Raw genomic sequence first — 50,594 nt, forward strand, 5'->3', positions numbered from 1 at the left:
TGTGGCCCCTAGAACTATAAACGCGTCACCCACATCACATGGACATGCTCCAGGAGCAGATGGGAACGTGCTGTTCCTGAAAACACCCTTTACTACAGACACCTTTGCTCTGCCTGCCAGGAAAGACTCAGTCACTTTGGCCCTTCAGTGGGCACTGCCTCCAGACAGGCTCTGTTGCCTGGTACCGGAGGGCGCATGAGACAGTCCCATGGATCCCCGAAGTCCACTGACCTGTTCCCAGAGGACCAACGATGCTGCACTAAATCAACTGTACAAAGAACATACCTCCCAGAGCTGTACTTGCCAGAGTGATGTGGTTGAAACCTAAAAACATAATTAACACTGTTACCATTAGAAAACATGGTTCTAAATAGTTAGGCCCACCTGATCCCACATGAAACAGAGAAACAAGTCTCTGCTTTGGTGAGAACGTGGGTTTATTGAAGATCCATCAACAAGGAAGTGGAGGGAAAAAAAAGCTTTCAAAGACCAGTTCAGAGTGAGAAGATTTATTTCAGCTTTTATAAACTCAAGCAGACAAGTAAATGGCCAGAAGCCAGAAGAAAGCAGAAAGGAAAAAAAAAAAAAAAAAAAAAAAAATAGAAGAGAGAAAGCTGTTTGGGCAGCATCTTCTTGTTATCTTCAGGTTCCCCCCTCATTCAGGCTTGTTTTTCAAGGTCCTGATGATGATCCTTCTCATGGTGGTCACAACATAGAGATGGTTATAACACAATTTAATCTTCCCCCATGGGTCTTTTCTCTTCTACCCACAAATGATAAATCCAAACCACTAGCTCAGGCTGGAATGCAACTTCCAATGGAAGGGCCAGATTTGGATTTGGCCATGAAGGTTGAGGGTGCTGATACTGGACAAGGGGCATTGATGGTCTATGGCTCAGTTTTGAGGCCTGAAGAATACCCAGAGCTCTCAGAGCAGAGTCCATACTCTGACCCAGTTGTCTTCTTCAGAGTGTAAAGGATTGTGAGTTCATGAAAAGCAGATGGACTTGGAGTTGCAAGAGTTCTCCCAAACCAGAAAGCTTGTACGTCAGTCATTTTTAACTGTGAGGAAGCACTTGAAAACAAAAAGACAAATTCTAAAGGAACCATGAGTGTTACTGGCAATCTTTGGAAGGAGGTCTCTGAGCTGAAAGATGCAGAGTGTGTGAGCAAGAAAACAAATGGTTGCTGCCAATTTCCCTTCTCAGCTTGGTGACCCAGGAAGGACAGGATTTAAACAACATCCTCGAGGTGCAGTTCTCCTTCAGCCCATTAGCAGGTGGTAAGAATTGGGAACAAGTTCCAGAGGAATCCCAGGGCTTGAGGATGTTCAGGCTGAGTGAGGGAGACGTTTAAATCCTTAAGTGTTCCAGCTCCCACACTCTGAGTGCATCATTTAACTCAGAGACTTCCTCCAACAGATTGGCAATAACGCTCATGGTTACCCTAGCGTTCAACTCCAGGTGATCAAGTGCTTCCTCACAGTCCAACAATGACTTTCCTACAAGCTTTCTGGTTTTGCAGATCTCTCGCAACTCCAGGTCCACCTGATATTCATGACCTCGCCATCCTTTCCATGCTTTCAGCAAGAGAACGCCGATGAACAAAAGGGCTCCGCAGAAGGTCCAGGGCAAGGACAGCAGCTTGGACTCAGTCCCCAGGCCAAGGTCTTCTGGCCATGGGAATGCCATCCCCTGTGCGGGGTGACTCAGAGGCAGAACTGCACTGTGAACACTTCTGGCTTCTGCCAGTGCCTCAAACCTGGTCCCTAAACCATCAATATTAACTAGGTCACCTTGTCCTGGGTTCTTCAGCAGGCAGGTGTCCCCAGAAATCTGGGTATCCTTTTTCCATTGGAGCAGCAGTGGCAGGAAGATGGAGGATTGTGATGAGGGTTCCAGAGGTGGGAGGAGTTCCATGTGGTATCGATCACAGGTCTCTGGCTGCCAGTGGGTCTCTGCGGGCTCAAAGGACTCTTGGGACAGGGGATCTGGAAGGAGGAGGGGGTCCAAGGGGAATTGGGTCTGGAACAACGGCTGCTGGTGGATCTGTTGGGGCTCAGTGATGGAGGGTTGGGCCAGGGGTTCTGACCACAGGAAGGGGTAAAAGGGGCATCGAGTGGAGATCCGTGCCTGATGGTGGATTATCAGGGACTGGAAGGCAGAAACCTGGGTCAAGGGGTCCAGAGGCAGGAGATTGCCCACTGGGAGTGAAATGCAGGTTGACAGCTGCCACTTGATCTGCGGGGTCTTGACGATGGCCGGTTTGGACACAGGGTCCTCAGACATGGTGGGGATGGAGGCTTGGACCAGAGGTTCTTCAGGTGGGAGGGCGTCCAAGCGTTGACGTGTGCGGGTGCGAGGCTGCCGGTGGATTGGTGGTGGATGAAAGGTGTTAAATTGTGAGAAAACCTGAGCACAGTGAAAGTCACCCAAAGGACACTGATCGTCAGTCCATGTCTTCAGGATGATCGGTGGCGGCTTGAAGTTGTGTGGTTGACACATTGGTTCCACAGGGAGTGTGTGGTCCAAGCCTCGCCGATTGTTGGTCTGCAGCTGCCGATGTATTGGCGTCTTGAGAGTGCACAGTATTGATAGCCGTGGTGCACACAGGCTGTCTTCCGAGGACCGGTGTGTGTTGTCCCAGCACTGCTGGTGGATCCACGGGGGCTGGAAGCCGGGCGGTTGGGTCAGGGGTTGTGCAGGTGGTTGGTCTCCCCAGGGACCTCGATTGTGGGTCCACAGATGTCGGTGGATCATCGAGGACTCAGCGGTGGATGGTAGGAACCGGGTTTCCCCAGGCAGGAGGGGGAATGTCGGGTGTCGAGTGCAGGTCCAGGGATTCCCTGGCCCACAACAGGAAGTGACGCGGGATGCAATCCAGGGAGACCCCATTGTTTGGACGGGGTTCCTGGTACGGGATGTGTGTGTGAGGGAGGACCCCTCACCTGACCTGAGCAGGTCGGCCAGAAGGAGCAGCAGCAGCAGCAGCGGCGCCATCTCGGCTCACTCAGGCCTTCTGCTCAGCCTCAGTGCTTGGCAACTGCCTGGTATCCAGGCCCCGCCCCCAAACCCACCCACCAATCAGCTGGCAGGACTCAGCTTGCTTCTTGTGACATCACCGCCTTCCCTCCCCGTGAGGTCACCTTCCCCTCCCCCATGACGTCACCGCCCTCCATCCCCACCGGCCCCCTAGTCGTGCCCTGCTGACTCCCTGCCCAGGGGACCTTCCCCACGACCGTCCTCCCTCCGTGCAGCCCCCACCTCCCTCAGTCTGTCCTGGATGTGGCCATTGGGTCGGGGGTGGTGACCAGCACTCGGCCTTCCCTGAACTAACTGTGGGCAGCCTGGGGAGCTGCCACCACGTTTCTTCAGGGACCCGGAGGACTCTGGGATGGGGCAGTGAGGGCGACTTCCAGGAACATGGTGCGGTTTAGCCCAGAGTCCTGCCCCGGCCCAAAGCCGTGACCAACTCACTGCAGGTGGGTCTGGGTCCCCAGGGGAACGTGCACACCCCTCACCTGCCAGTGCTGCAGCCACTCCCTTTGCTGGTGGAGCTTTGGGCTCTGACACTGGGTCTGTGGACTGAGAACTTCAGGGGAGGGGAGACCCCAGCGCAGGGGAGGGGAGACCCCAGGGAGAGGTGGGTGCAGGGGAGGCTCCCACACCAGGAGGGCCTTGAGCTCAAGAAATGCATGTCTGGGCCAGTCCCCCTCGCCCCTCCTGGGCTAGGCCGGGAGCACTTCGGGGGTGTGAAAGCGGCTCCGGGTCTCAGTGCTTGCCCCTAACAGCAGTTCACTGGGGTCAGCAGGTCATGTCTAATGGAGCAAGGCCTCCCCGGCTCCCTGACCCCTTGGGGTGATCATGTGACTGAACCCTTAGCAGAGGAGCTCTGCAAGGTTTCCGCAGAAGGTCTGACAGGGAGCAGCAGCCCCATCACTGCTGTTCCAGGGAAAGCTCTGCTGGCCTCTCCCCCTGATGAGCCGCTGGGCTCCCAGGAAGGGGCTCCTCACCCCCTCACACCTGCCAAGGTCCCTCCTCTTCAGCCACTGGGACATGTTTCCAGTTGTGGGAACTGGGTGTTCCCACCCCCTGGCCAGTCCTGCTGTCATTCGTGTCTCTGTCGTCACCTCCCTGGCCACAGCACTGGGACCCTCACCCATGGCTTCCTCCTCTTTGTCCTCATCACCCCCGGAGTGATGCCTGTGTGTGCTCGTCAGATTCCTGCCTGCCCTTCCTCATGAGGGGCACACGGCCCCCCTGGCTTTCTCTGGGTTCCCTAGGCCCCGCTCCTGAGCATGGCAGCAGCACAGGCTGGTGCTCAAGCACGTCCCTGCCCCCCACCTTATATGACTCTGCTCCTGTGGGGCTGAGACATTCCATGTCAGCAGATGCCACCCCGATAAAGCCTGGGTCTGACCACTCAGGGCAGAGTTTCTCCCCATCCATGTCATTCTAGTTTCGTTTTTTTCACACTATCTCTTGGAAACCCCACACACGTTTTACACTCTCCGCACACCTCATTTGGGAGGTGCCACATGTCAAGAGCTCCATGGCCACCCAGTCATGGCCACAGGACTGCACAGAGCAGGGGAACCCCTTTACCTCCCGCGCTCAGCTCTGAAGAATCACCTGAATCTCTGCTTTTCCTTCTGTTTCCTGCAACGAGGCAGCTTCTGTCCAGCAAAACTCAATGGCCAGAAGCTTCCCTGATCCAGGTGATGCTCACAATGGCCCCCTGGGCTTCAAGACTGTCTCACCCATGTCCACAAGTGGGGGTACTCCTAAACATTGGGGGCTGTGTGTGGGGGCATTAAGCAGTGTACACTACACTCAATCACACCCACACACACACCTTTAGAAGGTGAAAAACAAGACTAAACTAGGCCTTTGCAGATGTGGGCACAGGGGCTGGCACAGGCTCCCTGCCCATCCTCCAAGTGGGCAGCAGGCCCCACCCTGAAACCCACAGCCCAGCTGCTGCTCCTGCCCGAGACAGAGGCTGGGGTTTCACCCTGGCCCTGCCTGCTGTCCTGTGGTCTCCTCGCCATCAAAGAAGAGGACAGGCCCACGTGTGGCTGCCAGGGACAGAATGGAACATGGCCTCTGCAAAGGGTGCAGCCGACTCCCCAGCACACACCACCCTCCCCATGGGGGTTTCCTGATCACCATGGGACCATGCCACAGAGGGTGCCAGGAGTAGACATGTGCAGCCCACGTGTCCTCTGCTGTTTGATTTTTGCTGGAGTTTTGGGCTCTGGTAGAAATGTGGAGACACATCAGAGTCACCCCAAAAGAGGGCACATAAGGCAACAGAGTCGTTCAGCAGGGGAGAGGCCCCAGGCCATGCTGCAGGCTGGAAAGGACTCTGAGAGCACAGCACCCTGGGCTGCACTGGCCATGTGGGAAACTCGTCTTGGAGCCCTTGTACCTGTGCTTAGACAGGTGGAGGCTGGGGACCGTGCTGTAGCCTGCATAACTGTGGGGTAGAGAGAGGGAGGCCGGGATCCAGCTTGGAGCACAAAGAAGTGGAGGCTGGGGCCAGGCTTGGATCCACTCCCCCACAGTGTAGACAGGTAGAAGCTGGGCTCAAATTGGAGCCCATATACATGTGCAGTAGATGGCTTGAGACCAGGGTCCAGCTCAGAGCTTATATTCCCACAGTGGAGATGGTTCAATCTCGGGCCCAGCTCCGATCCTAATTCAGACTTTGTAGATGGGTGGAGGCATGGGGGCCAGCTGGGAACCCATTTACATGTGGGGTAGACAGTTGGAGCCTGAGACCCAGATTGGAGCCCTTATCCCTCTGGGACAGAGAGGTGGAACCAGGTGCCCAGCTCAGAGCCCACATAACTACAGTATAGACAGGTAGAGGCTGGAGCCTGGCTCGGATCCCATAAGCTCACACGGTAGACAGGTGGAGGCTGGGCACAGTTTGGAGCCCCTATCCAAACAATGTAGATGGATGGGGAAATGGGGTGGGCTCATTGCCCATATAAATGTAGTCTAGACATGTGGACACTGTCGATCAGCTTTCAACCCATGTACCTGTGGCCTATAAAGGTGAAGGCTGGGGCCTGGCTCAGTGCCCTTATCCACACAATGTTGACAGGATGGTGGCATGGGGCTTCACATCATGCTCATATAACTTGAGTATAGACAGGTGAGACTGGGGCACGATTCAGAGTCCAAATCCCCACTGTGTAGACTGGTGGAAAACGGGGCACAGCTTAAAGCCCATATCACCACAGTGTAGACTGGTGGAGGCTGGGGAACAGCAGGGTGCCCATATTCACACAGTGTAGATGGTGGAGGCTGGGCCAAGCTCAGAAACCATAAACCTGTGGTGTGGACAGGTGGAGTTTGGGGTCCAGCTTGGAGTCCATGTATCTGTGGGGTAGACAGGTAGAGGCTGGGGTCCAGATCAGAGTCCTTATTACCAGAGTATAGATGGGTGGAGGCTGGGGCTGGCATGGAGCCCATATTCCCACAATGTAGCCGGTAGAGAATGGGACACTGCTCGGAACCCATATACCTGTGGTGTAGACAGATGAAGGCTCAGAGCCCACATACCTGTGGAGGCTGGGGACCAGCTTGTGGCCCAAATACATGTAGTGATGATGGGTGGGGGCTGGGACCTGGCTCGGAGAACACAGCCCAAAAGTGTAGACAGGCATTGGCTGGGGCCCATCTTCAAGCTCATATACCTGTGGTGTAGACAGGTATAGTCTGGATTTCAGCTTGGAGCCCATTTCATGCACTGAAGACCAGTGCAGGATAGGATCCAGCATTGGGCCCATATACATGTGCGGTAGAGATGTGGAGTCTAGGCTGTGGCTCAGAGTCCCTATCCCCACAGTGTAGACCAGTGATGGTGTGGGACCTGTTTTGGACCTCATATACCTATGGTATAGACATGTGGAGGCTGGGGACGGGCTCAGAGCCCAAATAACTGTTGTGTAGACAGCAGGAAGCATGGGGCCCAGCTTGGAGTACAGACATTTGTGGGGTTGATGGGTAGAGGCTTGGGCCTGGCACAGAGTCTATATCCCCACAGTGTAGATGGGTATATACACTGGGACCCAGCTTTGAGCTCATATATCTATTGTGCAGACAGGTGGAGGTTGGGGCCCAGGTTGGAGACCATGGTCCCGCAATGTAGACATAGAAGGCTAGGGCCAAGGTTGGGGCCCATATAACTAAGGTGCAGACAGGTGGAAGGGAGGCCCGGTGCAGAGCCCCTAGGACCACTTCATAGATTGTTTGAGGCTGGGGCCCAGTTTGGAGCCCATGAACCTGTGGGGTAGACATGTGGAGGCTGGAGCCAGCTTAGAGCACATATACCCTCAGTGTAGACAGGTGGAGCCTAGAGCCGGGCTCGGAGCCCATGGACCTATGGAGCAGACAGGAAGAGCCTTGGGTTCCACTTAGGGCACATATACCTGTGGTATAGACAAGTAGAGGTAGGGACCAGCTTCGAGCCCATATACCTGTAGGATTCACAGATGGAGGTTGAAGCCCAGCTTGGTGCCCACACACCTCTGGGGTAGACAGCTCGGGGCCCAGTTTCCTCAATGAAGACAGGTGGATGCTGGGGCCAGGCTTGGAGTCCATATAACTGTGGGGTAGATTGGTGGAGGTTATGGCCCAGCTCAGAGCCCACATCACCACAGCACAGATTGCTATAGGCTGGGGCCCAGCTTGGAGCTCATATCCCCACAGTGTAGAATGGTGAAGACTTGGAGCCCAGTCTGGAGCCTATATACCTGTGGGTAGATGGCTGGAGGCCAGGGCCCAGCTCAGAGCCCATATTCCCACGCTGTGGACGGGTTCAGGCTAGGGACCGGTTCGGAGCCCACATCCTCCCAGTGTAGCACGAGGCCCAGCTTGGAGCCATATAAATGTGGTGTACACAAGTGGAGGATGGAACCTGGATCAGAGTCCATATCCCTACAGTGTAGATGGAATGAGGCTTAGGGCCAAGCCTGTAGCCCAACTTCCTGTGGTGTAGACAGGTGTAGCCTGGGTCCCAGCTTGGGGCACATATCCCCACAGTGTTTATGGCCGTAGGCTGTGACTCGACTCGGAGCCCATATCCCAACTGTGTAGATGTGTGTAGGCTAAGGTGCAGCTTGGAGCTCATATACCTATTGTGCACACAGGTGGAGGCTGGGGCCCATCTTGGTGCCCATACATCTGTGGGGTGGATAGGTGGAGGCTGGGGTCTGACTCAGAAACAGTATTCCTGTGTGGTAGACAGGTGGAGGCTGAAGCCCAGCTTGGAGCCCACATACCTATAGTGGAGACAGATGGAGGCTCGCGGCCCATTGCCCCACAGTGAAGACAGGTGGATCCTGGGGTGGAGCCCATATACTTGTTGGGTAGAGAGATGGAGGCAAGGGCCTGTGTCGGAGCACATATACCCACAGTGTAGATGTATGGAGGTTGGGGTCCAGCTTGGAGCCCATAGACTTGTGGGGTATAGAGGTGGAGGCTAGAGTGTGGATTGGAGCCCATATTACCTTAATATAGGCAGGTGAAGGCTGTGGACTAACTTGGAGCACATATACCCAAAGTGTAGATGGGGGGAGGCATGAAGCAGTGCTTGGAGCCCATATACCTACGGTGTAGACACATGGAGGCTTGGGTCCAGCTTGGAGCCCATATACCTGTGGTGTTGACAGGTAGAGGCTGGGGTCTGGCTCAGAGCCCAAATAACTGTGGTATAGACAGAGAAGGCATGATGCCCAGCTTGGAGTCCATATCCCCACAATGAAGATGGGTGGAAACTTGTGGCCTAGCTCAGTGCCCATATACCTGTGGAGTACACAGGTGGAGGTTAGGTCTGGCTAGGAGCCCAAATTAATGTGGGGTACACAGGTGATGGGGGACCCAGCTTGGCGTACACATACCTGTAGGGTACGCTGGTGGATGCTGGGGCCCGACTCAGAGCCGATATTCCCACAGTGTAGATGTGTTGAGGCTGGGGCCCAGCTTGGGACCCATAGAATGATGGATTAATAGGTGGAGGCTGGGGATTGTTTCAGAGCCCATACAGCTGTGGTGTTGACAGGTTGAGGCTACAGCCTGGCTCAGAGCCCAAATAACTGTGGTGTAGACAGGTGGTCATGTGGGGCCCAGCTTGGAGCCCAGATAAGTCTGGTGTAGACAGGTGGAGAACAGACCCAGTTTGGATTCCCTATGCCTACACTGTAGATTGTTTTAGGCTGGGGTCTGGCCTGCAGCACATATACCTAAGGGGTAGAGAGATGGAGGTTGGGCCTGGTTTGGAACTTTTATATATGGGTGTAGACAGGTCAAGGCTGGAGCCCGCCTTGGGGCACAAATAAATGTTGTATAGACAGGTGGAGGTGTGGGGCCCAACTAGGAGCCCATATACCTGTGGGGTAGATGTGCGGATGCTTGGGATAATCTCAGAGCCCATATCACCACGGAGTAGATGGGTGGAGGCCAGTACCTGGCATGGAGCCCATATACCAGTAGTGTAGACAAGAGGACCCTGGGGTTCCACTTAGAGCCCATATACCTCGGGGTAGATAGGTGGAGGGTAGGGCCAAGCTTGGGGCCCATATTCCCACAGTGGAGATGGGTGGAAGCTTTGACCTGGCTCAGAGCCCATATCCATACAGTGTAGACGCATGGAGCATGAGGTCCAGCTTGAAGACCGTATACCTATGGGGTAGACAAGTAGAGGCTGGGGCCAGAAATGGAGCCCACATTCCCACGATGAGGACGGGTGTAGACTGAGGCTGAGCTTGTATTCATATACCTCTGGTCTAGACAGATGGAGGCTGCCTGGTTCAGTGCCCAGGTATCTGTGTTTTAAACAGGTTGAAGCCTGGGGTGCAGCTCAGAGCCCATATTCCCACAGTATAGGCAGGTGCAGGCTGGGACCCAGCTCAGAGCCCGTGCCACAACCAGGCTACACTGTGGGGATGTGGACTCCCAGCTGGTACCCAGCATATACCTGTCTACACCAGACATTTGAGCTCTGAGCCAGGCCCTAACTTCCACCAGTCTACACCACAGGTATATGGGCTTGTCCAAGGTGGGCCCCACACCTCCAATCAAGTACACTATGGGGATATGGGCTCCAAGCTGGGCTCAACCTACACCCGTCTACACTGTGGGGACATGGGCTTGTTCCTGGGCACAGCCTCCTCCTGTCTACCACACAGTTAGCTGGGCTCGATCGTGGGCCGAAGCCTCTACCTGTCTACACTGTGGGGTTATGGGCTCCAATCGAGGCCCCAGCCTCCTCTCATCTACACCACATTTATATGGGCTCCAAGCTCAGCCCCATGCCAAAACAAGGCTAAACTAGATGGATATGGGCTCGGTGCAGGGCCCAGCCTCCACCTGTCTACACCACAGGTGTATGGCTCCAGGAAGGGCCCATGCCTCCACTATCTACATGCTTGGGATATTGGCTCAGAGCTGGTTCCCAGCCTCCACCTGTCTACACCATAGTCATCTGGGCCCCAAGCTTAGCCCTAGCTTCTACCTGTCTACACCATACATATATGGGCTCCAAGCCAGGCCCCACACCTTCCCCCATCTGCACTCTGGGGATATAAGTTCTTAGCTGCTCTCTAGCCTTCACCTGTTAGCCCCATGGGTATATGAGTTACAAGGTGGGCACCAGCCTCAAACCATCTTCAGTGCAGAAATATGAGCAAGAACTGGACCCCAGCCTCAACTTTCTATCCAACAGTCATATGATATGGGCTCCAAGTTGAGCCCTAGTCTCTAGCTGTCTACACTGTGACTATATGGGCTCCAAGGCAGGACATAGCCTCCGTCTCTCTACACCCCAGATATATGAGTTCCAAGCGGCGAGCCATGCCTCCACGTCTACTCTGTGGGAATATGCACTCAAAGCCGGGCCAGATCCTCCACACGTCTTCACAGTGGGGATACGGACTCGAGCAAGGATCCAGCCTGCAACCATCTACATTGTGGGAATATGGGCTCTGAGCTGTGCCCCGGCCTCCAGCCATCTACCCCACAGGTATATATATGGGCTCCAAGCTGGGCCTCAGCATGCATCCGTCTACACCACAGCTATTTGCGTTCCAAGCTTCACCTGAAACCTCCACCTGTCTACACTGTGTGGATATGGGCTCTGAGACAGGCACCAGCCACACCCGTCTACGCTGTGGAGATAGCAGCTACAAGCTGTACCCAGCCTACACCCTTCTTCACTATGGAAATATGGTCTCCATGCTGGGCCCGACAACTCATCCTGTCTAAAACACAGTTATTTGGGCATTGAGCCAGGCTCCAGCCTCCACCTGTCAACCCCAGAGCTATATGGACTGATGCTGGGCTCCAGCTTCCACCAGTCTACACCACAGTTCTATGGGCTCCAAGCTGGGCCCCATGCCTACAATCGTCCAAACAGTTGTTCTGATTCTGAGCTACACCCAAGGCTCCACCTGTCTATACCACAGGCATATGGGTTCCAAGTTGGGTTCCAAGCCTCCACCCATCTATACTGAGGGGATATGGGCTACTTGGCAGGCCCCAGCCTCCATCCCTCTGCCCCATAGTTATACGGGCCCCATGCCTATGGCTGTCAAAACCAGCTGTTTGGAAGTCAAGCCAGGCCCCAGGCTCTACCCATTAACACCATAAGTATATGGGCTCCAAGCTGGACCGCAGCTTCCACCTGTCTACACCACAGGTATACGCGCTCCAAGCTGGGACCCAGCCTACACATGTCCACACTGTTGGGATATGGGCTTCCAGCCAGACCCCTGACTTCCCCTGTCTTCCCCCCGACTTATATGAGCTCTAAGCTGGGCCCAGCCAATACCCATCTACCTTGTGTGAATTTGAACTCTGAGCCAAGCCCAATCTTCCACCATCTACACTATGGGCATATGGGCACTGAGACGGACCCTAGCCTCCACCTGTCTACCCAAGATGGATATGGGCTACAAGCTGGACCCAGCCTAATCCCGTCTAAGTTGAGAGAATCATGAGCCCCAAGCTGGGTCCTCGCCTCCATCTGTCTACACCAAAGTTATACACATTCTCAGCCAGGCCCCAGCCTCCACCCGTCCACAATGCAGGAATATGGGATCCTAACCAGGCCCCAGCCTCAACCAATCTACACCGGAGATGTATGGGTTCTGAGCCAGGACCCACACTCCCCATGTCAAGCCCACAGGTTTAAGGGTTCCAAGACACGCCCCAGCGTACACATGTCTACACAGTCGGAATATGGGCTCTGAGCCGAGTCACAGCCTAAACCCACAAACACTGTGGAGATATGGGCTCTGAGCAAGCCCTAGCCTCCACCTGTCTTACCCACAGGTATATGGGTTCCAATGTGGGCCCCAGTCTCCACCTTTCTATATGGGGAAATATGAGCTCCAAGTCAGGCCCAGTCACCACCCTTCTACCCCAGAGTTATATGGGCTTCAAGCTGGGCAGAGCCAACACCCGTCTACCTTGTTTGAATCTGTGCTCCGAGCCAGGCCCAGTCCTCCCACTGTCTACACTATGGGGATATAGGCTCCGAGTTGGACCCTAGCCTCCACCTGTCTACCCAGTTGTATCTGGACCACAAGCTAGGACTCAGCCAACCCTGGTCTACATTGCAGAAATTTTGGGTCCAAGTTTGGCATCAGCCTTCACTTGTCTACCCCACAGGTATATGGTTTCCAATGCAGGCTTCAGCCTCCACCTGTCAACACCACAGTTATATAGCTCCAAGCTGGGCCCCAGCCTCTAAATGTCTACACCACACATATATGGGTTACATGTCTCCACCAAGCTACACTGTGAGGATATGGGCTCTTAGCCAAGCCCCAGCCTGCACCCATCTACACTGTGGGAATATGGGTTCTGAACCTTGCCCAGTCTTCAGCCACCTACTCCGCAGGTTTATGGGCTCCTGCTGGGTCTCAGCCTCCACTGGTCTACACCACAGTTATTTGGGCCCCGAGCCAAGCCCCAGCCTCGACCTCTGGACACCACAGTTATACGGGCTCCAAGCTTTTCCCAGCCTACACCAATCTACACTGTGGGGATATGGGCTCCAAGCGGAGTTCCAGCCTCCACCCATAATGACTTTCAGGGTATGGGATCCGAGCCAGGCCCCTGCCTCCGCCTGTCTACCCCACAGGTAATATGGGCTCCAAGCTGGATCCCAGCATCCAACTGTCTATACCACCAGTATATGGGCTCCAAGCTGGGTCCCAACCTTCACCCAACTACCTTGCGGGTATATGGGCATCCTGCCAGGCCCCAGCCTCTACCAGTCTATACTGTAGTAATATGGGCTTCAAGCTGGGATCTGTCCTACCCCCGTCTACACGGTAGGGATTGGGGCTTGGAGCCAGGCTCCAACATCCACCCATATACCCATAGTATATAGGCTCCAAGCTGGGCCCCATTTTCTGCCTGTCTACACTGTGGGGATTTGGGCTCTTAGTTGGGCCCCAGCCTTCAGCTATCTACACACAAGGTATATGGGTTGCAAGCACAGCCCCACACTTCCCCTTGTCTGCATTCAATGGAAATGAGCACCGACCCAGGCCACAGCCTTCACCTATCTACCCCACAGGAACATGGGTTCAAGGCTCAGCCACAGTGTCCACCTGCTTACACCTGGATAAATGTGCTCCAAAATGGGCCCAACCCTACATCTGTCTACACTGTGTGGACATAAGCTCTGAGTTGGAGCCAAACCTCCACCAATCTACCACACAGCTATATGGGATCCGAGTTGGGCCCAAGCCTCCACCTGTCTATACCACAGTTATACAGACTCCGAGCTGGGCCCCAAGCCTGCACTGTGGGGGTATGTGCTCTGAGCTGGGCCCTAGCCTCCAACCGCTTACACTGTGGGGATATGGGGTCTGAGGCGGGCCATCACCTCCACCTGTCTACCCCATAGGTACATGGACACAAGCTTGGCCCCAACCTTCTCCCCTCTTGTTTGTGGGTATTTGGGCTCTGAGCAATGCCCCATCTTCCACCCATCTACCCCACAGGTATCTTGGCTCTGAGCACAACCCCAGCCTCCACCCAGTTACCCCCAGATATATGGGCTCCAAATCTGTCCCCAGGCTTTCACCTGTCTATAACAGATATTTTTGGCTCTGAGCCAGGCCACAGCCTCTACCTGTGGACCCCACAGGTTCATAGGCCCCAAGCTGGGTCCCACACCTCCACCTGAATACACTGTGGGCAGATGGGCTCTGAGCTCTGCCCAAGCCCCCACTCATCTCCCCCAGAGGTAAATGTGCACTAAGTGGATCTCCAGGCTACTCCTGTCCACTCCAGAGTTATATGGGATCCAAGCCATGCCCCAGCCTCCAACTGTCTACACTCTGGGGACATGAGCTCCGAGACAAGCCCCAGTCTCGACCTGTCTACACTCTGAGGATACGGGTTCTGAGTTGGGCCCAAACCTCTACTCATCTACCCCTCAGGTATATGGGCTGCAAGCTGGGCCCTAGCCTCCACCCATCTAAGTGTCTGGATATGGGCTCCGAGAAGGGCTGTTGTCTCACCTGTTACCCCACAGCTATACTGGATCCAACTTGGGACCCAGCCTCCAATCATAGACACTGTGGGCATTTGGGCTCTGAGCCAGTCCCCAGTCTCCACATATATACCCCATAGCTGAAACTGGGCTCCAACCTCTGTCTACACCACCGGTATTTAGACACAAAGCTGGCCCCAGGCCTTCAACTTTCTACACTGTGGGCATATGGGCTCAAAGCCGGGCATCAGCATCCACCCATCTACACTGTAGTCTAATGGGCTCTGATCTGGGGCCCACAGGTATATGGCTTTCAAGATGGGCCCCAGCTTCCACCAGTCTATACCTCACATATATGGGTTCTGATCCGGGCCACAGCCCCTTCTTGTAATTCTGCTTAAGAATCTCCCCCTGAATACCAACATGTTACTAAGATGTGGCCCTCTCTCTTGGCAGGTGAACTCACTGTCCTCCCCACTACTTGGAACCTGACTCCCAGGGGTGTAAATCTCCCTGGCAACACAGGATATGACTCCCAGGAATGAATCTGGACCCAGCAGCATGGGATTGAGAACATCTTCTTGATGAAAAGGGGGATTCAAAATGAAATGAAATAGTTTCAGTGGCTGAGAGATTTCAAAGGAGTCAGCAGGTCACTCTGGTGGACATTGTTACACACTGTATAGATAACTCTTTTTAGGATTTAATGTATTGCAATAGCTAGAAGTAAATACCTGAAACTACCAAACTCCAGCCCAGTAGCCTCTTGAAGATGATTGTATACCAATGTAGCTTATAAGGGGTGATGGAGTGATTGTGAAAACCTTGTGAATTGCACTCCCTTTATCCAGCATATGGATAGATGAGTATAAAAATGGGGACAAAAACTAAATGAAAAATAAGGTAGGATGGGGGGGAATGATTTGGCTGTTCTTTTATACTTTTAATTTTTTAATCTTACTCTGATTCTTTCTGGTGTAAGGAAAATATAGGAGCTAATTGGTCATTCCCTCCTGCATGTGTGTTTCTGTGTTGTCAATGGGGCAGTAATGAAAATGAATGCCACGTTTGTTAACGTCATGGCTGTGGGCTTATTTACCATGTTTCCAAAAACATCGTCTGCTTTATCATGCATTTTGGAGCTGAGATAATTTAAAAATACAGAATCTCATACATAAAAATACTTGGTAAGAAAGTCTCTCTGTGCATTGTTTGAGTGACATTACATCCAAATCCTAATTTGCTGCCAAGGAAATGATTCACCTCACTCAAAAATGGCAGGGACTCTTAATCACACCCTGTGATTCAAATGCCTTTCACGTCACTGCTGAACTCACAACCATAGTTTTGCTGACAGCACAGATCTAAGAGCAACCAAAACTTGTCTTTTCAATCTAAAAGTTCTCCCCAATCAAGAGCATGGTTTTAATTCTCTTCCACCTGTCACACCCCTGTCCCTATCTTTGAGTAGCTTTTCTCCTTCCAGAATATTTTTGGAGATTAATGCCGTGTAAACTCCTGAGAACCCAGCCTTACAGTTCTGTCTGGACCGAAGATCCCCTGTACGGGCCTACGAACAGAAAGCAGAGAGGTTCAAGCAAAAACATTCCAGAAAAGGAACCAAAGGGGAAGACATCTCCACGTGACAGAAAAGCAAAGGAACCAAGGATTGGCAGCCGGCCAGGACACACTGACCCCAGAAGGAAGCAAGCCCTCCAGCCTCTGAAACCAGTGTGCTGTTTACAGAAGGAAGGCTCCAGGATGGCACGGGACCTCCGCCTGGGAGAGGACTTCTTTGGGGATCCAGAGCATCCTAGGAACACACACTCCTACTCTGCCTAATTCTCACAGCACCCTTTCCAACTGTCCTTCTTCCATTCTAAAGACAAGCAATTTGGAGCATGTTCACAAAAGCTTGCTAGCCGCACCCCGTCCTGAGCATCAAGACCCACAGAAGCCTGTAAGAAAACCCTGCGCCGGCCAAGAAAGAGGTGATGGAACGAAACTGAAAGGTGCCCAATCGCCTGCCGTCAGTGAGCTCAGCCATCGGCGGGGAGGTGCCCAGTGCTACGAGTGGCGCTTCTGCATCGGCCTGCACTCGGCGCCCCGCTTCTTGGTGGCCTTTGCCTACTGCAGCCACTCCCTCAGCTGCCCATGCCCGTGCCCTGGCTGCCGCCCACTTTCCCGCCTCAACTTCAGCCTCAAGGTCGTGGAGAACCTTGTGCTGCTAGTGCTCACCTACGTCTCCCCCTCCGAGGACCTCACATCCCTCAGTCACGTGCTCCTCACCTGCATTCTCTGGAGACTGACCCAGAAGCTCACAGATCGCAAGTCCTACAGCTGGAAACAGAGGCTCTTCATCGTCAACTTCGTCTCCTTCCTCACGGCGCTGGCTGTCTACTTTCGGCACAACATGTACTGTGAAGCTGGAGTGAACGCCATCTTGGCCATCCTGGAGTGCACCGTCGTCATGACCAACGTCGCGCTCCACACGGCAGCCTGGTGGGATTTTGGGAGCAAGAAGCTGCTCATTACCTCCCGGCCTAAGGAAAAGCGATTCTGAACCTTCTCTCCTGCTGGGGAGGAGGTGGCGCCCTGCCCAGAAACAAGAAACAAGGTGACACCCTGGCCTTCCCCACCGTGTCCTCTCTGGGCCCCACTGAAGTCGGGGAGGAGGCGATGAGTGGAAAGGCCTAGGACGAGGCTTTCCCCAGCCCTGCTGGCTTCTTTCCCCACCTCCCACATGGCTACAGGGGCCTTCAAGAGCATCGCCCCTGCCTGAGAGGCCCCAAGAAACTGGGTTGGCAGGAGAGAACCCCAATCTGGTGCAAAAAAATACTCCTGAGGTTCATAACCACCGCGGGTTTCTTGGTCCTTACAGAGCCACCTCTTAGGCTGAGGGCAGGGACCACTGAGCAGGGGCTGCCAGCAGAAAACCTTTTCACTACATGGGCTCATTCACCCAACACTGAGTCCAGTGCTGAGGTGGCCCAGATGTTCCTAGTCCTAACTTCACGTCTTTGATCTGGTATGTGCCCTCAGGCATATTCTTTTTGAGTCCGTGTGCCCATGTGAACATTAGGGGTTCGGAGTGGGCTATGATTTCCAAGGGCTCTGCCGATCTGCTGGTTCTGATGTTACTTGCTGTACCCAAGGGATAATATGCTCCAGAAAAAGCACCCAGCACAGCATGTATTTCCCTTTCCTTCTGAAATGTCTCCCTTTGCAAAGGCATGGGGTGGAGGGATGAGAAGCACAGGAGTCCTACCCCAAAATGCTGTCCCCCCTCCAATCCTGCTTACTGCCCCACGCCCTGAGCTCTTTTGGTTGTACATTTTATTTCAAAGGAAAATAATTTTTTTTTCTTGCAAAAATAAAAAAAGGCAATCCAAAGAAATCTAATGTGATGTTTTATGGAGGATCTGTTGTGGGCAAGGTCTCCGCTGCCACAGAAATGCCGATGACCTGTCTCCTCCAGGCTGGGCTGGCCTGTCCCTGCCTCTCTGGCCTCTGGGGATTTACTGGAGCACTGGTGGGGACTGGAAGCCTCTCTCCCAAGCAACTGGGAGGACGTGCCACAGGGAGTGCAGGGCAAGCTGACAGCAAGTTTGGGGGCCCTGTGGGATTCATAGGGCAGAGCAAGAGTCCAGTGTCAGCCAGGGAAGCCCCTGAAGCGAGAGGGGACTCCAAGTGGGGCCAGGAGCTGGGGGCAGGCAGAGTCCAGGCCTGCCCTTTGCAAAGCCATTTTCCCTGTGGGCCCCATGCTCTGTGCTTTAGCGGAGGAGAATAAGCCGCCTCCTGAAGTATCCTCTGGGCAGGCTCACCCCAGAAGTGAGGAGAGGAGGGAGAAACCAATAAAGAGGAGTCCTGAGGATCAACCAAGAACTGGGCAAAGCAACCAGCTCTGAGGGTGGCTGCGAGGAAGCTGCGGTACACCGAGGGGGTGGGGGAGGGGCCCAGCTCCTTCTCCCCCTCTTCCTTTGCCCCCACCTCCAGCCCATCCAGGACAGAAAGGGTGGGCATCGTCCTGTCCTAGGACACTTGCTCAGCTTTCCTGCCCGATGAGGACTGACGTCTAGATGGCACCTAGAGGACAGAGGAGGATGGGGATGGGCGAAAGGGACCCTCCCCGGCTGCCGGAAACAAGCTACAGGGAAGCTCTGGGGCTTCAGGGCTGCAGGGAGAGGCAGTTGCCTGTGAAACTGGGAAGCCAGCCCGCCACAGGGGAAAGAGCGCAGGGAACTCGGAGAGCAGCCCGCAGCCTTCACTCGGTTGCCAGAGCAGAACTCGCCTCCCCGCCCAAGGCCTCTTCCAAACCCGCGCGCCCAGACTTCGCAGACCGGCCGGAACTGATAGCCCCCTGTACACCGGCCGGCCCCAGCAAGGATCCTCTAGCCCTCAGCCCTGAGCCCGGGTGGCGCGCTAATAACTCCGGAGGCGCGCGGCTCCCGGGCAATGGAGGGCGCGCCGGCTCCGCCAGCGGGCAGCCTATCCCGGCGCCTGCGAGAGGAGCTCGGGGTAGCTGCCGCGGGCACCAGGCTGTGAGAGATGCTCGGCGGGTCCCGCTGTAGCCAGGACTCGTGACCGTACCCCGGCCACCCGTCCACACTCTCGCCCCGCTCCGCCGCTCCACGCCGCCCCGGCGCCTTCCCACTCCTGCCGACCGCAGACGGCTTCGAGGAACTCGAGTGCCGGTATGGGTGCCACGGAGCGCGCGGCGGGGTTACTGGCACAGCCTGGGAAGTTCAGAAGAATCCCGCAAAGTGTATTCGCGCCCCGCAGGCTCCGGGGCCGGCCCCTCGATGGCCCCGACTCCAAGAGGCCGGCGCGGGGGACGGCAATTTACCCGGAGCGAGCCGGAGAGCGAGAGCCGCAGGAGCGCGCAGGATCCCGCGGTCATCTTCCCCGCCCCGCCGTGTCCAGGCGCCCGACCGGTGCCCGGAGCCCACTCCCTGCCGCCGCCGCCGCTCCCCCGCGCCTGCCGCGCGCCTCTAGCCTGGCTGCGTCCTCCGCGCTCGCCGCCCGTGCTCCTTGGAGCCAGGCCAAGTGGGGACTGCGGCGCGCTCCCTCCAGCCTGTGCGTCCGTTGGCCTCGCAGCCGCCCGCTCCTTGGTTCCGCGGGATCCCAGCGGCAGATGAAGCCGCGCGGCCGCCCCGCCGAGGCACCGCCCCGCGCCCGTCCCCTGCTCTCCCTCCTCCTGAGGCGGGCCTCAAATGGGCGGCGGCCGTCCCCTCCCCTCCCCTACAGATTCAGCACGGAGCAAGAGGATCCCGCCTGGGGCCAAAGAGGCCGAGGTCACTCCGCCTCCCAGGGCCAAACGGGGAGTCGGGCTACCGGGGAGAAGTGAGGGCACTGCCCCCAAACCCAAGCACCCCTTTGGATGGGGAGCCCCTGCTGGCTTAGTCCCACTTCCTGGCCTGGCCAGCGGTGGGAGCCGGCACTTCCATTCTGCCCTTTCTTTACTTGAGGAAGTGTGTCTTCCTACCACATCCCTGCCCCAGGCCTGCCTCAGAGGTTCAAGCCCAAGTTCAAGTCTCTCGCCTGAAAGCAGAGCAAACTACTAAAGAAAAGAGATGGGGCTAAGGCTGGTCCTGCTGGTGATGTGGCCCTAAGGTTTGGGGGTGGTAGTGCCTGTGTGCGCGTCCATGCACTCGCTTAGGGCGGAGAAGGAGAAGAAACTCCCAGAAGGAAGGGCTGTCTGCTGACCAGCAGCCCCCAGGACAGCCAAGAGCCAGCTCCCCTTGCTTGGCATGAGTGATTTCTAAGCTGGAGGACATTTCATCAAGTGAAAAATACGTACAATTGGAAAATGACTCAGGGTTTGTGCTCAGTTCCTTTTGGCCAAGGCACCAGGCCCGAGTTTAGCCCCAGGCTAAGCCCAGGACAAGGAAGTCTCGTCAGGCCTGGGGCGCTGCCAACACCTCCAGGAACCCGCTGGGGCTGATTGGCCGCCAGGAACCTTGCAGAGGCAGGTGCTAGTCACCCGCCTGTGCGCGCTCTGGCGCCCCTGGCGGCCATCCGGTGCTGCGCAGTCTAGCTGCGGGGAGCAGAGAGAGTGGCCAAGACCTGGTGTCTCTGGAAGGGCTTGGGTAGCAGAGGTTGGGTCCCTCCAGGAATATGTTTCCTCTCCTAGAATCCAGCTCTCATAACCTCAAGTGTGTCACCTTTTCCATAAAAGCAGTAGTGCATGCTCCATGGTTTTGGAGCTTGACGATGCAACTGGGCCTTGATCCCCCTCCCTTGTGGTTGCATCTGGGAGTGAATCCAATCCAGCCCCCTACCTGGTTTTGCACAACTTGCAGCTAGCTGAGAATGGCGGTTACAATTTTAAGTGGTTGGGGGAGGAGGTTAAAAAGAGAATGTCATTTTGCTGATGTGAAATTTACATGAAATTCACATTTGTATCCATAAGTAACTTTTTTGTTGGAACACAGACCTGTCCGTTCCCTGCAGTATTGTCTCTGGCTGCTTTCCTGCTACGTCACCAGAGTTGATTGCAACAGATACTGGGCTCACTGCACTCAAAGCCTAAAATGCTTACTACCTGGGTCTTTATAGGAAAAGTTTGCAGGTCATTTGTTTACTTGTATTTTCTTTTCTTTAATTTATTGACCAGTTCTGCCAAAGGTTTTTCTTAATAATCCTGTGAAAGAACCCACTTTTTATTTTGTTAATCTTCTGTAAAGCTATTTTCTTCTGTATTTCATTTCTATTTTCCCCATTCTTTCAAATTTCTTTATTCTTGACCCTGTGGGTTAGCTCTGTTGCTACTCTTTGCAACTTTTTAGAAAGAAGTCTAGCTCATTGTTTATAACTTCCTCTCATAAGTTAAAACAAATTTGGCTTTAATACTCAGTTAGCTTTGTTTCACAACTTTTGACTGTAATGTTCATTATCATTCAATTCCATGTATTCCCTCATTTCCCTAGTGATCCTCTTTTAACACAAGGGTTATGTGGTAATATTTTATTATTTTCCAAAACTGCGGGATTTTTTAAAAGCTATTTCTCTATCAGTTTCTAAATTTGTGGTATTATGGTCAGATTCAAACTTAATAACTTTTAACATTTCGCTTTCTCAAGGTCAAGCCCTAAAAAATATCTTTTTATTCCCACAGTTGAAAAGAATTCCCACGAATTGATTGGAGGACAGACCAAGGCTGAGGACAATTGGGATTCCATCCCACGAGAGGATTCTAGCAGACAGTGTAGAACAAGCCACAGAGTCGGTCCACCTGAGGGATGAGGGAGCTGGGGTATTTATCCACCAGTTTCCATTGGTCATTGATTGAGGACTGTTTCAGGGAGGCCTTAACTCCCAGGCTCATCTGACCTGACACGTTCTTAAAGAAAGCCCTCTGAGTTATACGTGCCTACAAGTGGAAGTCATCCAGGAGAACGTCGTAAGAATGGACAATGCCAAGGGGATGTGGGCAGACTGCCTACAGAATCTGTTACACTGAATTCTTACCAAAGTCCTTCATCAATCTGTTACACTGAATTCTTACCAAAGTCCTTCATCAATCAATTCATCAACAAATATTTTTGCCACCTATTCTGTGCAGCTCGTTGTGCTGTCAACATCTTGACAGCTTGCTCAAATTCAGGAAAACCTAGAAAAAATACATAATTAAATGTAGTGGGACCATTTAAGAGAGTAAAGATTTCAAAGTCTATTGGAAATAAGCCCTTCCACTTCTGATTTCTTTAATAATAATCTTATTCAAGTAATTGACAGGTTTAGGCAATGTTTTCAAAAGAAGGCTTAACTGGATGATTTCTTTAAAAAAAAGAAAAGAAAAAGAGTCCTTAAAGATTGGGAATTTCTCAGTTGATCTTTGTGAATCTCTTATGGTTCCTTATCAATACTTGGGATGAAGTTGTATTTTTCCACATCAGCCAAGTTGTGTTTTTACATTTTGAGCACTGGATCTTTAAATCTAGGTGACAAAATTCTGCTTGGTTGCGATTTTGAGATTGATTATATCATCTCTAAGAGTAAAGGGACCAAAAATGTTTTCTGGGAGGAAATGTTCACAGGATAGAACTGGACAAAAATGGAGATTGGGAACCAATGGATAAAGCAGTTTGATTGACAAGGGGGAATGGAGCTTAAAAGCACAGAGATGTTTCCTCAGCCATGATGAGATTGAACTTTGCATTTGCCTTCTATAAACACTGATCCTCTAAATAGGCAAATTAAATGTATCAAGAATGAAAGAACTGTATTAGTCCAATGTTTTAGAACATAAATTGGTGGGACTTGAAGGCCATTGGAGAGATCAACAAGAAGAATGTAGAATTGTAAAGATTTAACTGAGCTCAATTTTTTGTGGTTAGATCACCTTTCATCTAGACAGACAGAATCTGTGCTGTGCACCCCTTTTCCTTATAGCTTTTTGTAGCATAGAGATTTTTTTACAAGTGGTGTTTTGTAGGTAGACTATGAGTTTTATAGCTGCTCTTTAATCTACCCTTCCTAAGCTAGGAGCCTCTGTTTCTTAACATGACAGAAAGATTTGCAGTGCAAAATAAATGTGTGCTTTCATGCAACTTTCTTGCATAATACTTCAGTGACCACCCCTGTTCTTAAGCAACAGAGAAAATGCCTTTTGGGCCACTGTCCTTGGCCCTTGTATATGCACATGCAATACATTTTCCCCTACAAATTACAGAAGATTTGGAGACATCCATCAAAAATATTGCATTAGGGCATTTCTAGAAATTGATGGGAACAGGGGCAAAATTGGTGTGTCTTTTTTAGTTTACACTGAGTCTCAGGCTTGTGGCTATTTGAAAAATAAAACAACCCTCCAGGTGGTGCCCAGAAGAAAAGAAAGTGGAAAAATCCAAAAGAAGCCAATTTGACCAAACTTGGCTCCAAAATTGCTGTTCCTGTGTCCCATTCTCTAGTGAATGGGCAGAGGACTAAGGGGTGAGGATTAGGGAGGAAGACTGTTTCCTTCTATAAAGTCTTTTCTCTGGCCTTAAATCTTAGAAAACATTGAGCAAAGCAAAAAAAAAAAAAAAAAGAGTGGAAAAGTTAACTGTAATGTTTTGCGACTGTAGTGGTTATGAAATAAAGATCAGAAAAAATTGGAGATCGTAAAAAAATATTTCAATCTCTCTCTGGAACCTGGTGATGCCAAACTCCCGTGAGTGGGTCCAAATCATATTTATCCTTTCAGAAATCACTTCTTAGATGTCTACCTCCAGTTATGATGTAAAAGTTACAAGGGGTCAGTAACTCCTACCCTAACAAACAGAACAAGCCAGCTAAGCTAAAAGAAAATTATAGTTGTTTTAAAAAGTCATCAGAGGTCTGGGGATGTGTGCTGGTTTGAATGTATTATGTCCCCCAGAAAAAGCCATATTCTTTGATGCAATCTTGTGGGGCAGACATAGTAGTGGGGATTAAGTTGGAACATTTGGATTAGGTTGTTTGCATGGAGATGCACCCCACCCAACTGTAGGTGATAATTCTGATAAGATATTTCCATGGAGGTGTGGCCCCACCCATTCAGGGTGGGCCTTGATCAGTGGAGCCATATAAATGAGCTGACAAACAGAAGGAACTCAGTGCAGCTGTGAGTGACATTTTGAAGAGGAGCTACAGCCCAGAGGGACACTTGAAGAACGCACTGGAACTGAGAGAGGAGCTTCAGCTTACAGAGACATTTTGGAGATGGCCTTTGAAAGCAGACTTTTGCTCTGGAGAAGCTAAGAGAGGACAAATGCCCCAAGAGCAACGAAGAGTGACATTTTTGAGGAACTGCAGCCTAGAGAGGAATGTCCTGGGAGAAAGCCATTTGGAAACCAGAACTTTGGAGCAGACACCAGCCACGTGCCTTCCCAGCTAACAGAGGTTTTCCGGACACCATTGGCCATCCTCCAGTGAAGGTACCCGATTGCTGATGTGTTACTTTGGACACTTTATGGCCTTAAGACTGTAACTGTGCAACCAAATAAACCCTCTTTATAAAAGCCAATCCATTTCTGGTGTTTTGCATGCCGGCAGCATTAGCAAACTAGAACAGGATACAAAAGTAAGAAGTAAGAAAAGTAAAAGTAAAAGTATCCCAATTAATTAAATTCCAGAAAGGGATGAGCCCTTCCCAGGAGATGAGCGTTCCATGGCCATTTTATTCTCTGGGGGCTCCACAGAAGGACAAGCAAACCCACTGTCTTATTTTGCTAGGGCTGCTGTAACGAAAACCACAGACCAGCTTAAACAACAGGAATTTATTTTCTCATGGTTTTTAGCTAGAAGTCTGAAATCAAGGTGTCGATAGGATCGTGTTCTCCCTGAAGTCTATAGCATTCTGGTGGTGGCTTGCCCACATCTAGGACTTGCTCTCTGCCTCCGTCACCTGGCCATCTCTCTCCTTCTGTCTCCTAGTCCAGATCATGCCCAAGTTTCCTCTGTTTATAAGGACTCCAGACATGTCAGATTAAGGCCCACCCTGATTCAATTTGTCCCCATCTTAATAAGATCTTTGAAGATCCTATTTACAAATGAGTTCACATTCACAGGACCTGGGGTTAGGAATTGAACATGTCTTTGTGGGGAACATGATTCAACCCATCACACCCATTATGGATGCAGGTAAAGAGACAGCCGACTGCTTTCCAAATCTTTAATGGTTACGCTTGGGCTGATGTGTCACATGAAAATCCCAAGAAACCCCAGCCAAAAAAGCAAGTCGGTGCTCACCCTCCATCTCCATCCCATAAGACTGTCATTGGATGCATGGGGCCATGTCCAAGGCTGGGAGCTGGACAGGAGACCTGGGAGAGATCCCCCCCTGTACCCAGAAAGGCACAGCCACCCAAGCACAAATCAGAATCCACACAATCTCACGAGGCCTTCAAATGCATCTCCCCTTGTAGGTCCAGACCACAGCTAGAGATGTCACTTTTGTTCTACTCATAATTTTGTAGTCCCTTTCTCTGTCTTTTAGGTTAACTGCTGATGTTTAAGTGATGGTCGATTTGTTCAAATTGAAGTTCGATAGACGTATAAGCCTTCAAGAAGTATTTTATAAGTCAAGGTCATTCATAAATTAGAATCTTACGAATCAATTGTTCCCTTTAGTTTCCCGGCTGCTAAAACAAATGCCAGATAGTAAGTTGGCTTGAAAAATGGGAATTTATTGGTTTTGAGGCTAGGAGAAGTCCAAAATCAAGGAGTCAGCAAGGCAATGCTTTCTTCTAGAAGCTTGAAGTATTCTGGGGCTGGCTGCAGGTGGTTGTTGGGCCATGGCTTTTCCGTCATATGACAATGTGCATGGTGGCATCTTCTCCTTTCTCTTCCGGGTTCCACTGATTTCTAACTTCTGGTTGCTTCCCATGGCTTCTCTCTCTGTGGCCTTCTCCACAAGGCATCCAGTAATGGAATTAAGACCCATCCTAATTCAGGTGGGTCACACCTTAACTGAAGCAACTTCATCAAAAGATCCTATTTACATGGAATCGAGAGGTCACTCTGGTGGACATGCGTATGCACTATATAGATAACACATCTTAGGTTTTAATGTATTGGAATAGCTAGGAGTAAATACCTGAAACTATCAAACTCCAACCCAGTAGTCTGGACTCCTGAAGATGACTGTATAATAATGTAGATTACAAGGGGTGACAATGTGATTGTGAAAACCTTGTGGCTCACACTCCCTTTATCCAATGTATGGATGATGAGTAGAAAAATGGGGACAAAAACTAAATGAGAAATGGGGGGGAAGGTTTGGGTGTTCTATTTTACTTTTATTTTTTATTCTTATTCTGATTCTTTCTGATGTAAGGAAAATGTTCAAAAATAGATTGGGATGATGAGTGCATAACTATATGATCATACTGTGAACAGTTGACTGTACACCATGGATGATTGTATGGTATGTGAATATATTTCAATAAAACTGAATTTAATTAAAAAAACTTTAAAAAAAAGTCCTATTTACAATGGGATGGCACCCATAGGAATGGATTAAGATTAAGAACATGTTTTTCTGGGGTAAATGCCTCCAAACCACCATCCCTTCTTATTGTGCTCTCAAACTATAGTGTCATAGTTTGATTTAATTAACCAGTAGACCACAGTATATAAGCTCTAAAAGGCATTTTGCATGAGCACGTCAGCAACTGGACATATTTGAAACTATAAATGCCCTTTTTGTTTGCTGAGATCTGTATCAACTCTCATTATAAGATAGTTGAGACAGTAGTTAAAAGTTTACTGCCTGGGTTAATATCTCAGCTTGGACACTTATTAACTCTATAATATGCTTGAGCAAGTGATTTAACTCTTGCTGCTTCTGTTTCCTCATCTGTAAAGTGGGGACGATTGGGCTGCCATGAGATTGAAGTGAGTTAATCCCTATAAAGGACTCGGAACAAAGACTGGTGCCCAGTAAGTGCTCTCTGTTTGCTAGCCATGGTGTGGTCATAACAGCAGGAGAGCAAGTGATTCCTTTTTGCAGCAATCAGCCCCGTGCCAGGCACTGGGCTACAATGTGAGAAGACAACCCAGTCCCTGCCCTCTTGGAGCTTATAATCTAGTGGGAAGCCAGACCCAAACAACGAAAAATAAACATATGAGCACAAGCTATGATGTATGCCAATGATGAAAAGTACAGGGATATGCCAGGTGGAGTAGGGATTTGGGGGGAGAGGTCAGAAAATCTACCTCTGAGGATGTGAATTTAACTTGAGATGAGAGAGGAGTGAAGGAATGTTGGGGAAAAGTTTCCGGGCAGATGGAGCACAGCTAGGGAGATTGACAGGAGCTTGGTGCCTTCGAGAGATCGAGAAATAGCCAGTGTGGCTGCAGCAAGGAGAGTTGGGGGAGGGGGCGGGTCACAGGGTGGGGGGCAGGGGGAGAGGAGGGCAGGGGCAGACCTGGAGGGTAAGCCACGGAGGCAAATGACTGGCCCTCCATTTTTTTCAAATTCAATTTTATTGAGATATATTCACATTCCGTACAATCATCCAAAGTGTACAATCAACTGTTCACAGTACCATCATATTGTTGTGCATTCATCACCACAATCTATTTTTTGAACATTTTCCTTGTACCAGAAAAAGTGAAAATAAGAATAAATAAAAGTAAAAAAGAGCCCTCCCCCATAGCCCGAGCTGCAAAGCCTCGTGGTGCCAGAGAGAAGCTCTCGCCCAGCAAGCGAATATAGCTCAGCTGAGCTCCAACTGGGGTTTTAAGTAGCGAGTGTGAACTGCTCACTACAGGTACGCGTCCCCAAAAAACAGAGGCTTTGGGTGACGACTGACCTGGGAGAGCCGGAGGGTTGCCTTGGACTGGGTCTGAAGGGGACTATCTGTTTCTTTTTTGGCTCAGTGGAGAAAGCCCCAGTCATTTTCAGTTTCCGGGGCTGTGACTCTGGGAAGGGTGGAGACAGCACAAGCAGAGAGCGAGACCACTGAAATGCTAATGACCTCCACCTGAGGGCTCTGTCTTCTCTAGGAGGAAAGGGGTGGGGCCCTTTCCATTCAGAACCAGACCCCAGAGCCTGGGGGAACACGGCCATACCTCCTCACACCAGTCAAGAATTATAGGCTGACAGGCGTCACCTGCTGGGCAGAAAAGCACAGTGACCCAAGGCATCAAAGGGTGGAGCAATTTTCTAAGACACACCCACGGGGAAACCAGATACTGAATATTTCTTCCCTCTGGGACCTGAGCCTGTTCTGGTCTGGGAAACCCTGATTTGGATAACCAAGGAAACCATGCCTAGACAACAGAAAATTGCAACCTACACTAAGAAAAACAAAGTTATGGCCCAGTCAAAGGAACAAATGTACACTTCAACTGAGATACAGGAATTTAAACTAATGCTAAATCAAATCAAAAAGTTTAGAGAAGATATTGCAAAAGAGATAGAGGCTGTAAAGGAAGCACTGGGCATGTATATGGCAGAAATCAAAAGTTCAAAAAAACAACTAGTAGAATCTATGGAAATGAAAGGCACAACACAAGAGATGAAAGACACAATGGAAACATACAACAGCAGATCTCAAGAGGCAGAAGAAAACACTCAGGAACTGGAGAACAAAACACCTGAAAGCCTACACGCAAAGGAGCAGATGGAGAAAAGAATGAAAAAATATGAGCAACGTCTCCGGAAACTCAAGGATGAAACAAAGTACAATAATGTACATATCATTGGTGTCCCAGAAGGAGAAGAGAAGGGAAAGGGGGCAGAAGCAATAATTGAGGAAATAATTAATGAAAATTTCCCATCTCTTATGAAAGACATAAAATTACAGATCCAAGAAGCACAGCGTACTCCAAACAGAAGAGATATGAATAGGCCTAGGCCAAGACACTTAATAATCAGATTATCAAATGTCAAAGACAAAGAGAGAATCCTGAAAGCAGCAAGAGAAAAGTGATCCATTACATACAAAGGAAGCTTAATAAGACTATGTGTGGATCTCTCAGCAGAAACCATGGAGGCAAGAAGGAAGTGGGGTGATATATTTAAGATACTGAAAGAGAAAAACCACCAACCAAGAATCCTATATCCAGCAAAGCTGTCCTTCAAATATGAGGGAGAGCTCAAAATATTTTCTGACAAACAGACAATGAGAGACTTTGTGAACAAGACACCTGTCCTACAGGAAATACTAAAGGGAGCACTACAGGGTGATAGAAGACAGGAGTGCATGGTTTGGAATACAATTTTGGGAGATGGTAGCACAACAATGTAAGTACACTGAACAAAGATAACTATGAATATGGATGAGAGAGGAAGGTGGGGAGCATGTGAGACACCACAAGAAAGGAGGAAAGATAAAGACTGGGACTGTGTAACTTGGTGAAATCTAGAGTATTCAACAATTGTGATAAAATATACAAATATGTTGTTTTACGAGGAAGAACAAGCAAATGTCAACCTTGCAAGGTGTTGAAAATGGGGGGGCATTGGGGGAGGGATGCAATCAGCATAAACTAGAGACTATAACTAATAGAATGATTGTATTATGCTTCCTTTAATGTAACAAAGGTGATATACCAAGGTGAATGCAGATAAGAGGGGGGGGGATAGGGGAGGCATGTTAGACACTTGACATTGGTGGTATTGTCTGATTCTTTATTCCACTTTGATTTAAGATTATTTTTCCTTTTGCTACTTCCTAGCTGTCATTCTTTTTTTCCTCTTTCTTTTGCCTCTCTACCTACTTTGACTCTCCCTCCTGCCTTGTGGAAGAAATGTAGATGCCCTTATATAGATAGTGGTGAAGATGGTGAACAGATAAATGTATGACCATGCAGAGAACCATCGATTATTTACTTGGGATGGTATGTATGGTGAGTGAACAAAACCATATTAAAAAAAAAAAAAAATGGGTTGATGACAAAACCTCGAGGGCAATATACTGAGTGAAATAAGCCAGACACATAAGGACAATTATTGCAGGGTCTCACTGATAGGAACTAATTATAATATGTAAACTCATAGACATGAAATATAAGGTGCCAAGATACAGGACGAGGTTTAAGAATGGGGAGTGGTTGCTTAGTATGAGCAGAATGTTCAACTAGGATGAACTTAAATGTTTGGAAATGAACAGGGGTGTTGGTAGCAAGATGTGAGAATAACTAACAGTGCCGAATAGTGTGTGAATGAGGTGGAAAGGGGAAGCTCAGAGTCATATATGTCACCAGAAGGAAAGTTGGAGGTCAAAAGATGGGAATGTATAAAACTGAATCCTATGGTGGGCAATGTCCATGATCAACTGTACAAATACTAGAAATCACTTCCATGAACCAGAACAAATGTATGACAATACAATTAGAAGTTAATAATAGAGGGGCATATAGGGAAGAACTATATACCTACTACAAACTATATACTACAGTTAGTAGTATTTCAACATTTTTTCATAAATAGTAACAAATGTACTATATCAATACTAGGAGTCAACAATTGAGGGGGGTTGGTTAGGGATAGGGGAGGATTAGAGTTTCCTTTTCTTGTTTCATCTTTCACTTTATTTCTTGTCTGGAGTAATGAAAAGTTTCTAAAAATTGAACAAAAATTAAGTGTGATGGATGCACAGCTGTATGAGGGTACCCAGGGGCAAGTGATTGTACACTTTGGATCTTTGGATAATTGTATGGTATCTGAACAATCTCAATAAAAATGAAAAAAAAATTTAAAAAGAACACCAAAATCATTCCCCCCATCCCACCCTATTATTCATTTAGTTTTTGTCCTCATTTTTCTACTCATCTACCCATACACTGGATAAAGGGAGTGTGATCCACAAGGTTTTCACAATCACACTGCCACCCCTTGTAAGCTACATTGTTATACAATCATCTTCAAGAGTCAAGGCTACTGGGTTGGAGTTTGATAGTTTCAGGTATTTACTTCTAGCTATTCCAATGCATTAAAACCTAAAAAGTGTTATCTATATAGTGCGTAAGAATGTCCACCAGAGTGACCTCTTGACTCCATTTGAAATCTCTCAGCTGCTGAAGCTTTATTTTATTTCATTTCACATCCCCCTTTTGGTCAAGAAGATGTTCTCAATCCCACAATGCTGGGTCCAGATTCATCCCCGGGAGTCATGTTCTGCGTTGCCAGAGAGATTTACACCCCTGGGAGTCAGGTCCCACATGGGGCAGTGGGGGAGGGCAGTGATTTCATCTGCCGAGGTGGCTTAGCTAGAGAGAGAGGGCCACATCTGAGCAACAAAGAGGTACTCAGGAAGAGACTCTTAGGCACAATTATAAGCAGGTTTAGCCTCTCCTTTGCAGTAAGAAGCTTCATAGGGCCCCTCCATTTTTAATGTTCCTTCTGGCACCACATGGAGGACCCATCCTGTTTAGGTACTAAAAAGGGGGTATTCACAGTACACTGAGATCTTTGGGGACACATGAGGCCACATCCTGAGTGGATGTTGGGTCCTCTCCTTCCCTGCAGTGTTCAATCATTTTCTGTTATGTACCCGGAGACTCGGGCTTCTAAATGTGACCCAGGGTGTGCGGCCACTGGTGGAAGTCCAATGCCGGAATCACTGAAGGCCACCCTGAGATGTGCTGCCTCCCCCAAGGGACCTCCCAGAACCAAGGCAGGGACACAAAAGCCAAGAGAGCAAGTCACAAAAACAGAGAGGAAGCCACTGAAGACAGGAGCTGGAAGCAACGAAGCATGGAAGAGAAAGGAGAGATCAGCAGATGCTGCCATGTGCCTTGCTGTGTGACAGAGGAGTCCCGGGTCCCCAGCAGCCTGTCTTCAGGAAGAAGGTATCATCCTGATTATGCCTAGATTTGGACATTTTCATGGCCTCAGAGCTATAAGCTTGTAAACCCATAAATCCCCAGTGTAAAAGCCAACCCATTTTATGATATCTGGATTTCAGCAGCTTTAGCAAACTAAAAACAGATTTCGGTATCGGAAGAGTGAGGTGCTGCTATTTGCAAATACCAGAAATGTCGGAACAGCTTTATAAATGGGTAAACAGGAAGATTTTGCAAGAATTGTGAGGTGCTTGACAGAAAAGGCCTAGATAGCTTTGAAGAGATGGTTGGTAGAAATATGGATGCTAAATGTACCTCTGATGAGGCCTTAGAAGGAAATGACAAGTGTGTTGTTGCAAACTGGAAAAAAGGAGAGTCTTGTTTTAAAGTGACAGAGAATCTGTCAAAATTGAGTCTGATGTTGGGTGGAAGGCAGAATTTGAAAGTGATGAGATTCCCAAAGCAATTGTAGAAAGTGCAGCCTCGCTTCTCCTTGCAGCTTATAGTAAAATGCAATTGGAAAGGAATTCTCTGAGAACTGAACTCCTAGTCACAAAGAAACCAGCAATTGAAAGTTTGGAAAATTCCAAGCTTCCAGAAAGTGAGTCCCCCAGAGAATAGTGCCCCCTGTGAGGGTTTAAGTGAACGTGGAACTAGTCAGCCATCTCAGTGCAAGTCAGGATTAGAAATGCAGCTATCAGGGAAGGATCTGGAGGGCTGCATGTAAAACCAACAATTTTTTTGCCAGATCTGTATGAATGGAACCACTGCCAGCCTGGACTAAAAGGGACAGAAAAGGGACAGATTGAAGGAAAAAAATGACTTCAAAGGCAGAATCATGGAAGCTGAGGTCTGGAGCAAAGATTTCTCAGGCCAGGAGAATGGACCCACCCATGTAGTGGAAAGGGTGAGTTTGCCCCAGAGCTTGAAGACTGATGCTGTCCCAGGCTTCAGAGAGGGTGAAGCCCATTTCCCGAGGATTGGGGAGAGTCTGGCCACCACCCCACTATTCTGTAGGGGTTATTCCAGTGCCCTGGAGATGGCAGAGAGATTGCCCGCCACCCCTATCTGCTTGATGAAGGTGGAGCTGAGAGCCTGGCCGTCACCCCAAGGCTTGGAGATGTTGGAGTTTCACCCTAGTGTTTGGGGAGAGCATGACTGCTGGCAAGCACTTGCAAAGGGTGGGGTTGCTGTTCCATCAGGCCCCGAGGACAAGGCATCATTCTATAGATGACTCTCAGACCTTGAAATCTAATGGAGTATAACCTGCCGGGTTTTGGAATTGTTTGGGACCCATGACTCCTGTTTTCCTTCCAAGTTCTTCCTATAGCAATGGGAATTTTTACTCTATGACTGTCCCTCCTTTGTATATTGGAAACAGATGACATTTTCTGTTTCATAGATCTACAGCCAGAGAGGAATTGTGCCCCAGGACAGACCACACTTGTAATTGATTTTGATGAGGATTTGCACTTAATACTGTTGCTGAAATGATTTAAGCCTTTTGGGATACTGTGATGGAATAAATGTATTTTGCATATGGAAAGAACCTGTCTTTTTGGGGTCCACAGGGTGGAGTGTGATGGTGTGGAGGATTTATGGAGCCCAGAAAATATCATATTCTTTTAATCCATTCTTGTGGCTGTAGACCTATTGTGGGTGGGACCTCTAGATTGGGTTCTTTCAGTTGAGACGTGCCCCAGGTGGGGCTTAATCCTTTATAAGAGGATGAAACCCAAGGAGAAAACCACAGAAGCTAAGAGAGAAAGCCACAGAAACAGAGAGGAAGCCACTGAAGCCAAAAGCTGGCAGCAACCAGCAGATATTGCCATGTGCTTTGCCAAATGACAGAGGAGCCCCGGATCCCCAGCAGCCTGTCTTCAGGAAGAAGGTATTGTCTTCATGATGCCTAGATTTGGACATCGTCCTGGCCTCAGAGCTGTAAGCTTGTAAACTAACAAATCCCTATTGTAAAAGCCAAATTAAAAGAATGCTGGCAGGCTCTTTTAGCCTGTGGATGCCCTGAGGGCAGGGATGCTGCCGTATTTGTCTTCTATCCCAGGAGGTGTTCGGGAAGGTTTCCACAGTGGCCAAGAGCTGCGACTCTGGATTTGAATCTTGGCTCAATTAATGATCAGTATGTTTTGGGGTGAGGATCCCTGGTGTGGGGATAGTACCTGTTCCATCACTGTGGAGCTCCCCAGTCTGGGGCCTCTCCAGCCCTACATAAAAAAAGGGGGAAGACATGGCTAATTGTCTGTTTTGGGTTGAATTGGGCCCCCAATAAAAGACATGCTGAAGTCCTAATTGCTGGTACCTGTGAATGTGACCTTATTTGGAAGGAGACTTCTTGCAGATGTAATTAATTAGTTAAGATGAGGTCAACCTGGAGTAAGGTGAGCCCTTCATCCAATGTGTCTGGTGTCCTTATAAGAATCAGAGGAGAAGGCTGTGTGAAGGGGGAGGCAGGGCCTGGAGTGACGCAGCCACAGACCATGAAAGGCCAGGGCCTCCTGGCACACCAGAAGCTACGAAGAGGCCAGCGATTCCTTCCTAAAGGCTGTGGGAAGAGCATGGGCCTCCTGACACCTTGATTTCAGAGTTCTGGCTTCCAGAATTAGGACCAAATACATTTCTTTTGTTTTAAGCCACCAAGTTTGTGGTAATGTGTTATGAAGCCCCAGGAAACTAACACACTGTCCTCAATGTGATGGAATATGGGAGCAGATACTAAAAATTGCCTATCCAGTATCTGTTTCCTTTCTTTTTTGTTAACAGAGCTCTAATTTTGTTCAGAACCAGCCTCAAACGATGGATCATGGATGGTTGCATTATGATAATCCTGTTACCCATTTTCCCACCCTCCCTTGCTGCTAGAGTTGGCTGTTTGACCCCTTGTGGTTAAAAAGCCTGAGCAGAAGTTGATTTGGTATGTGCGTGAGTGTGTGTGTGTGGGGGGCGGGGGGCGGATATTTTGAAAAAGTATTTGCTTTCTGGCTTAAAAGTGGGCAGAAACAGCTGGTACGGACCCAGCCCTGGTCTCCTTTCTTCCCACCTAGAACCCGCTGATGATGGTCGGTGCTTCAGCTGCCATTTTGTAATAGGAGTGAATGGCACGAGGACAAAAGCAGTACACTGAGAAGGGTGGGGTGCAGGGGTAGACACTCCTTGGTCTCTGATGGTGCCAACATCATCCTACCTGTTGCAAACATAAGGCATAATTCATGAAACCAGCTATATAAATTGTGAAATATAAGTTATGGTTCTATATGTTCTGCAACTACATAAAAAGAGAAAATTTTTCATTAGAGTAGAACTTAAAAACAAAGATGAGGTATGAACACCATTTCCTGGAAAGTTGTACCAACATTTCAGATCTTCTCCCCCACTCACCCACCAAACCCCCAATCCAAGCCCCCTTCCCCCATATCTCTCTATATGATGCCTATTGTTTCAACATTAATTTCATGGCTTAAAAATTTTAAAGGCCTAGCTCTTGTTTCCTTACATTTCCAGTAGGAATTCTTATTTGCACTGAACTAAGAAATTGACCATTTCTAAGATGATGCTATCTGTATCACTGACGCATTGCCTGGCACATAGTTGGCACTCTTAAATTTTACTTGCTGAATGAATGACTATCAACCCACAGAGAAGATCAAGGTATGGTCAGGTTGAGATTGTGCTGAGTTCCTTTAAACCACCAGATGGCATCCACAGCATAGCTTATTTGTATACCTTTAGAATCTTACAAATCCACAATCACACTTCACTTCCCTGCAAAGGTTATTATCACTGGGCAAAGACATCTGATAAAATGGATTATCTGAGATAAAACAGAATTCCATTAGGAGAGTTAGAGGACTGCCCTTCATCCTTGCCAAAGAAAGAGAAACCAGTATCATTATTTCATCCCAGGCTGAGTGTATTAAGATTAAAAATGGGGTCACCTTGGGCCAGGGGTATGGGGTGGGGGGCTCAGATAGTATCACCTTCCACCGGAGAGCCACTCCAAGTCCACAAAAGATTTTAAAAGAATAGGACTTTCACTGATGTTCTGGCGAGGATACTGAGCAAGGGGCAGGTTACAAAGTACGTCATGTTTAAGGTAGGGACGCTTGTTTAAAATCCTCTGTATCCATTTCTGTCCTGACAGCCTCACATTCCTGAGGATCTGCTCCAGTCTCTCTCCTCTGCACACTCTCCCACTTTCCCAGATACCCGCCCAGATGTGTCCTCTTTCTCACTTCCCAAACCCCCTACTCTGTCTTCCTGTCTTCCACCGAGTTGCCAAATTTAGAAAATAAAAATACATGATACCCACATTTAAAGTTTGAAAATAAGATTAAAAACAAATCATTTAGTATAGGTATGCCCTGACTCTATGGTCACCCATTTTCTGGCCAATCAGAAGTTCCATGATTAGTTCAGATATGGTCACATGACCCAAGCTGGGCCAATGAGAAAAGGCAATGTTTGGGACACACTTATACTAAGAAAATTATTTGTTGTTTACCTGAAATCAAATTTGTCGGGGTATACTGCATTTTATCTAGAAATTTCACCTCTGCACTCCTTCTTAAATAAAGCAATTTCTCCCTTTTCATTTCCCCACCCACCAACCTCAGAACCCCTCCTAGGTACCCAGGGGTAGTGGGAAGTATAAATCCATAGAGCTTAGTATTTTAGGGTCCTACACAAATGCAATCTGTTTATTCCCCCTTTTTACATTTTATTTCATTGGATGTGAGATACGTACATGTATAAAAAGGGCACATGTTGATTGTAACAATTCAAACACACACTTCACTATTTATGGCTTGGCATGTATTCTTCTACACCACTCCCTTTGCTCATAAAAATGCATATGTGAGGTTTTATTTCCCTCAAAAGAAATGGTTTTGCACCTTACTTTTCCTCCCCACATATAGCTGAATAGACATAGAGATAGAGCTACATAGAAATGCTATCTCAATCACGGACATCTTCCCAGGTTACTACCTGGAGCTCTAACTCATTCTTTTTTTTTTTATTTTTTTTTTATTTTTTTTTTATTTTTTTAATCTTCATTTTATTGAGATATATTCACATACCACACAGTCGTACAAAACAAATCATACATTCGATTGTTCATAGCACCATTACATAGTTGTACATTCATCACCTAAATCAATCCCTGACACCTTCATTAGCACACACACAAAAATAACAAGAATAATAATTAAAGTGAAAAAGAGCAATTAAAGTAAAAAAGAACACTGGGTGCCTTTGTCTGTTTGTTTGTTTGTTTGTTTCCTTCCCCTATTTTTCTACTCATCCATCCGTCAACTAGACAAAGGGGAGTGTGGTCCTTACGGCTTTCCCAATCCCATTGTCACCCCTCATAAGCTACATTTTTATACAACTGTCTTCGAGATTCATGGGTTCTGGGTTGTAGTTTGATAGCTTCAGGTATCTACCACCAGCTACCCCAATTCTTTAGAACCAAAAAAGGGTTGTCTAAATCGTGTGTAAGAGTGCCCACCAGAGTGACCTCTCGGCTCCTTTTGAATCTCTCTGCCACGGAAGTTTATTTCATTTCCTTTCACATCCCCCTTTTGGTTAAGAAGATGTTCTCTGTCCCACGATGCCAGGTCTACATTCCTCCCTGGGAGTCATATTCCACGTTGCCAGGGAGATTCACTCCCCTGGGTGTCTGATCCCACGTAGGGGGGAGGGCAGTGATTTCACCTTTCAAGTTGGCTTAGCCAGAGAGAGAGGGCCACATCTGAGCAACAAAGAGGCATTCGGGAGGAGGCTCTTAGGCACAATTATAGGGAGGCCTAGCCTCTCCTTTGCAGCAACCGTCTTCCCAAGGGTAAATCCTGTGGTAGAGGGCTAAACCCATCAAACCACCAGTCCCCTATGTCTGTGGTCATGTTAGCTGAGTTAACTGAGTTATAGTCCCCAGTGTGCCACATCATCATTTATTCCACGTATCCCACAGAAATATAAAGCACCTGGGGTAAGGATTTTTGTTCAAGGTTGTTTATTGCAGCACAGTGTGTCATGTCAAAGGCTAGAAAAAACATTAGCAGGGAATGGACTGTGGTCGTTTATCAGAAGAGACTTTGTCCAGCGACTCTAGAATTCATCTTTTATCTGTGAGATTCTGACCTCCAGTATTCCACCTGGAGGGAGATTTCTGCTTCTACTGGGACCTCTCTCCTTCAACGGGTCTTTGGAGTCTCACTCTGCTTCCCCAATTTCCCTCCTCTCCATCCATCCATCCTTCCTGACTTTCAAGGATTTCCTCCTGGGGAATTTTCTTGAGAGGTTTACATAATTGAAATGATTCCATCAAATGATGATGAAAGGGCTAAACTTTCAATCTGATATCATTGCTGAGGAATTGTACATCTCCTTAACAAGGTCCAGGTACACGTCGGCCTCAATGTGGGCATTTTCCAAAAGGAGGGCCTTTTTTCCCCCAAGAAGAAGAGCCAGGGACCCTCATCCTGGTTGTGTGGAAATTCAGGCTCCCTTGTCTTGGTAACAGCTCCCGAGAGCTCCTCTGCAGGGGCAGCGAGAGGGAGGCTTGAAGGCCATGTGTTGGATGGGGCTGACCCTCCCTCCTGACTCTAGGGGCAATCGGAGTTTCCATGATCGGCTCAGAAATGGTCACATGACCCACACTGGGCCCATGGGAAACTGGCTCACTCTGTCCGCTGGAGTTGCTAGGTTGCTAGGAGGTAAGCCTGGTCCTGCTGGCAGCCTTCTTCCCATCATATGGAACAGGTCTGCCAGGAAATGAAGACAAGGGTGAGGGAAACAAGGCTCAGAAATGGAGCGAGACAGTTTCCCAGTGGCATTGTCGGAGCCTCTGGGTCCATCTGAGCTGAAAGTCAGACCAACCTCCCTCTTGCCTTGGCAATCATAAGAACCCTATGAACCTTCTCTTTGAGATGAAGCCAATGTGAGTTGGATTTCTCTCCCTTGAAACTAAAAGAGGTCCTACTAATAGAACACTATTTGTAATTTAGGTAATTGAGAAAATACATCCTGTGCTTCACCCTGCACCTGTTAAGAACTCAGTAACACAGAGCACCTCAATACATTGAATAAAATTATATAGAAAATGCCCTGAGGACCTCTCAGAGCCAAAGAAAACCCACACTCTTTTTCCTCTTTGAACTCCTTCTTGAGTTTCCTCTTGATATCTTTTGAAATTTGAAATCCCCACCAAGGCAACTGACCCAGAGAGCCAATCAAACCCCTTGTTTATTATGTTTTATTTACCCCAATACAAAATAAAGCCTACCTAACCTAAGCATGCCCCTATAAGATGGACGAACCCTCATCCAAGCAATAGGAGTCAAGCTACCTCCCTTTTTATGTCTATAAAAATCATTTGCTGTCCCCAGAAGCCCAAAGCTGCTTCTGTTTTTGCAAACGATCTGGCTTCTTGGCTGCAGCAAAATTTGGTGTCCCAAATATAATGCAGTAATCTGCAAACTCAACTCGGATTTGTCTTTTGACACATCTGAAAATTGTAGTATTTATGTAATGCCCAGACAATTCCCCTATCTCCAGCAATAACTCTGATACCCCTAAGGGTTCATGATCTACAGGTAAGAATCAAATAGTCTATATCAGTGGCTCACAGGGAAAAGTGAAATTGTCAGAGAGATATGCCCAGGGGTTGGGGGTATAAATACCCCAACTCCCACTCCCCATTGAGAGTGAACCTCAGTTGCCCACAGTGTTCAATAACCCTCTTTATTGGCTTCCTTCCTTTCTGAGCTTCATTTCTCCATTACCCTTCTGGTGCTTCCTGCTATCGTGTCCCAAACAAACCCCTTATAGTGGAATCCTTGACTCAGGGTCTTCTTCTGGGGAAGCCCAGAAGAAAAGCTACATCCAAACTCAGGCGAGTCATAGCAAAGCAGGATGGGTTTACCTCCCAGCAGCCTACCAGCCCCAGCAGAAAGAGTGAGTCAGTTTCCAGTGTCCCAGCATGGGCCATGTGTGTGACCCTGTTCCACCAACCACGTGGTACTCACTGCAAAGCAAAACCATCTAAAGCAACCTGGTGTGTACAGGAAGGAAAAAAAAAAAAAGCGCAGAGCCCTTTAACTCCTTTCACCTGATGCTTTAATTTCTCATCAGAATCTTCTTTGTGAAGACTCTTCTAATCCCCTTGTGTCAACAGGCTGTGTTTGGGGGGGAATATGATTTACTGTTTCCTACCAATTGTGCCCCTGTCCCCACAGCAAGAAAACTTCAGAGTTTAAGTGGCGCAGCCTTTTTTGCTGTTTTAATTCAACTCCTGTTATGGATTGAATTATGTTTCCCCCAAAAGACATGTACAGATGTGAACTTATTTGTAAAAGGGATCTTTGAAGATGTTATTAGTTGAGATGAGGCCAAACTGGATTAGAGTGGGCCCTAATCCAATATGGCTGGTGTCCTTATAAGGAGAGGATATTTGGACGGAAAGACAGATGGATGCAAAGACAGAGAGAGAGAGACAGCTGTGCACCAGAGGCAGAGATTGAATTCTATCGTGGATTGCTGGCAAGTTAGCCCCAGAACCCTGCAGAACAGGGGAGGCCTTGGTCCTGCCAACACCTTGATTTTGAACTTCTACCTCCAGAACAGGAACAATCAATTCCTGTTGTTTAAGCCAAAGAGTCCGTGGTACTTCCAGACACTTCCATCCTCCTGCCCCTGAACTCCCTGCTCACTGGAGGAATTCCTAAAGCAGATTCTGCTTCCCAACCTGCTGAGCCTCCCTTTCTGTGATGGGAGAGGCCCGATGGTAAAGAATGAGGGCCTCAGGCAGGCAGACCTGGCTCCACCACTTATTAGTCCCAGGACTTCAGCAGAGGCCTCAGTTTCCTCATCTGCTAAATGGGGCTGGTAATAATAACCACCCCATATAGTTATTGGGCGAATTAAATGAGATATTGCGGGTCAAATGCTTAGCACAGTGCCTGGCAAACGAATAGTGCTGAATAAATGGAGGCCTTCCTTGCCATTTAAGGCCAACAGTCTGAAATGCTTGTTGAATGAATCAGTGATTGTAATCAGTGAACATAGAAGCCCAAGGCATGGTCAGGGCCTCTTGCCATCTTGGAGGACCTGGGGTCCAGGAAGGCAGCTGCCCATCCCTGTTCCACGTACTTCCATTGGCTAAGTGAGGGTGGTGGGCAGGAGAGATTTGGGGGTGTTCCACCTGTGCTAGAAGGACCCCAGGCTTGAGTTAATGATCTGCTGTCGCCATCTTGAAATACATAATTTTTTTGTATGACTGTACAGTTTTTTTTAAGCAACAAAAGAGATAAAATTAAAATAACGTACAATAAAAAAGTCAAGACAACAACACCAATGCCAAGAATCCCATTCCCCTCCCTTTTATCCCCCTCTTATAGGCATTTAGCTTTGGTATATTGCTTTTTTTACATTAAAGGAAGCATAATACAATGTTTCTGTTAACTATAGACTCCAGTTTGCATTGATTGTATCTTCTCCCCAATGCCACCCCATTTTTAACACCTTGCAAGATTGACATTCATTTGTTCTCCCTCATGTGAAAACATATTTGTACATTTTATCACAATCGTTGACTGCTCTGGATTTCACTGAGTTATCGAGTCCCAGTCTTTATCTTCCCTCTTTCCTTCTGGTGTCCCACTTGCCCCTAACTTTCCTCTTTCAACCATACTCACAGTCATCTTTGTTCAGTTTCTTACATTATTGTGCTACCATCACCCAAACAATTTGTAATAATTTTTTAACAAAGGGGCTCCAGATTTTCACTTTGAACCAGGCCCCACAAATGATGTAGCCGGTTCTGGTGGCAGGTGTGTAACTGAGAAGTTAGGATTTAAGGGCTGATTATGATTACTGAATCATTATACAGAGACTCCTTTTACTTTCTGATATATTAGAGTAGAGAAAGGGAAATACCTGAAATCTCTGAACTGTAATCCAGCTGCCTTGATCTCTGATGATTGTATAGCCTTTATCTTGTGCCCTTGTGATTGTAAAAAACCTTGTACCTAACCTTCACTTGTACCCATTTATCCAGTTTTTTTACTTTAAAGTCTTACGATCACTAAAGACAGCCACTAATATTTATTAAGGAAAGGTCTTGGGTCAGCCCAGAATTAACCCACCCCAAGTCCAAAGTTATCTTAATAACTGAAGCTGGAGTTAACCAAAATGGTCCTGCCTGACATGCACAGTGGCTTAGACTTTAACCTACAATTCACCTCATTATAGTACTAAAAATCACGCCCATCATCATATTAAAGCTGCCATTTTCTTACATATGTTCTGTCACTAAACATATAATCAATTTGTGCATGCTCAATAATTAAATACCTCTAATTATGTCATCTGGGGCCATTGTGTCATTATCCTAAAACCTGCCCATCTTTTATTACTGTCAAACTAACAGAATTACTGCAGTTCGGGGAGACAGATTTTGGGCTGATGGGCCATCTGCTCTCCTGCTTTGCACCTAGCAATGAAACCCTTTCTCTCTTTGAAACCCGGGTGTCTCAGGAATTGGTCATTTGAGTGCATCTGGCAAAGAATCCACCGCTTTGGTCCGGTGTCAAGTGTATCCCCCAGGGTCTTCCCAAAGACACATCATGAAAAGGAGCTTTGAGGGTCTGGGAGAGAGGTCTGCTTGGGTGCCGAGCCAAGTGGTGGGGAGCACAGCACAGAATTGGATCCATCAGCCTGGGCTGGGCCTCAGGAGATGCTCCACCCGCGATAGGAAAGGAGCAGGGGAGAGAGTGGAAGGGCAGGGAGCAGGATATGACCAACTCCTGCCTCTGTCCCCCCACAGTCTCCCCCTCTCTTTTTTTCTCTCTTTACTTCCTTGGATTTCTCTTTAAGTCAACAAATATTTGAGTCCCTACTTCATGCTGAGGATGGATCTAGAACAGTCCACAGGGCGGCAGGCTCTGCGTCTGTCTCTCTCCATTCCATGTGCTTGTTTCTATGGTCCTGTCTGCTTTTTTTTTTTCCTCAGTCTTCTGATTCTCTTCCTTTCCATCTCTCGCTCTCTGATTCTGTCCCTCTGATTCTATCACTCTTCGTCTAACTCTATTTCTATCCCTGTTTGTGTCTGTCTTTTCTTCTTGCCTCCTCTCTCCCTCTGTGTTTCTCTGTTTCTCTCTCTGTCTTTCTCTTTTGGTCCCTGTCAACCCTCCACCCCAACCCCAACCCCCATCCACAGCAGCACCAGCTCCCTCCCCTCTCTCCCAAGGACCCAGCCAGGGTTTCGCCTGAGTCCACCTCTGTTTAAAAAAAAAATAGACAAAACACTTTTGACCTTTGAGATTCAAACAAAAGGAGCATAGATCGGCCTCCAGGAACAGCTGTGCCTGGAACAAAAACCTCATTCCTAAGCTTTGTGTTTTTGAAAGACAAACAACAGGCGGGTGTGGAACCTCCTGGAAGTCTTCCATGGGAGTTGCCTTCTGTCCTTGCCACTCTCCTCCCTCCAGATAAACATCAAGGCAGGTTGCCTAGGACAATTTTGCTTTCTGGAGCCTGTCAACAGTGTGTGCCGTGCACCAGATGTGCCCAGCAGTTGCCTCTTAATCCTGCTGAGCCATTTGTCACAGATCCCTCTTTTGTCACAATTTAGCTGTGAGCTTAAAAGAGCGACAAGAGTGGGAAGTGGAGCGGGCAGGGCAAAGCTGGAAACAGATCCCAAGGAGGTGTTAAAAGAGCACAGTGGAGCCAGACGTCCCTGGGTTCCAGGCTGGCTGGGACACTTTGGAGTTGGATAACCTTGGGGAACAGCTAACAGGGGCCAAGCACTCAGCTGTTTCTGGCACTGTAATAAGCTCTACAGTGGAGATCTCCTTTAATCCTTCCATCAACCCTATAAATCATAAGCTATGTCAACAGAGGCTCAGGGAGGCTGGGGAACTGATCCAATATCACACAGACTCCCAGGCAGCTTCCCAAGCCCGATGCCTGTAGATCCTTGGGGGACAGTGGGTTCCTGGGACCTTCCTCACAGTGCCTGGACCACCACCGTCCTCACCCAGGGGATTTCTCATCCCTCACAGAACTGCCCCTGAGAACTGGGTAGCTGCCTACCAGAATGGAGTCCATGCAAAGTCAGGGAATCAGAAAGCCCTGGCTGTCAGGGAGGATGGGAAAGTGAGTTAAGTGGCATTTGCCACAAGCCTCGGGGAGGCTGGGTCTGCTGAGCCCACAGAGCTCCAGCCAGCAGCTTCCCAATGCTGGGCTCTGGGCCACCCAGGAAAGGGCAGTGGGGTGAGGAGAGTTAAGCCACTCTCCCCAGGAAATACAGCTCCACTATTTCAGGAGGGCTCTCCTCCAGGGAGGGTGCGATGGCCGTCAGCTTCTGAAGACATGCTTTCTTTCTTTTTTTTTTTTTTAATCTTCATTTTATTGAGATATATTCACATACCACGCAGTCATACAAAACAAATCGTACATTCGATTGTTCACAGTACCATTACATAGTTGTACATTCATCACCTAAATCAATCCCTGACACCTTCATTAGCACACACACAAAAATAACAAGAATAATAATTAGAGTGAAAAAGAGCAATTGAAGTAAAAAAGAACACTGGGTACCTTTGTCTGTTTGTTTGTTTCCTTCCCCTATTTTCCTACTCATCCATCCATAAACTAGACAAAGTGGAGTGAGGTCCTTATGGCTTTCCCAATCCCATTGTCACCCCTCATAAGCTACATTTTTATACAACTGTCTTCGAGATTCATGGGTTCTGGGTTGTAGTTTGATAGTTTCAGGTATCCACCACCAGCTACCCCAATTCTTTAGAACCTAAAAAGGGTTGTCTAAATTGTGCGTAAGAGTGCCCACCAGAGTGACCTCTCGGCTCCTTTTGGAATCTCTCTGCCACGGAAGCTTATTTCATTTCCTTTCACATCCCCCTTTTGGTCAAGAAGATGTTCTCCGTCCCACGATGCCAGGTCTACATTCCTCCCCGGGAGTCATATTCCACGTTGCCAGGGAGATTCACTCCCCTGGGTGTCTGATCCCATGTAGGGGGGAGGGCAGTGATTTCACCTTTCAAGTTGGCTTAGCTAGAGAGAGAGGGCCACATCTGAGCAACAAAGAGGCATTCGGGAGGAGGCTCTTAGGCACAATTATAGGGAGGCCTAGCCTCTCCTTTGCAGCAACCGTGAAGACATGCTTTCTTTTCACATCTAAACGTTTCTGAAATCAGGATGTATCTTACAATCAATGCCATTTTATAATTACTCGGCAGCACTTTTTTAGTGTACATGAAAGAACAGAGGGTCTTAACACTCAAAGGCGTAACCTTCTATTCAGTGAATTACGATAGCTCAGAGGCTGGCTCTCATTGGCCCACTGGATCACCTGCCTCTCCTTGGCCTCCTCACTAGGCAGGTGGATCACAAAGGTGGAGAGATGGGTTCTGGAGAGGAAAATCCAAGTGTCGCTACCAGAAGACACAGCTGTGGATTCTGGGCAGGCAGAAAAAAAATTGCTGCATCTTAAACGTCATTCCGAGATTTGGTGAGATTGTCTGCTGTGCCTGCTGTTATCAATATAATAATAATTATTATTGTTAAAGATGCTAAGTTGAAATGTTTCACCTGAACCTATTCAAACAACTTCCAGTTTACAGGAACAAAACCAAGATAGAGGAAGAAGTTAAATGACACTACCAGACAAACCCAAAATGTTGACTCTAACTGGAACATATGCAGGTGTTCAGTGTTCTTTTTTCTTTTTTTTTTCCACTTGTTGCTATGTCTGGAATTTTTTCAAAATTAAAATAAATAAAATAAGAGGCCTCCTCCTTATCTCACCACAAAAAAGAATTTTGTCTTAGTTTAGGTGACCCCAGAAACTGATCCTAAGAGCCACACCTAGCCCATTGGGTATTTGGAAAGGAAAGTTGACACTGCTTTTCTGATGACACTCCTAGCCCATAAGTGGTTGGTTGGGCTTTTGCAGATGGGGCACACACCTACAAACCAACCAGGAATGGCTCCGAGTCCAGAATAATCCCAGGGTTTGTGAAAAAAATGTTTGCTTCTCTCTCCCTACCCACCAAAAATCATGAATTCTTCAAGCAACTAACCCAACCTGAAATTTACTAGCAAGAAGAGCTAGGACTCTTGAGAAGGAATTCCATGAGCAAGAAATTGCCAGCCAATGGGAAAGTAACCTCCACTTGCAGAGCTGTCTTCCCTAGCACAGTGATCACACATATACAGCCATCAGTCACCGCATCTGCTCTGCTAGTGGCTTAAAAGTGGGGGTGCTGAGAGAGAATTGGAGCACTGTAAAAAATGACTTAATCTTTATTGTTCTGCTTGTCTTCTCTTAAAAGGTCATGTTGGGCATGTCGGAGAAGGCCCCAGAACATGGCAATTTTGCCATCGACGTTAAGCGATAGACTGGCATGCACTCCCCCATGGTAGCCCGTATGTGCTGAACCTGTCACCGCCTCTTCAAAGCATTTGCTGGTTTCCATGGCAACACAAAAGCACTTACTGAAAGAACTGCTGGAAATTTCAAGTCAAGATGTCCAAAACCATCCCTGAGATATATTTGCTCAGACCTGATTTGAAAGAAAAATAATAGCACAACTTTGCAAGGAAGACAAAGGAAAATAAACTATAATAAGAATGGTTTGACAGCATTTCTACATCCCAACATCCTATCTGGATTCTGTCCTTTTAAAAATAAGCTCAAGGAAGATATTAGGCGAAGATCCACTTATGTGCATGCCTGTGACTTCAGACATGCCTTTGTTATGTCCAGCAGGCCTGTTTGCTGTTCTGAGTTTAAAGCTTGACAGGACAATGCAGTAATATAACTTAATGCATTTGTTAAATGAACCCAAAGTCTTTTGCACACCAATCTACCTCCTACTCTCAGGGCTTAAAAAAAGCTCTTCAGCTCATATGATTTTATATATATATATTTAAAAAAAAAAAACTACTCTGTAAGGCAGTAACATGAAACGAAACATAATGGTCTCATTTAACAGCTGTCAGATTGGCATGCCATAAGATAAAATTTTAAAGGAAAACACGTAAAGAAGACAATTTGTTTTTTAAAAAAGGATTTAAAAAATAATTAAACTGAAATTAAAAAAAAATTCTCTATTATAGTGTGAAAACTTGTCAACTACATCCTCGTATTCTGGTCTTTGCCATGCTGGTGAATTTTGTTTGGGTCATTAGAAAGCTGTAGTCTTACTTTTTGCATGATTTGAATAGTTAGTGGAAAAAATTCTGACTTTTCCATTTCAGATATTGGAATTGCTATCCTTCCTCCCAGTTACTCAAGGTAGAAACCTGGAAATAACCTTCATTTCTCCTTCTCCCTCAATCTCCATACCCATCAATCACTAAATCTTGTTCATTTTATCTAACAAATATTTCTCAAGTTCTTTTTCTTCTCTCCATTACCACTACCACTCTTAGGTTGAGATGTCCATCACTTCTTGTTAAGACCATTGCAACAGCCTCCTAGCTCATCTCTCTGCTCTTGAACTTGCCCTCCTCAAATCTGCCCTCCATTTAGTAATCTTGTTTTCCATGACTTGAGGCCAGATTTGAGAGTATGGGAGCTGGATATCATGGGAAGGCTTAAGTATATCTGAGACGTTTGAGGGGTGGATTGTCACAGTTTCAGTTTCTGCTCCCACTCTTGGAAAGCCCAACCATCACCACCACAGCCAGAGCCTCCACTGCCTCATCTGTTAGCACTGCTGGCTTCCTTGTCTCTCTGCAGTGAGGCTGGCATTGGGCACAACCTCCATTGTACTCACCATGGCTTTGCCGTGGCAGCTGGTACACCCAGGCCACATCAGACTCATGGAGACTCTGCTCTTCCTATCACTTCTAGCCTTGTATGAAGTACCATGACACAGGGCATGGGATCCGGCCTCTCAAATAGCTTCCTAAAAAGTCTAGGTAACATAACATAACCTAAAAGTGTGGGGGTAGTTAATGCCTCCTAGGATGAATTATGACAAATAAAAATCCAGAGCTAACAGGGAGCCGGCAGACAATACCTCTCTCTTCCTCTCTCCAATTTGGAGGCACAGAGTTTTTATGTAGCCTGTCCAGAGATGTCCCATGTGACTGAGAAACTGGCTGTGCCTCTGCATGGAGCTGTGGCCAACCAGGTCACACATCCCCTTGCATTGGTTTCACCTGCTTCTTTGGCTCATTCCCTGCCCTCTAAACTTCACCTAACTCATCCCCTAACACTCAGCCCAAGTATCACTATCTCCATATCAAACCCCCTAGCTCCCCACCATCTCCACCCCCAAGAAAGACTGGATACAGGTGCTTCTTCTCTGAAACTCCACGGTCATCTGCATTATTGCAATTATCTGCTTTGTTGAATTGTCTGCTTCTCCATCTCTCTTCTCCATTAGACTGTGCACCCCTCTGAGAGTGGGAGCCATGCTTTTGCTCATTTCTGTGTTCCCCAGCACCTAGCACTGTACTGGCACAACTCAATAAAGATTTGCTAAACTGAAGGGCACTTTGCAAGGCTTAAAAGAGTGAACGAGATTTCAACAGTCACAAGATACTAAAGAAAGGCATCCTTGGACACATACACAGCCTGAGCAAAAGCCCAGAGACAGGAAAATGCCAGAGTATAGAGACAAGCATGGCGGCCTGGGAGCTAAGCTAGCTCAGGTAGAGAGGGGCTCTCTTTTGGAATGTCTTGACAACCAGTTGAATAAGTTTATAACTCTTTTCCATGGGTAAATTAGGAGCCTTTGAAGCCAGAGAGTTGCTTTAGAAAGCTTAAACTCTCAGTGATGTGTAGGATGAATGGTAGGGGGGTACAGATTGGGGAAGTGTGAGGATCGGAATTCCTATGAGAGCAAAAAGAATGCGAAAAGAGAGATGCTTGTAAGCACCTGGAAGCAGGAGGAATTAAAGATGACTTTGAGTATTCAAAACAAGGGCTCTGGGAAAGTGGTGGTGCCAGCAACAGAAAAAGGAAAGACGGGGGATTTATTGGTTTGGGGCTGGAAGGAAGGACTGAAGACTTGCTAGAGGCATTTTAATAAAAGTTGAGACTATTTGCTGCAACACACACACACACACACACACACACACACACACACACACACACACACACACCAGCAGCAGCAGCAGCAGCAGCAGCAATGGCAACACCTAACAGCCAGTCATGGTGGTTCTAGTTTTCAATTTTCCACCACTGTTTTCATCACCAGTGATGGGAACAGGAATAAAACAGCATTTCCAGAAATTCAGAGGGCAAGAGCCATCTGTCCTGCCAATTTGTGCTTAAATACAAGGTGAGTGAGCAGAAGTGAAAGTATTAGCTCCTGTTTTGCTTTCCCTGCCAAGTCCCATCTCTCTGTGTCCAGCTAAACATTCACACCGGGAGCATAATACTTCTTGAAGCTAAATGAATAAATTCCTGTAGGGACAGAAATTGTTGCCAGAGCAGGAAAGAAGGCAAACATTGGAAAGAAAAGGCAAAAGCGAAATAGCAATAGGAAAATTCCTCCTCCTTGACACCAAGTCGTCAGTCTCATAGCAAGGAAGAAACCTGACGGCTGTATTTCCAGCAACTTGTTTTTATTGCACTCATCGCCATTTCCATGTTTTATCCACTCATTCAGTGCCCAGCTGTGACTGTTAATTGGTCAGTGAGTTAAGAGCATTAGGGGAGCATCCTCTTGGGCAGCTGACACTAAAAGAAGATGGAAAATAGACATTGCAATCCTGTCCTCAGAGGTTGCTCTCTACAGTGGGCAATTCAAACACAAGAGGATCATTTCGAAATAAGAGACTAGGGACTATTAAATAATTAGCACAAAGGGGCTAAAGGTAGAAATCAAGTATTTTCATAGTGTGCAAGCAAGTAGAACATTCAGGAAGGAGTGTTTGGGGAGCCCTGGAACATTATTGTTGGATGAAGCAGTTTGGAGAAAGTTCTGTCTTGCTTTTCTTCAAGTTATTCTGGTTGGGCTTTACCAAGGCAATATATAAAGATGGGAAGAGCTATTAAATTGAGGGCTTGGTTGTTGCAAAGTGATTCCGAGACAAGGGTAGAGGAAAAGTGCATTTCCAGCAGGCAGGCTTCATGGAGCGAATTCATCAGTTTCTGTAAGACAAGTCCAGCATTTCTCAGGGTGGGCCTCAAAGCATCTGAATTCAAACCACCCGAGAAGCTAGTAAATGCAGATTCTCAGGTTCCAACCCTGGAAGACACTGATTCAGCGAGTCAGGAGCAGGACCAGGGAATCTACATTTTAACAGATCCCCAGGTGATTCTGAGGCATCCTTGTCCTCTTGCTCTCCCTTGTGATAGTTCTCATTTATTCAGTCATTAATTCAAATGTATGTTCTGAGTTTCTGTTCTAAGCTAAGCTCTTTTCTAGGTTCTGGAGATACAGGAGAGAACAAAAGAGGCAAAGTGCCTGCCCATGTGGAGTTTATATTCTAGTGGAAGAGATAGACAATAAATAAACAAATATACAATATGGTGAAAACACTGTGTAAAAGCAGAGCAGGGTAGGGGATCAAAAGGCCTGGTAAGGGCTGTTGTATGTCAAAAGTCGGGGGGGGGGGATCCCTCTGGGTCCCCGCTGGTTTTCCCCTTCTCCCAGTCCTCCTCAATCCTCCAAATTCTTTTATTTCCAAATACTTATCAAAGGCCTATTGTGTGCCAGGGAAATCTCTCCAATACCCCACACCCAGTCTCATTAGAGTTGCAGTTTTCATTCCCTGGGCTTCTCACAGTTCCATCATTTTTCACAGCCCCTCCT

The 50,594-nt window shown here is 48.2% G+C and overlaps 1 protein-coding gene and 1 pseudogene across 1 annotated transcript; one reads left to right on the forward strand and one right to left on the reverse strand.

The window, feature by feature from the left end:
• Positions 1 to 617: 617 nt before the first annotated feature.
• Positions 618 to 3,009, reverse strand: LOC119519450. Its single transcript, XM_037817096.1, has 2 exons — positions 2,303 to 3,009; positions 618 to 2,071 (listed from the first exon to the last, which is right to left on the reverse strand). The coding sequence occupies exons 1-2, from the start codon at positions 2,997 to 2,999 to the stop codon at positions 1,353 to 1,355; spliced, it is 1,416 nt and encodes a 471-aa protein (XP_037673024.1). The 5' UTR covers positions 3,000 to 3,009; the 3' UTR covers positions 618 to 1,352.
• A 12,590-nt stretch (positions 3,010 to 15,599) lies between these two features.
• Positions 15,600 to 17,829, forward strand: LOC119519299 (annotated as a pseudogene).
• Positions 17,830 to 50,594: the final 32,765 nt, after the last annotated feature.

Source organism: Choloepus didactylus, chromosome 23, assembly GCF_015220235.1.
Source record: "Choloepus didactylus isolate mChoDid1 chromosome 23, mChoDid1.pri, whole genome shotgun sequence".
Classification (NCBI taxonomy): Eukaryota; Metazoa; Chordata; class Mammalia; order Pilosa; family Megalonychidae; genus Choloepus; species Choloepus didactylus.

Excerpts from the sequence above, each read along its gene's own strand:
- LOC119519450 (XM_037817096.1), bottom strand. The coding sequence starts at position 2,999 with ATGGCGCCGCTGCTGCTGCTGCTGCTCCTTCTGGCCGACCTGCTCAGG. Across the intron at positions 2,072-2,302 it reads TGAAGAACCTCTGGTCCAAG|CCTCCATCACTGAGCCCCAA; the intron begins CCTCCATCCCCA and ends CCCTGGCCCAAC.